Here is a 72089-nt window from a genome sequence, read left to right on the forward strand (position 1 = left end):
AGAAGAAATCCTTGCTGAAAGAACGGTTAGTGTGAAGAGAAAGAAGAGAAAAGAGTACCTTGTCAAATGGAAGTGCCTCACTGATGACGAGATCAACTGGGAGAAGGCAGAGGACTTACAACAGTTTTTATAGAAGACTGAAGATCATGTAGTAGGTTCAATAAGGACGCCAAACAATTAAGTGGGGGAGAATGTGTAGCGATATTTTGCACACGCAAGTGTACGTATCGTTTCAAGTAGTAGACTCACTAGAAGTGAGGTCGATCCCACAGGGAGTGGAGTTAAGTACGTTAAAATTAAACTTTACTTCTATTTGATTAAATAAAAGATAGGAAAAACAATGAAGTATAAGAAAAATAGTTGGAAGCAACGATTCGAGAAAATTGATAGTTAATAAACTAGGGTGTTGATTTCAATTGTTTATATTGAATATGGTTTAATATGATTATTTTCCTAATATTAATTCCTATGCAATAGCAGGTTTACTAAGGTAATTTATAGTCTTCTCAGATATATAAACCTCAATTACATGTAAACTTTCTACTCTCGTGATAAATTTAACATGCAACAGGCATTAAACACAGAAACCCTATAAGCTATCTAAACCATATAGGTACTCTCGTCCTATATCGAAATTCAGTTCTATTCTACTATAGCATATTTGACACTCACTTCTCAGATCTTGCATCAAAATCATAAACAGTTAATTGGTGATCAGGCAATTAAAAGTAATTAAGCACAAATAAAATAGAATACATAGAAATTAAGGGGAAAATAAATCATATTAAAACCATAAAACAATGTTAAACAATATCCATCTAACCCTAATTAAAGTGTTTAGTTACTCATGTTCATTGAAGCACAAATACACATATTAACTAATAGAAAAGAGATGAAAAATAGAGAAGAGAAGAAAAGAAGAATGCTGAAAACCCTGAGCAGTATGTCTCCAGTATTGCAGTTGATCTCTCTACTCTGTATCTGAACTCTCACTTTTTTTCTCTCTGAAATTGCTTGATGAAATCAACTCCATTCTTCCCTTTATATAGGGATTGAAGGCCTAAAAATATGGAAAAAAACGCAATATTTAAATTCCCATTCGGATTTAAATTTTTGGGAAACCTCAAACGAGATATTTTTTTTCTGCTGCGTTGACTGGTAGTATTTTGGCCATAACTCTCTCAATATTTCTCGGAATTGGATGATTCAAGATGTTCCGGAAAGATAAAAGAGAGATCTAGAACTTTCATGTTTTGACTTTTTCCAAAATCTAATCAGAACACCGTCGAATTCAGGCTTGAAGTTTTAGCATTATTTTCTTGCACAGTTCTCTCTATTTTAAATATCATGATATTTTTATCTTTTTTCCCATCTTTTTCTCTGATATTTTTCTAATCTTCTTCTATTTTAAATCTGCAAAAATAAAAGATAACAAGCGTAAAAATGCTCCAAACACGATTAAAACTCAATTAAAAATATACTAAAATTAATCTAAAATTAATACTAAAAATAACCTAACAAATTCCCCCAAACTAAGCTTTTACTCGTCCTCGAGTAAGACACTAAATAAACATTAAACAAGTCAATCTCCAAAACATGAGAAATTTTCAATTAGCTTCAATAACATGATTATGAAAAAAAATTCACTTTATGCATATAATCCAGAATTTTAGTTCAATTACACCCTTGACAGATTTCAATTTATTTTCATTTAGCTCATAAAACCATATAATGCAATTAACTAACAATTAAACCACTTTATGCATGCCAATTACAATCATCAATCCACTAACCCAGAATTCCATATGCTTGCAATACTTAATATTCTCCACTAATATAAATTAATGCACAACTAAGAATCAGAAGGTCTTTCTAGGATTGTAATGTTAGGCTTAGGGTAAATGTAGATGAAATGGTCATTTAGGCTTGTCTATACCATGAGCTTCTCTAATCATGTCACCCAAAATATTTTTCACACAATCCCAATAACCCTTTTTCTAATTACTTGAGAGATATTGAATTTTTTTTTCAACAAAATTGTAACAACTTTATATTTATCTTTTCTTTTTTTTTCTAGATTTGACACTGATTGTCAGATTTTTCTTTTCTTTTCTTTTTTCAAGTTGTTTCCAATCAAATTTTTTTCACATTCTCTCAATTTTCACACTTTTTTCACACACATACAGCAAATTTCTCATCCAAATTCCCCCAAACTAAAGATCTACTTATGGTATAATTAGGTTAAATATTTTGGATATTCATGGGTTTATCTTTTTAGGCTCAATATGTATAGAACAAAGAATAGGTTAAGGCTCAAAAAGGGTAAATAGGATAAAATTTAAGGGATGGCTTGAAAGGCACAATCGATCCAAAAATTGCCTAAATCACTTTCCTAGTCATGCATAATTTATTATTTCGCCTCAAATAGCAAGCAAGCAAGTTCTAGAATTTTCCAAACAACTTTCCACATTCCACAATCAACATGCATAAAATAATTCAATTACTAGCAAATTACCTAATATGATTCCATGCTCAAAATTGAAATTAGTCAAGAATGTAATATCACCAAGCACACGGATTTTTCGAAAATAAGTGAACTGTTCAAATCATGCTATCTACCTACTTTTAAATTGACTCATATTAAGCAAATTGACTCAAAACAATAAAAAACTAAAAATTAAAAATTAAAAGACATAAAACTTAAAAACTCAAAATAAAAATTAAGTCACTCCTCCCCCCAAACTAAAGTGACACATTGTCCCCAATGTGACATTAAAGGAAAAGGAAAGGAAACTTACCTGGGTGCCACATCAATAAGCGGTTGACGCCCGTAATAAGAGTCATGCAAGACAACTTGAAAATTGTTATTGTACTTGCCTTCAAGCTTGGCAAGCGATGAGTTTGAACCAAAGTCAGCACCAACAACATAAGTCTTTGGATGATGAGCTTGGGGAGAAATCTTTTGTGGCTTGTAGAGGATATAATATGGTGCAGATGAAATATATGGATTCATTAGTGGTTTATTTGTCAATATCATTGATGAAGTCGAATCAATGATGTCATGTGCCTCCTCATCCTCCAATATCACAATATCTACACTTTCATTTAACAACCTTTCTTCTTGTTGCTCACTCTCCACTTGGCTATCCATAACCTTGCTTGTGATTTCATGTTCAATGAGTTCCTCTTCACAAGGATCTTGATCTTCAATTGTAGGCTCATTATCTTCCTTGTATTCAACTAATGACCCTTCTTTATTGTAGCAATAACTCTCATAATTTTCATCATTGGAATTATTACATTCTGAATCATGAGCCACTAAATTATCACATAAGGATCTCACCATGTCTGTTAAGCGATTAATCTCTCCTGGAAGTGATTGCATAAGTGCTAGTAGTTGTTCCTCTTTTTCAGATTGTTGAGATGAATTTGGGCAATAAGGTGGGTATTGGTGACTCCAACCCTGAAGTGATGGATCCCAATGCCAGTCGTAATCAAAATCTGCCATGTTATTTAACAGATTTATTACATCATAGCCTCTCATTAATAGAGGTGCTCCAGTTGCCTCTGCTCCATAATCAACCCAGCTTCTTGTTTCATTATTAAGTCCATTATAAAAGAGCCACGTAAAACACCCACTTGAGAAAGTGGGATAACATCTCTCTCCATACTCTTTAAATCTCCTCCAAGCAGAATAGAATGGTTCATTGTGTTGTTGGGCAAAATCCTCAAGATATAGCATCTGAATTTATCTTACAGGTCAAGCTCATCAATAAAACATTAGTAAAATAAAATAAAACTAAATTAGTACTAAGAAGATAAAAATTTGAAACAAAAAAAAAAAATTAATACTAAAACTAAAAAGAAAAACCAAATTAGAACAAAATTTAATTTTTAATAATATTAACTATCACTCCCCGGCAACGGCGCCAAAAACTTGTAGCGATATTTTGTACACGCAAGTGTACGTATCGTTTCAAGTAGTAGACTCACTAGAAGTGAGGTCGATCCCACAGGGAGTGGAGTTAAGTACGTTAAAATTAAACTTTTACTTCTATTTGATTAAATAAAAGATAGGAAAAACAATGAAGTATAAGAAAAATAGTTGGAAGCAACGATTCGAGAAAATTGATAGTTAATAAACTAGGGTGTTGATTTCAATTGTTTATATTGAATATGGTTTAATATGATTATTTTCCTAATATTAATTCCTATGCAATAGCAGGTTTACTAAGGTAATTTATAGTCTTCTCAGATATATAAACCTCAATTACATGTAAACTTTCTACTCTCGTGATAAATTTAACATGCAACAGGCATTAAACACAGAAACCCTATAAGCTATCTAAACCATATAGGTACTCTCGTCCTATATCGAAATTCAGTTCTATTCTACTATAGCATATTTGACACTCACTTCTCAGATCTTGCATCAAAATCATAAACAGTTAATTGGTGATCAGGCAATTAAAAGTAATTAAGCACAAATAAAATAGAATACATAGAAATTAGGGGGAAAATAAATCATATTAAAACCATAAAACAATGTTAAACAATATCCATCTAACCCTAATTAAAGTGTTTAGTTACTCATGTTCATTGAAGCACAAATACACATATTAACTAATAGAAAAGAGATGAAAAATAGAGAAGAGAAGAAAAGAAGAATGCTGAAAACCCTGAGCAGTATGTCTCCAGTATTGCAGTTGATCTCTCTACTCTGTATCTGAACTCTCACTTTTTTTCTCTCTGAAATTGCTTGATGAAATCAACTCCATTCTTCCCTTTATATAGGGATTGAAGGCCTAAAAATATGGAAAAAAACGCAATATTTAAATTCCCATTCGGATTTAAATTTTTGGGAAACCTCAAACGAGATATTTTTTTTCTGCTGCGTTGACTGGTAGTATTTTGGCCATAACTCTCTCAATATTTCTCTGAATTGGATGATTCAAGATGTTCCGGAAAGATAAAAGAGAGATCTAGAACTTTCATGTTTTGACTTTTTCCAAAATCTAATCAGAACACCGTCGAATTCAGGCTTGAAGTTTTAGCATTATTTTCTTGCACAGTTCTCTCTATTTTAAATATCATGATATTTTTATCTTTTTTCCCATCTTTTTCTCTGATATTTTTCTAATCTTCTTCTATTTTAAATCTGCAAAAATAAAAGATAACAAGCGTAAAAATGCTCCAAACACGATTAAAACTCAATTAAAAATATACTAAAATTAATCTAAAATTAATATTAAAAATAACCTAACAAATGTGGCATGCTGCCCCATGGCACACCCACAATGGGGCCATTTTGTAATGATAACTCTATGGTATAGAGTTATTTTTTTATGCTTTTAAACTAAAAGTATTGTGGAAGAGTAGTGAAAATGTGTTTATTTGCTTAATTTTAGTTAGTTTTAGTTTCATTTTCTATTTAATAAGCTAACTTTTAAGTCTTGTAAAAATTGGTATTGTTAGGTGTGTTTTTCCAATTAATTGTGCTTGTTTGTTGTTGAAAAAGGAAGAATTAAATTGATAGGAAAAAGAAGAGGAAGTAAGGAAGAAGTGGAACACAAGCTGAAATTGGGGCAGATTGCTGAAGCAATGCTGAAGCGAATTCAGCATTCTGGCAGTGACGTGGAAACACGAGTTTCACTTATCCACATCAGCAAATCCATCCCAATCACTCAAAATACACCAGCTGGCTGCTGTGGAAGGAAGGGGACTAAACCTAGTGGGCCAAAGTGCAAAAAGAATTGGGCTTCTCATTTTGAGGAGTGTTTGGTACCCTAGGAACAAAACAACTAAAAGAGGAGAAAAATGAAGTACACCTCCATCATCTTCCATTATGTAATGAAGGAGGGCAGCTGCCATTTTTGAGAGAATTAATTGCAGAAGTACAGAGGAGGAAGAAGAAAAAAGGGGGACCAAAGTGCAAGGGAGAAGGACACAAGTTTTTGTGTTTGAATTTCTCTTACCTTCTCTTTATCTTTTTCTTTCTTCTTTTCCTTTGCTTATTTCTTGTCTTTAGATATCTCAAACTTGTTGAACTGTAAAAAACGGGCAGCAGCCATGGATGAATATTTCTTACTTTGGATTTTATTTTCTAACTTGAATATGAGTTAGACTTTTGAGGCTTGAATGGCTATGAACTTCTAAGTTGGGTATGATTAATTTTTAAGCTTACTTTAGTCTGTGGGTGTAAGGGCCCAAGAGCCATTAGTCCGTGGGTGTAAGGGCCCAATGGAGGCTTGAAGCGGGGACGTTACAAATGGTATCAGAGCCTTGACCCAGCCGGAAGTGTGGTCGACGAGGACGTCGAACCCTTAATGCGGGGTGATTGTGACAGTCAGTAGTCCCATGATCCGTAAGGGAAAATACCAGGTAAGTGTGCAATCCCACACCGCCTGGGGAAGGTCAAGTGGGATGATTCTGAAGCTGTGTGGGTATGGGACTATACAGTTGAAGAGAGCTTAAATGGATTGATTGGTACTACCTATATCAACAAGGTGCATCTTGTTTTTCGGTAGCCCATCAAGAAAGAACTCCACAGTTAAGCGAGCTTGACTTGGGAGTAATTTCAGGATGGGTGACCTCTTGGGAAGTTTTCCCAGGAAGCGTGCGAGTGAGGACAAAGCATGCTGGAAACACTCGTGTTGGTCTGTAGGGTCAGTCATCAGTCCATGAAGCAGCCAGAGTGACGTACCGGTGTATATGAGCCATTAGTCCGTGGGTGTAAGGGCCTAATGGAGGCTTGAAGCGGGGACGTTACATTGCTTGACCTAGGGTTTTCACGGCCTAGTGTGTCACCCTGGGGAGCTCCTGTCCTATTTTTTAAGAAGGAAGACAGATCCTTACGCATGTGTATTGACTACTAGGAACTAAACAAACTGACTATTAAGAACAAGTATCATTTACCTATGATTGACGACTTGTTCAATCAGCTTTAGGGAAGATAGTCTTCTTTAAGATTGATCTCCGATCGGGCTATCATCAGTTGAGAATTCAAGAGGAGGACATTCCAAAAACTACTTTCCATATTAGGTTGGACACTGTGAATTTTCGGTCATGTCCTTTGGACTATCCAACGCTCTAGCGGCTTTTATGGATTTGATGAATACGGTATTCAGAGATTTCCTTAATATATGTGTTATAGTATTTATTAACAACATCCTTGTGTACTCTCAATTAGAAGCGAAGCATGAGCAACATCTTCAGATGGTTCTGTAACAACTACGGGAACATAAACGATATGCCAAGTTCAAAAAGTGCGAGTTTTGGCTATCTCAGGTGTCTTTTCTCGGACATATTATCAGTAAAGATGGAATCAAGGTGGATATAGGGAATTGAATCCGTCAGGGATTGGTCGAGACTAAAGATAGTTACAAAATTTAGAAGTTTCTTGGGTCTGGCTGGTTATTACCGTCGGTTTGTTGAGGGATTTTCTAAGATCTCAACACCCTTAACGGAACTCACTAAGAAGAATCAATAGTTTTTATGGATAGATTAGTGTGAAGCAAGCTTCCAAGAGTTGAAACAAAGATTGATTACAACTCCGGTATTAGCCCTTCCATCTGACAAAGAAAAGTTTGTAGTTGCTACGATGCATCTAGACAGGGTCTGAGGTGTGTACTGATGCAAGCCGATCGGGTCATCGCTTATGCCTCCCATCAGTTAAAGGAATATGAACAGTTATACCCAACTCATGATTTAAAATTTGCCATAGTATTTTTTGCTTTGAAGATTTGGCGGCATTATCTTTACAGAGAAAAGTGTGAGATTTATACCGACCACAAGAGCCTTAAATATTTCTTTACTAAAAAAGATTTGAATATGAGGCAGAGACGTTGGTTAAAGTAGGTTAAGGATTACGACTGTGAAATCCTTTACCATCCCGGAAAGGTTAATACGGTGGCTGATGCCCTGGGCAGAAAGAGTCCCAGGCAAGTAACTAGTATGATCAATATTTCACCTCAACTAGCAGATGACATGGTCAGATCAGGTATTGAATTTGTTATAGGCAAACTTTATAATTTGACATTGCAATAAAGCCCCTCGATTAACTGAACCAGAAATGGTGAAAATTCGAGAAGAGGTTTTAGTTGGTTAAGCTAAAGATTTTACGGTGTCAAGTAATGGGATGCTGTTGTATAAGACTAGAGTTTGTGTTTCAGGTAGTGCGAAACTTAAAAATGAGATTCTCGAGAAAGCTCATTGTTGGGTTTTGTGTCCTAAATAAAACCCATTTCAATATAATCAGATTTACTTATTAATAAAGATCAGAAATAACATTTTATGTTGTATGGTTCACATGATTTATTTCATGATTATATATATAATGTATGAATTCCATTTAAGTCCAGGACATATGAATTTGTTAATGATTATAGTGTCGTCAGCACAGTGGAATATAATCTTAATTATATGTTCGAAAGTTTATTCCCTGATTTGTCAGAACACTGGATTTAGAGTGACATGGTATAATCAGCGATAGGTATTCTTACACCTTGGAAAAGTGTTATGTCCTTTCCAGGACATTGGCAAAGTTTACCAGTATCGTATGTATGGAGTATACATCGGAAGGGACCGATATTGAACTTTGATTGGATATATCAAATTTACCGTAATATCTATTCAATTCAATATCACCTGTTGATCCTAGATCAAATGATCTTAATCCTGATATATTAGGTTCAATCTCAAGAGTGTTATTCGTGTTCTTTGATTTGTTAGTTAAGCCTACTTTTGGGTCAGGGTGATACGTACATTTCGGGAACACGGTAGTGCAATTGAGTGGGAGCACTAACATAAATATGGAATTTATAGCTTCTATCTGGCGAATAGAAAGTAAAGGATGATTTCCTTCGAGCTTAACCAAACGATAATAAATGGTGGAGTACTCATTTTACTTAGCTGAAATATCATTTATACAGGGTTAAGTGTTTTAAGGATAAAATACATTGTAGGGTGTTACGGTAATCTAATCCCTTTACAGTGTAGATCATCTATATAGAGGATCATTGATCAAATTAGGATTATAACAATGGATAACTAATGACGTGTCTATATCGTGGAACATATAGAGCGTTCTATATGACTGAGAGTGCAATTCCAAGTTCTAAGAGTGGATTCAATAAGGAATTAATAAGTTAGGGAATTTACTTGGTAAATTCGGTTCGACTTATTGGAAGCTCGGTTATATAGACCCATGGTCCCCATACTAGTTGAGACCATACTGCTTGTAAGACTCAGTTAATTGATTTTAATTAATCAATTATAATTCTAAAAGTTAGACTATGTCTACTCTATGAATTTTCACTAAGCAATGACGAAATTGTAAAGAAAAGAGATTCTAAGTTTATTTATTAATTAAGATATTTTATATGTCTAAATTAATAAATATATTAAATGGAAATATTATTTAATAATTATTTTCAAGTTATTAAATAATTATAATTGGCATTTAAATGGTTAAATTGGAAAATTGGCATTTTTGAGAAAATGGGAATGAGAAATAACAAAATGGGAAAGTTGCAAAGTGAGGCCCAATTCCCTTATATGGGCCGCCCATTATGCATAGGCTTTTACCATTTTATTTTTCCATTATTTTAATGCCACACAATTCTAACCTAAACCTAGAGGGCATTATATAAATAGAAAGTAATGGCTTCAGGAAACAACACACAATTGCATCTCATTCTTTTCAGAGAGAATTCCTGAGCGCCACTTTCCTCTCTCTTTTCTTCTTTAAATTTCGAAATCCCTTGAGTGAATGAGTAGTGCCCACACACATCAAGTGGTACCTCAATCATAGTATGTAAGACTGTGGAAAATCAGCATCAAAGAAGGAGAGAAAGAGATCCAGATTCAGATCTTGATAATGCTCTGCTACAGAAAGGAATCAAGGGCTAGAGATCTGAATGGAATGAGTCATTATATTTCGCTGCACCCAATGTAAGGTTTTCTTAAACTCTTATGTGTTTATTTCATTGTTTTAGAATTCATATTAGGATGTTAATAAAACATACTTGGTAGTAAATCTAGATCCTGGTAAAATATTTCCAACACTCATACCACTTCATATTCACTGCATCTCGACACTAACAAGATGTATCAAGATTTAAGACCTTTCTACAGCTTCTATAAGTGTTTAGAAGTGAAACAATGATTTTCTTAGAGCTTGGCTTAATAGAGATAAATGATTAAGATCTCATTTCAGTAATTATATTAGTTTACTGAAATATCATTTATAGGTAGCTAAGTGTTTTAAGGATAAAATACATTGAAGGATAGAAGAGTAAATTTATCCCTATTCGATGTAGATCATCTATAGAGGATCTTTGACTATTTGGATTGTAACAATGGATAATTCATAGCGTATTTATATCTTGGTACATATAGAGCGTTCTATATAATTAAGAGTGCAATTTCAAATCTATGGTGGCGCAAGGAGGAATTAATAAGTTAGAGAATTTACTTGGTAATTCTAGATCTGCTTATTGGAAGCATGATTATATAGGCCCATGGTCCTCACACTAGTTGAGATAATACTGCTTGCAGACTCAGTTAATTGGTTTTAATTAATCAATTATAATTCTAAAATTAAATTATGTCTTATTTATGAAGAAAGGAGGTTTTGGGGTTTATTTGTTAATTAAGAGACTTTGTAAAGTCTAATTAATAAATAAGATAAATTGTCACTTTATTTGATAATTAATTATAATTATTAAATAAATAGTTTTGACATTTATAGGATTGAAATTGGAAAATATGACATTATTGAAAGAATGATAAATGGTTGAAATAAAGTGGCAAAATTGTAACTAGTGAGACCCACATTAATTACCAACACTTAGTGTGATTTTTGCCCATTATTTTATCTTTTTTAATCCATATAATCAAATCCTAAACCCTAGTTGAAATACTATAAAAGGAACATGATGTTCTCATTCTCATCTAACAACAACCCTTCAACCACTCTACACCTAGTTTTCATTCTTTGTCAACTAGCAGATGAAAGACTCCTTTCTATAGTAATTTTGCACCTCTTGATGTTCTTCACCAATTCTAGCCTTAGTGATAGAGTACCATGCCCATACATAGCAAGTTAAGTACTCAATCATAGTGTGGAAGACAGTGGTTAACCAAACTGAAGGAGATCTAGGCTTAAATCTTGTTATTACTCTGCGATAGAAAGGAACACGGGTTAGAGATCTGAGCGGAAGGAGTCATATTATTCCGCTGCATCAATGTAAGATTTTCTAAACTCTTATGTGTTTAATTTTATTATTTTAGAGAATTCATATTTAGGGTGTTAATCAAATATACATGTTAGTAAATCTAGATCCTGGTAAAATAATTCCCAACAGAAAGAACTCCACAATTAAGTGAGCTTGACTTGGGGTAATTTCAAGATGGGTGACCTCTTGGGAAGTCTTCCCAAGAAGTGTGCAAGTGAAGACAAAGCACGCTAGAAACAGTCGTGTTGGTTTGTAGGGTCAGTCGTCATTCCAAGAAGCAACTAACGTGACATACTCATGTATAAGAGCCATCATTCTGTGGGTGTAAGGGCTCAATGGAGGCTTGAAGCGGGGACGTTACAGTGGTTGTATAACAGTTTGCACTCAGACTTCATGCTCACTTCCGACTCCCATGAGTACTTCTCCAGGAGCCAACTCCCTTGGATTACTAAGAGATTGCAATGAAAACCAAACACAATCAGTGGCTTCAGAATATATTATTCAAGATGAACAATCATCTTTCACTAAACAAGATTCTAAAACTAGTAAATCAAATTTACCTTTCTTTTTGTCTTTCAATTCGGCCAAATACTTAGGATAATTTCTTTTCCAATGACCATCCACTCCATAATGAAAGCAAGTTCCTTTTAATGCCTTCTTTTTGAAGTTCTTTGCAGCTTTGTTCTTCTTAGAGAGCTTGTTGGCATTCTTCTTCGTCCCTTTTCTTGCTCTTTCCACGACGATACTTCTTCTTCCAATTGCCATTCAAAGAAAAAGCTTTAGCTCTAGCAACATTTGCTTCCTCAACTTTGGCAAAACTTTTGTTCAAAGATTTAAAAGTTCACAATTAAACAACACGAATAGATGAGCATGACTCCAAGTCACGGGGAGTAAAAACTATATGGTTATTTACTGTATATCTATCAAAAGTTTTTGTTTGTTTGGAAAGGAGAGTAATTTTGTTTTTAACGGCAAAACTATTGAAAGTCACTATGGAATTATACTTATATCTCTTTTAAGTTTGAACCATTAGTTTTTATGATGTGACACAATTAGGAGGTGACACCCAACTTATCCTACTTACTACCTTTACTACCTTAAATGCTAACATTTTGTTTTGAAAGGAAAATGTTCATTATATAGAAAATTTAGACCTCTCAGTCATTACATAATCTGTTTTTAAAAATGGCGGAGGTAGAAAGTTGACCAAACCGGTTGTAGGTAAACACCCACTTAATTATGTTATGGGTCATAAAATTATAAATTCTAGAAATACTACGAAATAAACAACTAACAAAAGAGGACATGACTCTATTACAACTAGGGTCCACCTAGTGATAGAATTGACCATTAGCTTAAAGTCACTCTCCATACTAATAAATGCTAACATAATCATGTATTTTTTAGTAATTTTAGTAGTTGCTGCTAAAAATGATCAAGTTTCTACATGTTAGAATTTGTTATGCTGCAAATATTTGTAAATTATAACAGGCCTTAACGACGAAAACAGGTAAGAAACGACAATATAACATCTCCTAATTCCCAAATTCCCAATCAGTCAATCACCCTTGTTAATGCTCTATAGGCATTCAATACTTTGTGACGCAGCGCATCGGAGCGTTTACTTAAGAAAAGGAAACGAGTCAAAAAGAAGAGAGAGAGAGACAGAAAAGCACATGTGCCATGAGTACCGTACCGTTGGTGTCAATGTTGGTGGGTATCATATCATCACTGCAATATGATTACTAGACAGTAGACAAAAACATTACCCAGCGTAATTCTGACGCACCATCATCCACATCCTTCACCACCCTACCTCCCTCCACTTCTAGGGTTTACCATAACTACTGCGACGCCATTGGAGTAGAGATCTGAAATATACATATATTTATTTTTTCTTTTTTATTTATCATCGACACAGCCTCTCTCTCTCCTAGACAGAGCCGAGCGAGAGATTGGGGGTTTAGGGTTTTGAGGAAGCCACATGGCATCCTCGGCTCAATCCCTCCGTTATGGTGCCTCCGCCTCCGCTGGAGGACCTACTGGAACCAGCTCTGATGCGCTTAGTCGAATTCTTGCTGACCTCTGCACCCGCGGCAACCCCAAGGTAATTGCGCTGTTGATGAATTAATAGTTCTTTCTGCTTTGTGGTTATGTTTAATGAAATGCTGACTTCTGGAGGAATAATTAGTCATGTTTTGGTCAATTCATGCTTAATTTCTTTTGTTCGGAATTATTCTGCTTAATGAAATGTTGATTTCTGGAGGAAAAAAGTCACATTGTAGTCAATTCAAGCTTAGTTTTTCTTCAGTTTTCACCTGTTCGGCTTAATTATGAGAAAAAGGTACTGTCAGTATTTATTTAGGCGTGCCAATGTAGTGCAGAAACTAATGAAGTTTTGAGTATTGAAAGGCATGTGAAAAATGAGCTTATACACGCAGATAAGGATTTGAGATCACCCTAATGGGGAAGAAGAGTGTTATTATTGAGAACTATGCTTTCTCACTTCTACATAAATTATGTGCAGTAAATCAATTGTAAATTATCTGTAAGATTTAAATTAAAATATTATTTCTAGAATTGTTATAAGATATTTTGCCATTAAAAAAAGAACAAATTTTAATCAAATATTATTTCTTATTTTGAATTTGAATTCAGTTGTTGGATTTGAGAACAGCATCCTGGTCATGTATTTGTTGTTATGTAACTGTTTGTGAATAGGTTTGGCTTATAATTGCTGCAGCCATTTTCGTATGTTCTACCATGTGGATGTGTAGTTTTTGACACATTTTATCTTTATGAAATTGAAAAGCTGGTTTTTGACATATTTTATCTTTATGTTCTACCATGTGGATGTGTAGTTTTTGACACATTTTATCTTTATGAAATTGAAAAGCTGGTTTTTGGATGAATTTTAAATGTGTTTTCTTTTCCTAATCTTCATCTTTTTCAAGGCAGTAAGTCTTTGCACGCTTTTTAAAAAGTTCTTATTAAATGAATATTGTTATTTTGAATTTTAATGAAATTTTATAAAATTACTTTTTATGATTTTAAAAATTCAATTAAACTAAATATGCCAACAGTGATTACAAAACTTAAAAATTAAAACAAAAACTATACCAAATGAGCCTTCTTGGTATCTGCTTCCACAAGTAATCTGGCATATGAATGATTTGACATCTTTGGATATACATTCATTGGTGTGGTCCTAATATCTGCTTAGTGTGCTATTTGCTTGTTCATTATTTTGTAACTTTTAATATTTGTGTCATTTTCTTAAATTAAAACTCTGTTTTCAGGATGGAGCTTCTTTAGCTTTTAAGAAACATTTGGAGGAAGAAGCTCGTGATCTTAGTGGAGAAGCCTTTTCACGTTTCATGGATCAGTTGTATGATAGGATTTCTGTTCTTTTGGAAAGTAATGACGTGGCAGAAAATTTGGGAGCTTTAAGAGCTATAGATGAACTGATAGATGTTGCTCTTGGAGAGAATGCTTCCAAGGTCTCTAAATTTTCTAATTACATGCGAACTGTGTTTGAAGTAAAGCGTGATCCTGATAATCTGGAACTAGCCAGCCGGGTTTTGGGTCATCTAGCAAGGGCTGGTGGAGCAATGACTGCAGATGAGGTGGAATATCAGGTTTGTTTTTTCATTTCACAGTTCTCCTTTGATCTAGCTGTGTGCTTTTAAAGAAGTGAGCATCTGACGAGCCTTGTGTTTTTAGGTAAAAACCGCACTTGAGTGGCTACGTGGAGATAGGGTAGAGTATCGTCGTTTTGCTGCTGTCTTAATATTAAAAGTAAGCCTCACTTTTTTTTTTTTTACTTTTTTATTTGTTTAATGTTGATTACATGGATTTTTGTTTCAATAAAGAGTAATTTTTGTTGTAATCTAAGATGATCCCATATCATAATTCCATTTCCTACTTCTTCTTCTTCTTCTTCTCTTTCTCAAAGATGATATCTAATCGTCTTTTGTTAACCTTTTGTATTTCTTGGCCCATCTAATACAATTCTTATTTCTTATGGAGAAAAGCTACTGAAATTTTATTTATGAGACCTTTAGCCTGCATTAAAGGTGATTTAATTTTGTAAGTTCTTTTTTTGTTTAAAATGAAATACATTTTCTCAATTAAGGTTAAGTAGCGGGTTGCAAAATGGGTTTATAAAGTTAAAGGCTTTGCAGGTTTATCTTTTCTTGATCTCAACAGAGATTGGGGTAGCTTTTGGCACTTAATGTTTTAACTATTAAATTTATGCTGTTTTATTTGTACATATCTGGTTTTGGCTATTCTGAGATCTTTTGATCTCCTTTCTTTTTAATCTTTTTTATATGAAAACACAACGGAGTTTCTTTTTCGAAAAAAGAAATCACTTTCTCAATTTACGTGTTTTTTTTTATGAACTATTTCTCAATTTACGTGTTAGAATACTATAGTGTACAACTTATTTGTTTTATTGCATATTAATTTTATGTGGTATAGGCTTAGTTTAATTTGGTCTGAACCTCTCCTCTTAAAGAGAAGGTCAAGGGTATTGCCCTGCCTCCACCCCTTTGTAATAAGAAGAAAGATGAAATTGTTAATTGTATCATTTAGGTAATTCTCATCAACGTTATCTTTTATTCAGGAAATGGCAGAAAATGCGTCAACTGTCTTCAATGTTCATGTTCCTGAATTTGTCGATGTGATATGGGTTGCCTTAAGAGATCCAAGATTGGATGTTCGGGAGCGAGCTGTTGAGGCACTGCGTGCTTGTCTTCGTGTCATTGAGAAGCGTGAGACACGATGGCGTGTACAATGGTTTGTCCATACTCATATCTTCTACTGCATGAATGCATATGGGGCTGATTTGGCCCACACAAATGAATGTTAATATAAAGCTTATGTTCTTATTGTTTATTTTGGGGTTTTGTTTTAAGTAATTTTATTGTTTATGGGCCCAAATTGGTTATACCTGTTTGTTGACACCAAATTTTATTCACAGGTATTATCGTATGTTTGAGGCTACACAGGATGGATTGGGTAGAAATGCTCCTGTTCACAGCATACATGGTTCTTTGCTTGCAGTTGGAGAGCTTTTAAGGTTGGTAGATTACATTGAATGTCTGGTGTTTACCAAACAATGTTTGGAAATAGTATTCTTGTTTAGTGTTAGAACAATTGTCCTGTCTGAGTATGTTAGTTTTGCAATTAAAAAAAGGCAATGCGGGTAGTGGATTATAAACACTTCTGAAAATGGTTTTATTATTATTTTCACTTGATGTATATTAAAGTTTGGGTGGATAACAGCATTAGGCATTGAAAATATCAGTAAGATTTTCAAGTAGCATGAAGTTATAATACTAAAGTGAGGTATATACAAGTTGAGGTTTTGTTTCCAAAAAAAAAAAAATAGAAAAACTTAAGTTTACCAATGGTGTGTGAGTAGGTGGGAGTCGAGTATCTACATTGCGGCGGTACTTTTATGTTGGTTCATGTATTTTCTTAAAACAATTTGAGATGGCTTTTCAAATGATGCTTGTGCTCATTAGGTTTCTCTTCTTATTAACTTTTTAGTGAATAGAACAGGAGCTACTCATATATAATGATCCTGATTTTTTTTCTTTATTACAAGAATAAACATTAATCACTTCAGTAAAAAGGGAGCAATATTCAGCAATCTTGGATTATTTTTGGCATCATTGAATGGGAGCAATACTATAATTTTTTAAAGATTATTTGTGGTTAAACTATGTTTTGGATTGTTTAGTTAAATAAAGTAATTGAGTTCAGAAATTTCGTTTTGTTCCTATAATTAATAAATTTTATCATGTGTTTGGATGTAGTTCATAGAATTTACACTTTTTATATTATATATATTGACAGGAATACAGGGGAGTTCATGATGTCAAGGTATAGAGAAATTGTTCTTAGATACCTAAAACATCGAGATCATCTTGTTCGGCAGAGCATAACTTCATTGTTACCTCGAATTGCTCATTTTCTACGGGATAGATTTGTTGCAAACTACTTAACGGTACTTCTGTGGTGTTTTTTGTTTTTCCAAATAATCTGACATTGTCATGTAATTTTGGGAGTGAAAGTCCATGGTATGTTTATTTTTTTCTACTTCTTGCAGATATGCATGAATCATATTCTGGCAGTTCTTCGAATACCTGCTGAACGTGCTAGTGGGTTTATTGCCCTTGGAGAGATGGCTGAAGCTTTGGATGGGGAACTTGTGAACTATTTGCCTTTGATTATGGCTCCACTACGCGAAGCAGTATGCCACATTGTCTTGTCAAGCATTGTTCTCCATCACTAATTTAGTTGCACTTTCTAGCTACCTTGTGGATTCTATTCAAATGACTATCAATTTTGGAATCAACAAATTTATTCTTAATGCTTCCTTTTATTGATGTAGATTGCACCACGAAGGGGTAAACCTTTACTTGAGGCTTTAGCTTGTGTTGGAAACATTGCAAAAGCAATGGGCCCTGCAATGGAACCTCATGTTCGCGGACTTTTGGATATTATGTTCTCTGCTGGTCTCTCTTCAACCCTTGTCGAGGCCCTTGATCAAATAGCTATTAGGTAACCATTGTTGTCTAGACTTTCTTTTATCTCATTTGACCGTTATGTTCTTGGCAACCTTTCTCTAACATTATTTGTTATGCCGGTATTCCATCGCCGTTGCCTACCATTCAGATCGGTTACTTGATTGCATTTCTATGGTTCTTTCAAAGTCTCATTATTCTCAAGGGAGGTCAGTTGTAGGCACAGGTCGAGGAAATTTGATGAATATTCCCCAGCAAGTTTTTGACCCTAGCAGTTCAGGCCTTGTGCAACTTGCTCTGCAGACTTTGGCTTGTTTCAATTTTAAGGTTTCTCTATGTGTAATATTTAACTTATGTTATCCTATATTGACATTTTCATTTTAAATCTTATTCAGAAACTAATATTTGGTTCAGGGTCATGACCTTCTCGAGTTTGCAAGAGAATCAGTTGTTGTATATTTAGATGATGAGGATGGTGCAATAAGAAAGGATGCTGCATTGTGCTGTTGTAGATTAGTTGCAAATTCCTTCTCTGGCATAGCCTGTACACAATTTGGTACTAGCAGATCAAATCGAACTGGGGGAAAGCGTCGACGTGTGGTTGAAGAGGTTGGTTTGCATTAACATGTTTCATTTGTTTGCATTTATATTTGTGTTTTAAAGACATATTCTCGTCTTTGTAATGATATTAGCCTTTTTTCTTATCAAAACATAAAAAAAAAAAAAAAAGAAGCAAAAGAAAATTTGTGGATTGTCAACTCATCTTCGCCGCCCACCCCACCTACCTACCCACCCCACCCACCCCACCCTACCCCATGTTATATACTGCTTATTTTTCTTATAATGTAAGACGATTCACCTTTTTATGTACGTTTGCTTATCATTTTGATCTTTTTTTTTTTATCCAGGCAGGTTTATTGAAGTGTTAGACTTCTTCTAGGTTTTGTTATTCAATGTTTCTTTGTTCTTAATCCTCATTATACTTAATTGATATTTATATTTCTACAGATCGTGGAGAAGCTTCTGATTGCAGCTGTTGCAGATGCTGATGTTACTGTTCGTCATTCAATCTTTTCTGCTTTGCATGGGAATAGAAGTTTTGATGATTTTTTGGCACAAGCTGACAGCCTAAGTGCAGTTTTTGCTGCTTTGAATGACGAGGTTTGTTTCAAATTAGTTTTGATTTGTGTTCACTTTGAAATATACATTGTGGAAAAGGAGACTAGAATATTTGATCTCTACTGATTTATTGACTGCAGTATACATGCTTATTTATAGGCAAATTTACAACTCAGTTCAGTAGAGAGAAAATAGTAACTAACTCTAGAAATAAGAACCTATCTAACCGTTTTAGAATAAGGAAATTCAAATTTAAATAGTAAGTAATAGGATATTTATGAGTATTTATATATTAATGAAATACTTGTATTCTAACACCTCCACTCAAACTGGTGCATTAAAGTTCTACATGCCTAGCTTGCAAATCATTTGTTCTAAATAGTTATTGGACAAGCCTTTAGGTTATATTTGGTAGGAAGAGTGGAGACTTGGATGGATGGAGATGATGATGTCTTTTCCTTATGTTGTTGGTATTGAGAGAAGAGTGGGAAGGATGGATGAAATTTATAAATATAAAAGTACTAAACCATCTATTATAAACTATATATTTAAATTATTTAAAGGGCATTTATGTGATTTTCCCTTATATTTTTGCTCTCCCATATTTGGAGGGATTTATATTTGAGGATTAGGAGGGAGACCTCATCATCCCTATAGTGCTCCTTCCTTATAAGCTTCCCTCTGTAACCTAACAATTGATTTTTGCTCTCCCCTCACCCTTCTTCCTCCTATTCCTTTTATCCTTCCGAAAATCCTTCATGTAGTGAGAAGATTTGCAATTTTCTGGTTGCTTGGTGCATGACAAAAGAACTTCTCTAATTCATATTTTTTCCTTATGAAATGATGATCTACTTCTGCGTGCGTTTTATCATGATGAACCGGTTTTTGAGCTATGATAATAATTGATAATTATTGTAGTATATCACTTGATCCAAATAAGCTCACACATGCCCCTTAAGCTAGAGCTCTAAGCTTTGCCTTTCCATTTCTTCTTTCTAGCTACCGCAACCTATTTCTTCTCCAAGTTACTAGATTACCCCAAACCTTTGTACAGTAGCCAGTAGTTGATCTTCTATCTTCGATTGAGCCAACCCAGTTTGCATCAGTGAATGCTTATATACGTAGATCTTCATTCTTCTTAAAGGAGAGTTTATTCCCAAATATTTTCTTTTAAACACTAATTCCTTATGTTGCCTCCAATGGTTGGTGCATATATTGACTCACCAAACTTCCAATGTCATACTCATGTATGTGAGAAAGATAAGCTTGTATTCGAACTAGATGCTCTACTTTTATTTATTGGCCCATTTTTGCTAGCTTGAACACTGACAGAGAAGAACTTATTCTTAAGCCAAGTATAGAGTTAAGCATTTTCCTAGTCAACCTTTTATCATTTGCACTCGCATCATGTAGTTTTGTAGCTATCTATTTCTCTACATTTGTCCTTTTTGAGTCGTTAGGTCTTGTTACAGAGAGTTGATATTGTTCATACTTTCTTAGTTTTGAGTAATTTGCTTTGATTAATTTACAAAGAGGATAAATGAATGCAATGCTCTGAGTGTTTTTTTCTTCTTAAAAAGAAATCTCCTCTGGAATACTCTCTCATCTCGTCTCTTTTTGATAGATCCAAACTATGCATGCTAGGGGCTTCCATGGCCCTCCCAGTCATGGAAGGTCTCATTGACACCGTGACTGCACTGGTTTTGGACAAGGATTTTTTTTTGTTTTTGATTCCTCTTAAGGCCATGCTTCCTTAACAGAAGACAATGACTCGATCAAAGTTTGTGAAAGAACAAGATTGACTAGTTATGAGATTGTCGTAACTATTGATGCAATTGTCCGATTACTTGAAGCAATGGGAGACTTACATAAGATAAGGGTGCAACACAAGCAAAGTTTTAGGAAATCATTCTTGAGTAATTCTATCAACTTTGTTTTTGAAAAGCTTCCACAATATAAAGGGAGTTTTTTCTCAAAGTTTCACTTCTGAAAAACATCATTACGAAGAACGAAAAAAGATGGGATAGGTTCAAGGAAAAAAGCTGGCTCAAGAAGAATAGCTGGCTAGAAAGGGAGGTAGTAGTCACTAATTGTGGGCTAATGTGTTGCTGACTGAGTTTATTTTCTTTGATTATTCTTTTCTGTTTTACCATGGTATCTTCGCCATAAGTGAGGTTTTTATTATATATCGGGGGAGGCCAGTCTAAGTCAAGTGGTCTTTTTCTCCTTTTTTTTTTTTTTAGAAAAAAAAAAGATGGTAAAGCCAGAAGAAGAAAAGTTGGATGGACACAAGGTAACAAACCAGATAAGAAGAAACAGAGGGTAGAAAATAACACTTGCCAACAAGGCTTTAAGAACCACTTTAAGATAGGAAGATGTGAGTTTTTACCACTCAAGATTCAAAGCCAAGAACCAACATCTGGAAGGCAGAATGAAGCAATCTAAATTTTTGAAATACACTCTAAAGTTTGGAGAATGGCACTAATAGTGATGGAGGATAACATTAATATTCCGTGGAGTGCAATCTTTAAAACTTGTCGAGAAAATTGAGAAGAAGATTGGAGATTAGCTGATTGTTTGATGATAGGATAGTAATGTGGTGTAACGAGGAAGAAAAGGAAAGCTTGATCAAAGTAGACAAGATGGATATCCCAGGTGTGAACAGAATAGTATCTTATGTCCAATGGAACTAGGGCAACCATAAGAAAGACATAAAGATAGATTGTAGAGGCTCCTGTCTCCTAGATTGGTGTAGAAGGACTTCTTCTGAATATTTGGAATATGACAACTTCTAGGAAAATCGGAGCATCCAAGAACTTGACTTGTGGGGTTTATACAGTTCACATCAATAGGGTATTTAAAAGAATTTATGACAATATATTTTTAAATACCCTCAGACGTTTTATTTTGTGGAGCCTAGGGTTTACATGTGGAGACCCATGGAATATTCAAAGGATTCCACATGGCAGCAATCTACATCGACAAAAATGAAAATTAGTTTTTATTTGACCCATTTTGAATGGGCCTTGAAAGCGACAAGGAATTATTCAAGGCATTTATTAATGGTGATTTTTTAAAAAAATATCCCTAAAGGAGAGAGCAGATTTCACGAAAGCAATAATACTTTCTTGGCTAGATTTAATCGGGTGAAAAGAAAAAAGTGTTCATTCCTTATCAAGGAAGTCGCAAGCTCTATTCAGGAAGAAAAGGAGCAAGAGAAGCTGCTTCTATGTAGAAGGAAGAAGAAAGCTTCGGAAGGGGTCAATATGAGACTAGACAGTATGATGGATTGTCCCTTGGAGGAGATAGAATGCATCACTGAACTTTAGGAAAATGGCTTTCGCGATGATATCTCAGATGAGTGCACTAATGTGAGGAGTTTGTGGAATAAAAATGGAGATGTGAGAATGGCAGGGGGGACATAATTTATTCAAAGGATAGATCATTGTGTTGAACTATAATTTATTCAAAGGACAAATCATTGTGTTGAACTAGAAAGGAAGGTTCAATTAAGGAAATTAGGTCTCACTAGGAAGGGAAGTCTTCTCAGCATCAAGTAAAAGATTGGAGTTCAATCTTTGAGCAATATGGGGATGTTGGTGGTACTACAAAAACCAAGGAGTAAAGAATTGAGAAATTTTACCTTCAATGTGAACTATGAAAACAAATGAAAGAAGTAATTCTAAGCGAAGATAATGACTTAGAATGTGACGAGTAGTGGGGTAGTAGAAAAAGGAGAGCTATGAAGGCAACTATTTGCAAGATTAACCCTCATTTTACTGTGTCCAAGAGGTTAGAAGGTGGAGCGTGGATGCATGGATTGGGGTGTGCTATTATAATAATCCTGGGTTTTTGTGACTGCTGTCACAATTTTTTCTACAGTTTTTTTCGTATTTATTTTTGCTTCTTGTTTGTTTACCATGGTTTTCCTCCGCCTTAACTGAGGCTTGCAATATATATCGGGGGGAGGCCAGTCTAAGACAAGTGGTCTCTTTCTCTTTTTTCAAAAAAAAAAAAAAAAAAAAAAAAGAAGGTGAAGCGTGGATAAGAGGTTTGTAGGAAGCATTTGGAGGTTTAGGTACAAGGCTTGGACTCTACTACCTACTACTGTAGGGCGATCAAGTGGAACTCTAATAGTGTGGGGTACGAGGAACATAAAAGTGTTGGATTCTTTAGTGGCGGAGTTTCCAATATTTGTTTTGATTGAAGCTGGAGGTAAGAATCCTTGGTGGTTTTTAGGGGTTTACAGACCGAGTAAATGTGGTGAGAGGTCTTCGTTTTGGGATAAGATAGCAGGATTAAGTGTCATTTGCAGAGATAAATGGTGTTTGGGGGAGATTTTAATGTGATTCAAAGGGTGCAGGGGAAAATGAGTAGTAGCTTTGTTACGTAAAGTATTTAAAATTTTGATGAACGGACAAGGGAGCTGATACTTATTTATTTCGATGTGAATAACAGGCGGTACATGTGGTCAAATTTCAGATAACAAACCATATGATGCAGATTGGATAGATTTCTTTTTCACTAACAAATGTATAAGCTATATTCATTTGTTAGGTAGGATGTTCATGTAAGGATTGTATTAGATCGTTCTTGATACAAATTCACCCTTGTGGGAACCTAGTTTTTTTTGCTTCGATAATGTATGATTAGAACATAGTTCCTTTAAGAAGGAATTTGAAAATCGGTGGAAGAATGCCCAAGTAGGATGGCCAGGTTACAATGAATGGAAGAAAGAAGTAGGTTACAATGAATGGAAGGAAGAAGTAGCATAATAAAAGAGTGGCAACATATTTCCTTTGATGAGGAAATAGGGATTTGGTTATAATCGAAAACGGGGTCTTTGTCTAAAGAATGCCCTTCAATGTGATTGTGCTTTTTCAACTCTCTCAAAATGGAATATATTCAAAACATGTATGCTATGGTTTCTCACTTTGTTAGAATTCAAATATCTAAATTTGATGCTTTTGTTTGTTTTTCTAGACGTATTGCGATTCTAAGTAACACCCTGAATTTTGTATCCATATGGATCAAATATATTATGACGAATTCTTCAAAAGAAAAAAATTCATTCTTCTACTATGGAATATGATGAGTGAGATTTCAATTAAGTGTTTGCATAATCTTTCTTTTGTCCAAATGAACAATTCATCAAAATAATGAGATTATTGATATCCACACATATGAGATTGCCAAATGTTTCAGTTCGAGAGTTCCTCTCAATCCTTTTCCTCCTTGTTGCTGGATATCACGTTTGTACACATCTTTTTGTTTCTCGAGCCTATAGTGAATTATAGACCATTTGAAAGGGTCAAATCTATAAGAAGCTTTGAACTGGTTTGTTTTGGCTATTTGTTTTTTGGGTCAGTTTTGGAGAGTAACATAGGGCTTAGGCCTTATTGTTTTGTTTGAAATTGTAACTATGGTTTTCCTCTGCCACAAGTGAGGCTTTTCAATTCATATTGTGGAGGGTCCTGTCTAAGACAAGAGGATCCTTTTTCTTTTTTCAAAAAAAAAAAAAAAATTTCATCATAAATGATTGAGTTTTGAAATTTTTTGGATAGATATCTTACATTTGAACTGAATTCTTATTGGTTAAAGAATCTATTTCTAATTGCTCGAGAACAATTAGGAGATTCCCTTGAAGAAATACAAGGTTCTCCTTTCGGCAGTAACATGTTATGGGGTGGCGGTCCCACTTATGGAGTCAAATCAATATGTTCTAAGAAGAAGTATTTGAATATCAATATCATCGATATTATCGATTTCATAAGTATCATACTAAATCCCTTTAATCGAATCTCTTTTTCGATGGATTTAAAAAAGAGAAAAACCTTTCCCTTATTTGGAGTACAAGTGTTCTCCTTGAGTAAAGGCGGATTAAGCCAAAGAAGGGGATGCAAACTAAAAGCTCTTTCATCGCATGCTAAGGGCTAGGAAAGCTAAGAATTTCATATCTAGAATCGAGAGAGATGATGGGTCAATGCTAGATAGAGTGGAAGGTATAGTGAGCGAGATCACATCCTTCTATTCTAAGGTATGTAAATTTGCTGGAAGAGCAGTGGTTGATATTGAAGGCATTGAATGGGAGAAAATACCATATTACTTAGTAGCACACCTCGAGTGACCTTTTGAGGAGGAAATTAAACAGACAGTGTTTGTATGTGATGAGGACCAAGTGCTAGGTTCAGATGACTTATCAATAGTAAAATTCCATTTGATTTCTACCACATGCTGATTTTTGTTTTAACAAAGACACAAAGTCACTGTCAAAAAATATTTTTAGAGGTGCAACATGAGGACTTCCTATTCTGTCTTCCATCCTAGTAGTACTCTCACCCAACTCACGTAACTGTGGATTTATGTCGGGATTTAGTGTATTAGTGCTGGTATGATGGCACCTTCCTACTGCATGTTGATTTGTTTTGGCTGTAGACAACTTTCTAGGCTTGGTTTTTATCTAATGCACTCATCTAATCATCAACCACCTTTTTCTATTCGGGTTTCAATAAGGCTTGAATGCTCCTTGGAATAGTAACCTATTTAAGGCGTGATGTAAAGGTTTTTAATTTGGGTTTCAACCAGTTGAAACACGGGTATTTTGAGGTTGGATAAAGAGTGCAGCTCCTTTTTAGGCTATAAAGAGGCAGTTTGTACATAAACTTCAGCTGACTGTCTAACACATATGACCTCTCTCTCTCTCTCTCTCTCTCTCTCTCTCTCTTGTTTTTTTAAATAATAGTAATCAGTTTGATATGAATGGGGGTTGAAGTTTTAATTAGGCAATGCCTTAGTTTGCACATCAAGGTGGGAGTTTGTAGTCTTTGAAAACAAGAAAATTATTGAAAACATTGCGAGTTTTGAATATGTAAATTCATATACTGACAAGTGCTATGGTTTAGAAACTTTGATACACAGGTTGTTTTTCCCTCTATATCATGATATTCGCAATTTGTTAATTGCTTAAAGATAAAATACTTATGCTCAAGTTGATATGATGTTGCTGATGCATAGGATTTTGATGTACGGGAGTTTGCGATTTCTTTGGCTGGGAGGTTATCAGAAAAGAATCCTGCATATGCTCTTCCAGCACTTCGACGTCATCTTATTCAGTTGTTGACACACTTGGAGAAGAGGTAATGCAGAAGAGTCACAAATATTGCTGTTCTTTTTTTCTTTTTTCTTACATACAGTTGTAAAATTCATTATTTGTGCATTTCAAGGAAAAAATCATTATTGTGCAGTAGGATTACTTTAGTCCCATATCTAGGCTGAAAAGCTTCAAAATGCTGACTTTTTTGTTTGCTGCCTCAGCAGTGCAGATAGCAAATGTAGAGAAGAAAGTGCAAAGTTACTGGGTTGCTTGATACGCAATTGTGAACGACTAATACGTCCTTATATAGCTCCTATACACAAGGTTTTACTACTCATTGGTTGTCATACTTACCTAGTCTGTAGTTTAAATTTCATTTCTTCATATCCATGTATCTTTTGGGCTAAATATCTGTGCAGGCACTCGTGGCAAGACTTGTTGAGGGTAATGGTGTCAATACCAACAATGCCATTATTAGTGGAGTTCTTGTGACTGTTGGCGATCTTGCAAGAGTGGTGAGTGTAGTGTTAATTTATTTGAATTTGCAAAATTCCCACTATGTTTTCTAATGGTTTATTTGATTTTTTTTGAGTTTCTTAGGTGTAGTGTTAGTTTTATGCATTGTAGTACAAAATATGTTGTTCATATTTTCTTTTAATGAATTAAGCACACATTTTAGTCGGATTTATGGAAAAATTTCACTTTGTTCTCTAATGGTTCATTTTAGTTCTGTGGGACCTCCTGTGCATATTTTGACATTTTACACGTTTTAGTACAAAATATGAAGCTTGCAATTTCTTTTAATTAATAAACATGACTTTTTCATTCTGGTTTATGCAAAATTTCCATTATGATCCCTAATGTTTTATTTGAATTTGTTGCTGTTTCTGATTAGGGCGGTTTCGAGATGAGACAATACATGTCTGAACTTATGCCTTTAATTGTTGAAGCTTTACTGGATGGAGCAGCTGTCACAAAACGTGAAGTGGCTGTTACTACTCTTGGTCAAGTTGTACAGAGCACTGGGTACGTGATAGTCTTATGTTCTGTATTGATTGCTTTGCCTATTATTGACTTTCTAGAATGAGTATAAGACCTGTCCATGGTAAACTCTTTTAATGTGTACAGGTATGTTATAACTCCTTATAATGAGTATCCACAGTTACTAGGCTTACTTTTGAAGTTGCTGAATGGTGAGTTAGCCTGGTCCACTAGACGAGAAGTCTTAAAGGTAACCACTTATGAGCTAGATTTCTAATTATTTGTTCAGATATTTTTTATTTTAAAAAGGAGAGAAGCAGGGGATAAAAAAATAGTTAGTTAATGATCTATACTTACTATGAGAACATTACTTTTGGGATTCTTAAGGTTCTTGGAATCATGGGAGCTCTAGATCCTCATCTTCATAAAAAAAATCAACTTAGCCTGCCAGGGTTGCATGGAGAAGTGGCCCGTGCTGCCAGTGATTCAGGCCAACATCTTCAGGCAATAGATGACCTGCCTGTGGACCTGTGGCCATCCTTTGCTACATCTGAAGATTACTATTCTACGGTAGTACATCAGTCTGGTAGATGATTTTTTTTCATCTTTTGCATGCTATGGCTTCCTCTGAATATGTCACTGTAAGACATGTGTTTGATTTTTGAATTTGCTGTATCTGTTTGTTAAATTGTATATTTTGATTCCAGGTTGCGATTAATTCTCTAATGCGAATACTTAGGGATCCTTCTCTTTCTAGCTACCACCTAAAGGTGGTTGGATCTCTAATGTTCATATTTAAGGTACATTATAATATGGCTTGTGTTTGTGTGCTGTACTTATTACTACTTACTACTATCATTATTATTATTTTCGTTTTCTTAATGTATTCGTTTCTTCTTTGCGAGATTAGTCAATGGGGCTCGGTTGCGTGCCATACTTACAAAAGGTCTGTCATAGATTGTATGACGGTTTGAATCTTTTTCTTTTTTGAATTACATTTGCTGGTTTGAATCTTATTTTCTTTGCTGCATAATTTCATTTCCATTTTTAGTGCAGATTGGAATGCTATTTTAGGTTGAATTTTTTCGTTTGGTTGATTGAAAAGTGACATAAAATTTGATTGATTAACCTGAAAAATACAAGATTAATGGTCCAAAAAAAAAATACAGGACTAATGGGGTTTGCACACCAAAACCAAAGTGTGGCATAGCACCCCGAAGGAAAAACAAAGCAGAGACAGTAAACTACAACAAAATTTTCAGTCTCTTGCTAAATCAGAACTCAAAATGCCCGTAATTTCTTTGATATCATGTATCCTGTTTATGATTATGTCCTTGGAAAAGTCATTGAATATCCTGACTAAATATTCTTTCACCACCTCTCATTCTAATTGAGTTACTGTTGTCATAATGAATCCATCCAGGGGTTTATATTCATCAACACTGCATTTTCTATTTCATCTTCAGAAGGTCTCTCAAGCCATTTTGCTAGAATTTTAGGAATGCCTTGACAAATTCAATCCTTACTGATTAGGTGATGTAAAACATATCCTACTACTTCATCTACTAAAATCACCGATGCCTTTTTTATTCTAGATTTCTGATTCATTGCTTTCCTAGCATTTATTATGCTATGGAAGAGCCTAGTATTTGCTTCCACCTTTTTTGGTCCATTTAAACGTAGACTTCAATGTGTAAGTTCCCTTTCCTCTTCAAGAGAGAGTTGATGCCATTCACATTTCGAGCTTTCACTTTTTTCGTTAAGTTTGCATATTCCATCTTCCAGTAGACTCAATTGAATGTCATTGCAATGACAAAGCACACTTCCATATTGTTTAGATTGTATTTCTTTTTATTCATGTTGCTTTGTTTCTTTTAGTATATATTAATAGAAGTGCAAGCTTAATTATCTTTTTAATTAATAAGTTCATTACGACATTGGAGTAAGTTTTTGGTGATTTCTTTTCCCTCTTAAACTAGATTCATTGCCTGACCCTTACAATATTTGAGGACCAATAAATTATAGCAATTGCTATATAGGTGCCCTGGATGTACTTGGACCTCAAACCTTGTTGGATCAAGCCATTGTTTTTCAGTCTAATGCAAATATTATCCTTTGGAGAACTTCGTATCAATTGATGCAATCAATTTTCTTATGAGCCTTTTTCCTTCATGTAGGTTTTGCCTGATCTCTTTCATACTGTACGTACATGCGATGATGCCTTAAAGGATTTGATTACATGGAAGCTTGGAACTCTGGTGTCTATTGTTCGGCAGGTACATTTTGATGTTTATTTTCCACAGGTAGTGATAGTTGAGTTTTTTTGGAGATCACGAATGAGACTTGGTTCTTTTGCAGCACATACGAAAATATCTGCCGGAGTTGCTCTCTCTGATTTCAGAATTATGGTCGTCATTCAGTTTTCCTGCTGCTAACCGTCCTTCCCTTGGCTATCCAGTAAGTTTTCAGTTCTTTCAGTCCCATCCACAGATCATGTTTTATTTAAGCCTTTTCATCTGTTGGAACTTCTGCTCATGTATGCATATATTTTTTTATTTTCATAGGTTCTGCATTTAGTGGAGCAGCTTTGCTTGGCTCTTAATGATGAGTTCCGAACATATCTTCCTATTATCCTTCCATGTTGTATCCAAGTTTTAAGTGATGCAGAACGTTATAATGATTACACCTATGTTCTTGACATCCTCCACACTCTTGAAGTCTTTGGTGGTTAGTACTCTCATTTTGTATATTTTATGCACAACTTTTTTTTTTTTTTGATAACCTTATTTTATGCTCAACTTTAATTGTGAAGCAAGTAATGCTGTTTTTATGAATTACGTGTAATGACTTCGAGTAAGGACCCTGTAAAAAAATTTAATTTGAGAGGAATGACTTCAAAATGGAGTCAGATAATATATATTTATTTTTTTTTAAAAACAGATATTAAACATTATTAATATTTGAAAAATTAGACAGGTATGATATTATATCAAACTTGTAATTTACAACATGAAATTCCAATTTTTAGCTAAATCAACAAGAAATAAATATCAAAATATTGTTGGAAATATTGATACTATAATTTTATGGAAATATCGAAGATTTTTTCGATACTGATGGAAATTAATTTTCTCTTTTATGAATATCACACATATTTCTATATATCTAGAAATATGAAATTTAATACAAAATCAATAAAATCGGATAATTATAACCACAATTGTAATGAATATTTTAATCATAAAGCTTTTATATTTATTTATTATTTTGAGTCTTATTTATGTTTTTATGACTGGATGATAAAACATAGGATTTCCTCTGCCATAAGTGAGACTCCCAAATAAAGTTTGGGAGGAGGTTAATCTAAGACAAGTGACCTTAAAAGAACAAAAAAAGGAAAGAAAAGAATAATTATAACAACACATACAATATAATAAGGAGGAGGTTTCAATTGTTACATCAAATATTGATTTTGACTATGTATCGTCAACAAAGTTAGTTCATCTATTGGTTATTGATCTCAAATATGTGTTATTGATAAAATATTCTTCATATATGAAGTTGTTGGTTATTTTCAAGTTGTCTCTAAAACATGTAACTTGAAGATATGCAGATGAAATTGGATTTTAGATATGATGTATAAACCATGAATACCCATATTTTAGTATTTTACACTATTCTCGGACTAAGTGATTAATTATTCAAAAATTTATTTTTGAAGGGGTGAAAGTTTAATTTTTATAAAATAATAGAGTTTTATTGTAAATATTATAATTAAACGGTTTAACTGTTAAAAAAATTATAATAAAGACTTAAATATAAAAATTAAATTATTAATATTAATTGCTAAAAGGGTCATATTAGATATTTAAATTAAAAAGTGATTATTTTAAGAAAATAGTTAATTATAATTAATTTAATTCTAGAAAAAGAATTTTTAGTTGTTGGTAACTTGCTATTACAGGTCAACAAGAATATAACCATCATAACCATCATGATTACAATAAAAATGTAATCATTGAGTAGTCACCCAATATAATAATAAGTAATAATCTTAGTTGTTTATTATAATATATTCTTGATTACATTATAATTTAAATATTTATTCAATTTCTTCGAAAGGAAATAAAAAATGAATTTTTAGTCATTATTACTTTTATAATAATCACTCTTTAATATAATTATTTCAATAAAGTTTCAAGTGTTAGTAATTTGTTCATAACAAATAAAAATTAAATAAATATCTTAATATTCTTGATGTTTGATGAGGAATCAAACAAATGTGTGAAATATGTAACATCCTTTTCTTCTTCTATTCTGTTTCAGTCTCTCTTCACATATTTCTTCATATAGAAATATTTTCTAACAGCAAAATATTTCACACATTTGCTTGATCCCTCATCACATCTAGAATATTAATGTATTTAATTTTTATTTGTTATGAGTAATTAATAAAACTTAACTTTATTGAATTAATTATATTAAAGTATTATAAATTATAAAAGTAATGATGGCTAAGAATTCACTTATTATTTTCTCTAAAAGAAAGAGAATAAATATTTATATGATAATGTAATCAAAATGATATTATAATGTATAAATAAGAGTTTTATTTGTTTTTACATTGTATGTATCATTGTAATCATTCAAATTCATTGGTTTTCTAATAGTTTTATAATTCATTTTCATATTTCTAGACAAATATATGTAACATCCATAAATGTTTTTGAATTTCCATCGATATCGAAAATATCTCCAATATTTCCATAAAATTACAGTGTCAGTGCACATAATATTTTTTTCCTTGGTCATGACTACGTAATATGTTTATTTGTTTGAAATCTGCAATTTGATTTGAAGAAAATTGGCAATGGGCATCTCTTATGAAAACTGACCATTTGTTTGGTAGGATGAGTTTGAGGATTTCCTACCAAACAAAGGGTGCCTTTTTTCTGGTAGTATATACAATATTTTCTGGAAGTTTTCTTTGTTAGTTACTGAAAAAACCTCTTAATTGTGCAGGAACACTGGATGAACATATGCATTTACTTCTCCCTGCACTTATTCGATTATTTAAAATGGAGGCTTCAGTAAAAATAAGACGAGCTGCTATAAACACTTTGACAAGATTGATTCCCCGCGTGCAGGTCAGCAGGCTAGCAGCTAATTAATTACTATTTGATAGTTTGATGAGTTGAATAGCTTTATAGCTTTATTACTTTGAATTCCTGTCCTTTGGATGTGTCAGTGGTAATGTTTGTTTGTTATTTCTCTCCCCCTTTCACTAGGTTACTGGTCATATATCTTCACTTGTGCATCATCTGAAGCTAGTCTTGGATGGGTATGTCTCTCCTTACTTTAATTTGAACTTTACTTCTGTTTTACTTCTTGTTACATGCGGTTTCTTATGAAAATGAATAGTTTTGCTATTGGGTCAATATTATGTGTCATTAGCTCTTACTTATGCTTCATTCTATGTGGTTTGGTTGGAAAATTTTGTGTTGTTATTGGGCTGAAATTAAGGTTTCGTTAGCTCCTCATCCCTTTGATAGAAATAAAAAGGCTGAAGGGCTAGTGGGTTGAAGTCTGACTTTTTGTATTTGGACTCTATCAGTACTGGTACTTTCAGTATCTCTATCTATTCATTTTGCTTGAACTGGTTCACTGTGACAATTTTTTATCAACAGGAAGAATGATGAGCTTCGGAAAGATGCCGTTGATGCACTTTGTTATTGGGTCAATATTATGTGTCATTAGCTCTTACTTATGCTTCATTCTATGTGGTTTGGTTGGAAAATTTTGTGTTGTTATTGGGCTGAAATTAAGGTTTCGTTAGCTCCTCATCCCTTTGATAGAAATAAAAAGGCTGAAGGGCTAGTGGGTTGAAGTCTGACTTTTTGTATTTGGACTCTATCAGTACTGGTACTTTCAGTATCTCTATCTATTCATTTTGCTTGAACTGGTTCACTGTGACAATTTTTTATCAACAGGAAGAATGATGAGCTTCGGAAAGATGCCGTTGATGCACTTTGTTGTCTAGCTCAATCTCTTGGCGAGGACTTCACCATTTTTATCCCATCAATACACAAGCTTATGTTGAAGCATCGATTGCAGGTATTATTCTTACTCCTGCCCATTTTGATACTTCAGTTGACATTTTTCTGGTTCTCAAATATGTTTGATAGATTTGGATTATTTTATTAAGTGTAAGCGTTGGCCTTATTGCAGCATAAGGATTTCGAAGAAATTGAAGGACGGCTGAAAAGACGCGAACCGTTGATCTTGGGAAGCACAGCTGCCCAAAGATTAAGTCGCAAGCTTCCAGTTGAGGTTATTAGTGACCCTTTGCATGATGTGGAGAATGATCCCCATGATGATGGGTCTGATTTGCAGAGACAACTTCGAGCACATCAGGTACTTTTCTTTTTTTTCTTAAAAAAAATTATTATTATGCTGTTCAGTTGTGCGGTGTGTTTCCATGGGATGAAGGGCTAGTAATTCATTTCATTTTCCAAAGGATTTTCTGAAATGCATAGCGAATAGCCAAGCCTAGTCACTAATTGGAGAGTGCAGTTTATAAGTCAAAATGAGAATAGCATGAGAAGTATTGTAAATATTGATAGTGTGGTAAATATGCTAACGAATATTCATTTTTCCCTTTCTACTTTTTTTTTCTTTGTAAGATTTTCCCTTTCTACTTTTAATACATTTTTTTTAATAAGGATTCCTCTTGTCCTTCCTTTCAATTTACCAAACAACTTTTAAGTAGGCATCCTTTCTATCATCCCTTTTCATTTATCCATACCTCATATACGAAGGCCTATTGTTTTTATTTGCTGATCTTGTTAGACTGTATTTCTTATACGTAGTTTCTTTCTATTTTTTTTTTCGTGCAGAACTTCTTTTATGTATATCATAATTTCTACAAGAGTAACTTCATCTTATTATGTTTAACTTATATCTACACATTTTATGAATTCATGCAACTTCCAACCCAAGAAACCTTAAACTCTTCTATCATCTTTGACCCACTTTGATATTCTAGTTTTGCTTTCTACAACTTTTTGTTTTTTATATAATCAAATATTCTGTTGGAAGACAGAGGTACCTATTAAAGGTTGAGATGTCTCCTTTAGGTGTAAGAAAACTTTTTTTTTTCTTCCCACATTCATAGTATAAAATGTCATTTCCTTTTTTGTTATTGGATCTTCTTTCCTCCTGATAGGTATTTGAATGTTTTACTATTTCACGATCTGCATTTTTATCTTAGTGACTTTAAACTTTACAGGTTAATGATGGCCGATTACGCTCTGCTGGGGAGGCTTCTCAACGCAGTACTAAAGAAGATTGGGCAGAATGGATGAGACACTTTAGTATTCAACTTCTCAAGGAATCCCCTTCTCCTGCCTTGCGAACCTGTGCAAGGCTTGCACAATTGCAGGTATTTCTCTAATATCCTTTCGTACCTTTATTAATTTAAAGTGTAGACCTTAATTTTTCAGTTTTGCAGCCATTTGTTGGGCGGGAGTTGTTTGCAGCTGGTTTTGTCAGTTGTTGGGCACAACTACAGGAGCATAGTCAGAAACAGTTAATTCGGAGCATGGAGATGGCATTTTCATCTCCTAATATTCCTCCAGAGATTTTGGCTACCCTTCTTAACCTGGTATGCTGTTTTAGGATGTATATTATTGTTTCTATATATGCAAGTATAAAAAATATAAGATAATTATCAAGCTATAGTTAGATACTGATTGTTTTCTCTCTAGAATTTTACTATGAGATTAGTTTTTAGATGAGGGATAGTAGTAAAACTTGACACTTTAGTAGAGAATTTAGGCTATGTTTGGCTGAGGGAAAGGAATTTATTTTCATTCCTTTATATTGATTGATTACAATTTAAGATATTTGAATGACATTTTAAGATTGGCTTTTATTATTCCAGGAGAAATGGAATAAAAGACTTTTTAATGCACAATACCTTCTTTTTTTGTCAATATATATATATGTATATATATATTATTCCTATTCTCATTCCATTTGCATTCATTTTTTCATTAATCCCAACCAATTAACACTTTAGTTTATAAAAAAAGATGAAGTGTTTTTGTTCACCATTGGTAGTAATGTCAAGAAGGTAGAGATGTTGAAGCAGAGAACGCTAGAGTCTTAGACAAGGGCCTCTTTCTCTTTTTCAAAAAAAAAAAAAAATTATCATATCATATCTCTTGTCCTTTGTCTGTGTGTGAAATTTAAAACTTTGTGTATCTATATGGAACTTCAGAGTTTCAAGTTCTATGTGATTTTAATCAAAAAAAAAAAGTTCTATGTGATTTACATTGCTCTCTACGTTTGATTATTATAAAGTTATGAATATTGCTAAGGGGACCACCATCATCTTACGTGGCATGCTGTCATTGGTGCAATTTAGTATGACATTTCGGTAGTTTGGCACCAAGGGTGCCCTACAGCAATGCTCTAAAGCTGTATATATTCATGTGATTATTGGATAATTTATACTTTTGGACTAATAAATTTGATATCCATGATTTTTCTTTTTCTTTTTTTGATATTTCCATAAATCATAGTATCAATAAGATAGTGTGATTGCGGAATTCACAATGTTGTTAAAGCCAAGGAAGGTGGAGGAAATTGTATCTTGTATTGTATAAACCTTTTACTTCTTCTCAGTGTTACTTGGCACATGGTCACATGGCAGATATACTTCCTATGTGATACCAATTTGGATATGTGTTATGTAGTGGTACTATGATATGTAGGAATTTTAAATGAAATTTTGTAGCGATTAGGTTCAACCTTTTATTGTACTCGTCCAGGAGGTTGTTTTCTTGTTCTTTTTATTTTTCCTGGATTTTTTTCCAGTCATAAGAATAATAGTGTTATTGTTGTTGTTATCATTATTTCTTAATTTAGCAAGCTGACTTTTCAGGCAGAATTTATGGAACATGATGAGAAAGCGCTCCCTATAGATATCCGACTCCTTGGTGCTCTTGCAGAAAAGGTATGTTTCTTTTTCTTTTTTCTTTGAAATTGTAATTAAACTATGTTTTCCTTTTATTTTCAGTGCTCTTGCAGGTATGTTTCTTTTTCCCTTTTCTTTGAAATTTTAATTAAACTATGTTTTCCTTTTATTTTCGGTGTTCTTGCATAAAAGGTATGTTTCTTTTTCATTTTTCTTTGAAATTGTAATTAAACAATGTTTTCCTTTTATTTTTGGTAAACATTAGAAAGTTTGTTTCGAATAATGAAAAAACAAATTAATAATTTTGTATTGGTTAGTGATTCAGTTTGTTAATGGAGTTGGAATGTTTTACAAAATTCACGTGTTCTTTACTGTTTTTTTTTTCTCTTTCCCAGAGTTGTTCAGGGAATAAGAATGTTTTATGATTTTTTTTTTTAATAAACGAATGTTTTATGTAGTTTAAGTTTGTTTTTGTTTTGTAATTTTGGTTTAATGTGCTTCTGTTTCTGATAATGACTCAGTTTGTAAGATGTGTTTGTCTTAAATTGTAAGATATATTATTATTGAAATAGTAATCGTTTCTTATAAAAAAGAAAATGGGCATTACTAAGTTTATGTGCCATTGGTTATTGATTGTGTATTTCAGTGCCGTGCTTTTGCAAAAGCCCTGCATTACAAAGAAATGGAATTTGAAGGAGCTCGCTCCAAGAAGATGGATGCAAACCCTGTGGCTGTAGTTGAAGCACTTATTCATATAAACAATCAGTTACACCAGCATGAGGTCTTTTTCAAGAAGAAATATGCCTGTTTTTCTTTGATGACTTATTATCAATTTCATGTTGGGATCCATGTTTCTTGAATTCTCCTGGTTGAACTGTATTGATGACAGTCTCTTTTATCAGGCTGCTGTTGGTATATTGACCTATGCACAGCAAGAGCTGGATGTGCAACTGAAAGAATCATGGTAATCTCGAGTATAATTCCTTTGCTTTGATTGGAGTGCATGCCAAAAATAGTGATTTTTGGAATGTTTATAAGAATATAAAAATCTTAATGAGGTGCACTTGTTTAGGTATGAGAAGCTGCAGCGATGGGAGGATGCTCTCAAGGCCTACACTGCAAAAGCTGCCCAAGCAACGAGTCCCCATCTTGTTTTGGATGCAACTTTAGGTCTGTGTCCATTTCTATATCTTTATTTCTATTTGCATTAAATGTGTACTTAAACATAGACCACTCACATATACTCACCCACGAAGTAGTTTTCAATGTTTAAAATTGCGAATTTAAGCCTCATGGCGTTTTTTTTTTCTGAGGCGAGGCGTAAGCCTCAAGGCACATTGAGGTGTTAATTGAGGCGTAAGTCTCAATTATTGAATTAAAAATATATTTTTAGAGTAACTAAAAATAAGGAGGAAAGCAGGAGCAACATTTTCTCTTTTTTTCCTTTTTCTTTTCTTCTTTGATTGTGCAATTGAGAAGATGAAGTAGGGGGTGTCTCACGGCTACTAATCCTAAGAAATATAGTTTTGTTCTGTTAATATAAATTGTGTAGGCTTAGTTTTTAGTTGGGCTTTTTTTTAGTTATTTGTTTGAGTTTTATTGAGTTTTTATTGTTTTATTGGGCCCTTTTCTTAAGTTAAATGTTATTAGGCTTTCTTTCAAGTTGTTGAATGAAAATGGGCTAAAAAAACCCTAAAATCTTATTTTTTTTAGGCGTGCGCCTCACTCATATTAACGCCTTAGACCATTTTCCACCGCCTCAGACTTCTGAGGCGTACGCCTCTCTTCCAAATATTGAGGTGCACGCAATAGTGCATTTTTTTCCCGCCTCAAAATGAGGTGCTCCTTGAGGCGTGCAATAGAAACGCAATTTAAACATTGGTAGTTTTTGTTACCCTCTCGCTATCTCTCAATGAAGCTATATTAAATAGTAGAGATTGTCTCTTATTTTTCTGCTTGGCTGCCATGTTTTCAAAGAGTTCTTTTATCTTTAGATCTAGCCCATTTCTCCTTTTGCATAACACTTGGAAAAGCGCATTAGGTTCTCTTTCTTTTTTTGGATAACCGAAGGTAACATAAAATCACTTTATTGCTTCTTTTCTATTTTTTGTTTTATTTATTTATCTGATGCTGCTTATTATTTCAACCTGTTAGACCCCATATTAGCAGGACGTGCTAGAGCTTAAGAAATAAAGGGGTATGACTCATTGTATTGAGAGTAGTCATGAGTGAGATTTGGGAAAGTATATATAGGGGTGAGTAAGGAGTTAGTGGATATGTAGTGTATTAAGTAAAACTCTATTTGCATCAAAGGGGCCTAAGGAATCCTATAGTTTTTAATTGGATTTTTTTTATACATTCAATATCAATATTCTATAATTCTCTATTGTTTTATTGGTTTTATTGAGTTTGGAGATTCAGTTCTTATTAAAAGGTATTAGAGCACTGATTCTTGTTCTCCACCATAGTGCTGATGTTGTCGTTATTTGACGGAGAGGCTCTGTTTGGTTGGGTCCATTGCATAGAAGACTATTTCCGTGTTAATCGGATTCTTGAGAAAGAAAAGATACTGGTTGCTCAAGAATGTTTAGTGGGTGTTGCTAGGCTATGGTTTCATATGGTAGAGGAGCAAGATCTGATCAAGCTTTGGTTGGAGTTTCGAATCACACTTTTCAATTGCTGAAGTTAATCGAGGACAAGCCATTTGGCTGGTTTATGGCTCTTAGATATACAAGCTTGGTGGAGTTTAAGAATCGGTTCAATCACATTGCAACACAACTAGTGGGTATTCCAGACACATTCTTCGGGATATTTTCTTTGGAAATCTTCCGAGGGAGATGGTGAAGAAGGTGGTTGAATATAAGCCTAGGACACTTACCAATGTGGTTTCCAAAGCTCTGTTAGTTGAAGAACAACTGAAGCTTCAACATCAGACTTGCAAAGAGACGGAAGATGAGGGGGAAGTTTAGTGGTTCTTGGGGCCTTAGATAAAAGGTGATCCACTTTCTTCTCTGTTTACTTTGGTTGCGGATGTGCTTGGGAGGATGCTGGATAAGGCAGTCAATTCAAGCAATTTCTTTTGCATTTGTGGTAGGAAAAAAGAAAGTTCAAGTTAGCCATCTTCATTTTGTAGATGATACCTTATTCTTTGTTAATGATGAGAACCTCATTGCAGAAGTTGGTGCGGTTAGTGGAAGCCTTTTGTGCTATCTCTGGACTTAATGTTAATATGAGTAAAAGTCAATTGCTGGGAATATGTATGGATGGGAGGAAAGTGTCAAGGCTTGTGTTTAGGATTGGGTGTGAAGTAGGAAGATGGCCAATGCAATATTTAGGTATGCTCTTTGGGGGTTCGCCTAGAAAATGGAGTTTTTGGAACCAATGCTGAATAAATGTGCTAAAAGACTCGATGGATTGAAATGTATCTTTTTATCTAAAGGGGGTAGGTTGATTCTTATTCAGTCAGTCTTATCTTCTATCCCCATTTATTTTCTATCCTTATTTAAAGCGCCAAATGCAGTAACTAAAGCATTAAAGAAGATGATGGGAGATTTCGTTTGAGAAGGTAGCAAGTTAGCAAGTGGTGAACATTTAGTGGCTTGGGATGAGGTTTTCAGGCCACAAGATAGGGAAGATTGGGTATTGGGAGATTGGAGATGAGAAATAAAGGTATGCTTATGAAATGGCTGTGGAGATTTCCTTTTAGAGCCAAATTCACTATGGCACAAGGTGGTGGTAAGTCGATATGGTAAGGTTGATAAGTTTTTGGGACACTAAATACGAATGTCGTCTATCTCCTAAAGGCCCGTGGAGGGATATTTCATATCTGTATGATGAATATCTTGGACTAGTACACTTCATAATTGGAAGAGGAGATAGTATTCGTTTTCGGGAAGATGTTTGGCTTGGTCATTCTCTATTGATTGGTCGTCCCTTTCTTACCAGTGGTTAAGACAAGGAATGCAACTATAAAAAAGCTAATTGTTGACGAGGGGCTGGCAGGTGGGTGGGTAGAGAGTTAGAACTTCAAGTTTAGAAGAAACTTACTAGATCGGGAGGTCTCAAGCCTTATTTCGTTACTGCAAAAGGTGGAACATGTGAAGGTACTAAATATTTTGGAAGATAGTTGAATTTGGAAGCTGGATCCGTTAGGGGTTTGTTTTCTTGTAAATCAACCTTTTGTTGGTTTACATCAAACCCGACTGTTAGAGGTCTGTTTTGGACGAGGATTTTATGGAAAAGCTTTGTACCATCAAAAGTGTAAGTGTTTGGTTGGCTTGTGTCTTTAAACAAAGTGAACGCCCATGATAGGATGCAAAAGCGGAAGCCTTTCCTCTGCATTTCCCCTGGTTGGTGCATCTGCTGGAAAGGCAACGGGGAAGATCTGGAACATCTGTTCTTGTAGTGTAAATTTATTCGATGATTATGGCTCAATTCGATAGAGGAAATCGATGGGTTATGCCAAGTTATGTACCACAAATGATTGTTACTAAATTAATTGGCAGCAAACATACAACAAAATTGTGGAGAACGACAATCTTAGCAACAATTTGGGCTGTGTGGTTGGAAAGAAATGCCAGAATTTTTGAAGGGGCTGAAAGTTCAGAAGAGGATTTTGAGGACTTGTCCTTTTTAGATTCATGTAGAGATTGGAAATCATTGTTGTAGTGGTGTTATTAGTTTTTTTTGGCTAGCTTATTTTGGTCAAGTACTGTAGAGTGCTAACTGTTATAAGGCCTTGTTGTCTCTGTTTTTGTAGACATGGTTTTCCTCCGCCACAAGTGAGGATTTCAATACATAATGGGGAGAGACCTGTCTAAAGATAAGAGGTTCTTTTCTCTTCTTCTTAAAAAAAATAAAAAAAGAAGGAAGATGAGATACAAAAATGGAAATGGTGGACATTAAAACGTCCAATTAGGTTTTCAATCGAATATGTTCTCTGAGGAAGGAGCGAAGGTTATATTAGGAAGTTAGCTTACCAAGTCCATCATAAAAGCCTACGTCGGTGGAGAAAAACCAGCAGTTGGAGACGTCGCCGGAGTAGGAGAAGTAGCAGCAGCTAGTAGGAGAAGTCCATCATTGTTTGTCTTCGACATGATGGAGGTGACTACCCAAGTGACGTATTTGTACTTTGTTCACTATCAACAGACAACAACTAGGAAAAGTGGAGCAAAGTCGAACTCGTTGAACTCAAATGTCCACTGTTTTATTGATTGGGTTTCTGTATCACATTTTTGTAGATTCCTCGCCTTGCTGCCATACTTCAACAGTCACGTGTTCGTCATACTGACTGCGGAAATATGACTATATTTGACTGGTTTTTCGAGTGCGGTCACCTAACTACGTGGTGGTGTTTCTCTCCCTCCCCTATATTTCTCGATCAGCCTAGCCTTGTTCTTCCTTGGTAAACTGCTCCTGTGGCTCTTCTCAATAGCTGGAATGGAGAGAAGGTCACTTTTCTGACCTGGTTTTTTGACAGAGGTCGGGTCAAGCCTGCGATGGTCGAGTTTGGCTCTCATTCACCTTGAGACAAGTTGAGATTCGGGCAGCCGGTATTGTTAGACCCCATATTACTAGATGTGCTAGAGCATAGGAAACAAAGGTGTATGACTCAGTGTGTTGAGAGTAGTTACGGGTGAGATGTGGGATAGTATATATAAGGGTGTTAAGGAGTTAGTGGGTGTGCAATGTATTGAGTAAAACTCTATTTGTATCAAAATGGCCTAAGGGCTCCTATAGTTTATAATTGACTTTTCTCATACATTCAATATTTTCTATAATTCTCTACTGTTTTTCTGGTTTTATTGACTTTGGAGTATTCGGTTCTTACCATATAGAATCGAATTTTTGATTATTCTTTGAAGCTTAAGCTTTTGGTAGAATTGGTTGTCTACCTCTGTTAAGTTACTAAGGCTTTGTTTGGTAGGAAGGAAAGAGAGTAGGATGGATGGAGAGTAGGAAGGATGGAGAGGATTGTTGATTTCCTTTGTGTTGTTTGGTATTAGGTGTGATGTGGGAAGGACAGTGAAAAAAATTATTAGTAAAATTACAAAATTGTTATTTTGAACATAAATATTGATTATTTTTTTCAAGGGTATTGTATTTTGGAATTTTATTTTTTCTTTTTCTATACTCCCAAATTTGGAGGGATTGATTTTTTAAGGATTGGAGGGAAAATGTATCCCTCCTTTCTCTCTTGCCAAACAAGGGATTTAATCTCTCCTTCTATCACTCTAGAGTACACAAAATAAATTTAGAGTTGATGTCTTTTTTTCTTTTTTTTGGGGGGGGGGGGGGGGAATCTTTGTTCCCTTTGTTATGTATAGTAATATGATAAAACGTTACTGTTTCTTATATGTCACATTGGAAATGTAAGTGCTTGCATTTACCTTGGTAATTTCACCCTCCTATAATTATCATGATGTATTGGATTGTGTTTAGGGGTTATTGTAATTTGTTAGTCTAATTAGCTTAAAAAAAATACTGTATATTGACAACTTTGAGGCTGTTTGGCAAACACTTGTGTTTCTCTTTTCTCTTTCCTTGAATTAAAAATATCTGAACCTTTTTTCAAAAACATTCATGGTAGAAGGTTTTTTGTTATGTCTTTTGATTTTGTTGTTTTAATTTGTAATCATTTTTGTTTTTAAGTTTGAAATGTAATGTCAAATGAGTTTGATTTGTCATCTCCTTGTTTCATTCTCTTTTTCCCTACTTCTGCTTTCCATACTTCTCCTTCCTTCCTTTCACTCTATCTTCCACTTTCTCTCTACTACCTCTCTTATCCCTCGTTCTTACCATTTCCTTTCTTCGTTTCTTTCTTGATATAATACTATGTTTTAATATGTCAATATGTAGTTGGGTTTTCCAATGTTACTTTCTTATAATAACAATTTTAAGAAGTAGTAGTTGCCAAGTCTATTCTGTTTTGTATAAAAAAGAAAATAAGAAAAGAAATATAGTTAACAAGCACTCTTTTTATTTATTTATTTATAATTTAATCATAAATGAATAAGAAAATACCTCTAATTTTCTGTTTTAAAAATTACAAAATAAATGTAGTATTTTTAGTTTAATATTAGGATAATTTTACTGTACTTTTGTTCCTTGTTTTAATTAAAGGTGGTGCCCATCATACCTTATATTTTTGTACATTATAGCTAAAAGAAAAGGACCAAGCTTTTTAATTTCTGTTTTTTTTCCTTAATAAAATTCTGAAAGTCAAGGTTTGCAATTTCAATGTGCAAATAGATAGCTTGTCAAGTATTGTTAACCTGTATGCTCTTCTGATTGCTTGGCCTCCCAAGAGAGAAAAAAAGTTTGGATTAGAGCTTTCATTTTGCCGAAGCTACTGTTATTGCCGTCTTATTTTTTTTTATCTGCCATCTCATATTTTATTTTCAGTGAAGCATCACAACTATTACTTGATTTGATTTGCAATTTTTTTGTATTTGAAACTTTATAGCTATGCATTGTCATAAGGCTTCGTTTGGTATCTTATGTAGGTCGTATGAGATGCCTTGCTGCTTTGGCTAGGTGGGAAGAACTTAACAACCTTTGCAAGGAATATTGGACTCCTGCTGAACCTGCTGCTCGGCTAGAAATGGCACCAATGGTCAGTTTGTGGTTTTTGCTGTCTTAACTTCTTGACTATATTGATAACAATCCTTGATTGTATTCATAATGGATTTGGTTGTGTCAGGCTGCAAATGCTGCTTGGAATATGGGGGAGTGGGATCAAATGGCTGAATATGTGTCTCGGTTAGATGATGGTGATGAAACTAAACTCAGGGGATTGGCGAATACTGCTGCCAGTGGTGATGGAAGCAGCAATGGTACATTCTTCAGAGCTGTTTTGTTAGTTCGAAGAGGGAAGGTATCATTTACTCTAGACTTTTATCCTTACTTTTGGGAACATTGATCTTATTGTTGGAGGGGGAACTTTAGTGTTTTCTATCTGTGTTAATGATGCAAATCTAATTTCTTTTATCTGTTGTTGTTGTTGTGGGGACTTATGGACCCCACACCTACTCAACCACTAAGCAATGAACAATGTAAATAATGCAATATTTTATGTAGAAAAGTGCTACTTTTAGTAGTTCCCTTATTAAAGACATAACTATTTGTCAGTTAATTATACAATTTGTTATCTCTTTTAAATTTAACTTTCTCCCCAGTATGATGAAGCACGCGAATACGTCGAGAGAGCTAGGAAATGCCTGGCGACGGAACTTGCTGCTTTAGTAAGTGTTCATTTTATATATATATATACATATATATATTTATACTGTGCTCCTCATAAACTGTTATTTCAGCATTCAACCAAAATTTGATATGTTGATTTGTATGGTCAAATTTGGATTGAAAAATATACTTTGTATGTTGATGCCAAGGGGAAGATTTCACCAATGGGTAGATATTAGGATGTAAACTTGAATATTTTTAATATTACTCTAATATAGTTACAATGAAATAAATGTCAGACTGTTACGTTGTTGTCTTTACATTTTTGCCATGGCAAGGCAACATTTTAGGTGTTTTCGTATCATTACGATTCTTATAACTCCTAAGGACATCTTTAAGTTCCTCGAGTAAAATGAGCTGTATTTCTGTCAACTATTAGTATTACAGTAGTTCCTTTCAATTTTCATGTGGTTTAGCCCTATCACTTGATTTGCAATCCATATGGAAGTGGACTACACTGCTCACATGTTATGTGTGAAACTTTTTTGCTTTTCATAGTATAGTGACACATATTTATGTTATAGGTTTTGGAAAGCTATGAACGGGCTTATACCAATATGGTCCGTGTTCAGCAGCTGTCAGAACTCGAGGAGGTTTGTTTTTTATGTTTATATATATTTATGTTTTCATTCTTTTTCAGTTTTATTTATTGTAAGTATAACATATAAAGTTATAGGTCATTGATTACTGCACGCTTCCTTTGGGAAATTCTGTTGCTGAAGGTCGTCGAGCCCTTATTCGCAACATGTGGACTGAGCGAATACAAGGAGCAAAACGCAATGTTGAGGTAAATTCAGCTATCTTTATTATATTCCACTCCCCACAAATTAACAAATAAGTCAAGAGTACTACAGATAATATATGTAGCTATACCTGAAATTGGGTATGTAAGCAGCCCTTTATTCTTGGCAATTTTCTTCTTGTTAGCAGAAGCTATTAAGTGATTGGAGAGTTCTTTGTTTCATTGTTTAGTAGGTGGCTTCTTTTTGTTAAACTGAAACAAGAATATATTTATTCAAATATGTATTTTCATGGTGGGCTTAGTGAATTTGATCTGAAATCTCTTTTATGCATTAAATTCTTGATCTCCTCTTTCTAGTACTTATTCTTTTTCATTATTTACTTTAGGTTTGGCAAGTACTTTTAGCTGTTAGAGCACTTGTGCTTCCACCTACTGAAGATACGGATAACTGGCTTAAGTTCGCTTCACTATGTCGGCAAAGTGGACGGATTAGTCAAGCTAGGTCCACTCTAGTGAAACTCTTACAGGTCAGTGGTGTATAATGGCTTTATTGAGGTTGCTATTAGGTCATTTCTTTGTTTTTGTTTTTGTGTGCACGTGTTTGTGTTTTGTACCCTGTATTCAGCATTTTTCTGAACCCTCTTCAGTATGACCCCGACACATCTCATGAAAGTGTCCGGTACCATGGGCCTCCCCAAGTAATGTTTGCATACTTGAAATACCAATGGTCCCTTGGTGAGGATCTCAAGCGGAAGGAAGCATTTGCTAGGCTGCAGGTATAGCATATCTGCATTTATCTTTGTCTTGAAATGAGATGATGAATTTTAGCTTCACCTAGCATTGTTTAAATCTCAGTTTTCTCATCGCTTGTTTTCTTGTCTGTTAAATTTCTGTTACAGAATTTGGCTTTAGAGCTTTCAACTTCAACAAGCATTCAAGTTGCACAAGCAAGCTTGATGCCTGGAAATAGCTCAAGTATTCCTCTCATTGCTCGTGTCTACCTTAAACTTGGAGAATGGCAGTGGGCTTTGTTTCCTGTATTGGATGATGAGACCATACAGGGTATTATGTTTATGACAACAGTTTTTTTTTGCCTTTTTATTCTTTAATTATTTCCACTTTTATAAATACTAGTCCTACTGCTGAAATTCTGAGAAATTTTTGTGACCATTTTTAGTTTCTTACTATTACTTTCCTTAGAAAACATTTTAATATTGTTTTAAAATCTAAGGTATTATGCTTATAACAACTTCCTTTTTTGTGTAATATAATTAAATAATTTAATTGTGACCTTTTTTTAATACCCGTTCGCGCTGAAACTTTTGAGAAATAGTTATAACCATTTTTAGTTTCTTACTTTGTTAATTTTTTTAGATAGTGTTTTAATATTGTTTTGATAACTTTGAATTATGCAGAAATCCTCCCTGCTTTTCGTAACGCCACTCATTGTGCTAATAATAAATGGGCAAAAGCCTGGCATAAATGGGCATTATTCAACACAGCAGTAATGTCTCATTATACTTTGAGAGGTTATCCCAATGTGGCAGCGCAATATGTTGTTGCAGCAGTCACTGGATATTTTCATTCAATAGCATGTGCAGCAAATGCAAAAGGTGTTGATGATAGTTTGCAGGTATATGATATTCCCTCAATCAAGGCATTGACATGTTCTTGTTTATCTTTCTATTAATATTGGTTGCACTTTCTGAGCTGGTATTTTCTCTTCTTTTATTTATTTTGAAACTAATTTTTATAATTTTTAAATTTATGTCAAATATTAATTGTGTAGATTTACTATTCGAAGTTCATATCCTCAATCAGTTTTTACTTGCTTTGAGACATGCCCCCTATTGATTCTAGGAAATAATTCTCACTTAATACAAATAGGAAACTACTAAAATACAATTTACCTTAATTTTCTAACACTCATCTTCAAGCTAGAGCAAGCTTGTTACAAAGATAATCAACCCGCACTCCATTCAAAGCCTTTGTAAAAATATCTCTTAATTGTTCTTCGGTCTTCACATATGCTGTGGAGATTAGGTCTTGTTGAATTTTCTCACGAACAAATGAAAATCAATCTCAATGTGCTTATTTTGCTCGTGGAACATGGGATTCGAGGCAATATGAAGAGCAACTTGATTATCACACTACAATTTTGCTGGAATAGAAGTCTTAAATTCAAATTCAGTCAAAAGCTGATAAATTCATATTACCTCACACACAGACTGTGCCATAGCTCTATATTCTGATGTAGCATTGGATCTAGACACAACATTTTGTTTCATACTCTTCCAAGAGATTAGATTGCCCCCAACAAATACACAATATCCTGAAGTGGATCGTCTATCTACCTTGGAGCCTGCCCAATCTGCATTAGAGAAACACTCAATCTGGGTGTGTTCGTGATCCTTGTAAACTATACCTCGCCCTGATGGTCCTTTCAAGTAATATAAAATTTGCTTTAATGTTGTCCAATGATGAATTGTTGGAGAAGACATAAACTGACTGATGACACTAATTGAGAATGCAATGTCTGGACGAGTCACAGTTAGATAATTCAACTTTCCAACCATCCTGCAATATTTCTCAGGATCTTCGAATGGTTCCCCATCACGTGTAAGATGCACAACTGGATTCATTGGAGCATTACAAGGTTTTGCTGCCAATTTTTCTATCTCAGTTAACAAATTAAGTACATACTTCCTTTGAGATAGAAAAATACCTTGTTTACTCCGAGTAACTTCATTACCCAAAAAATACTTGAGCACCCTTAAATTCTTCGTGTGAAACGAAGTATGAATGAAAGACTTAAGGGATGTGATGCCTTCAGTATTATTTTTCAGTAATAACGATGTCATCAACATACACCATTAACAAAATGATATCAACAGTTGATCTTTTATAGAACACATAATAATTTGACTTACTTTTCAACAAACTAAATTTCTCAACGGCTTGATTAAAGTTATCAAACTAAGCACGAGAACATTGTTTCAATCTATATAAAGATTTGCGAAGACGACAAACTCGCCCTAACTCCCCCTGAGCAACAAACCCAGGAGGTTGCTCCATGTACACTTCTTCCTTAAATTCTCCATGAAGAAAAACATTTTTAATATCAAGCTAATGCAAATGCCAAATATAAGTAGATGCCATGGAAATGAATAGTCGAGCAGATGTGAGTTTAGCAATAGGAGAACAAGTATTACAATAGTCCATTCCATAGGTTTGAGCATAACCCTTGGCAACAAGACGAACATTTAAGCTAACAATTGTTCCATCTTGATTGAATTTAACCGTAAACACCCATTTGCACCCTATGACCTGTTTTCCTTAAAGTAAATGAACTAAGTCCCCATTACCATTTGCAACTAAAGCATTCATCTCTTCTATCATTGCAGCAAGCCAACTAGGATGAGATATTGCTTCACGAACAATGTTAGGATTAGTGATAGAATCAAGAGAAACAATAAAAGAGCAAGAAGAAGAGGAGAGATGATTATAAGAAATAAAAGAAGAAATAGGAAAAGTACATTGACATTTACCTTTACGTAGTGCAATGGGACGTGTCTTAGGCACGTAACCCTCGTCAAAACCTGTGTGCCATAATCATATATCTTACTTTCATCAATTATAATTAAATAATTGTTGAAAAAACATTATGTTAAACAAGGACATAGTGTGGTATAACAATATGGAAAATTACTAACCAATTATTAAGTGCATATATATGTAGTGTTGGGCATCTTAAGGTGCAAAATAATAATATTCTATTAATGTAATAAGAATAATTCACCAGAAAAAAAATTGTACAAAAAAAATTATAAATAAAAAAATCCAGAGAAATTGTAAAAAAAAATTGTAAACAAGCACCACAAAAAGTAACATATAGTTATTGGTGCATTTTAGTTCCCACAAATTTTAATATAATATGATTTAGAAAATTACTAACCAATTATTTTGTATGTGAGTTGGTGTGGTATTGAACATTTTAAGGTGCCATATAACAATTATAGTACAAAAAATCATTTAAAAAAAATAGTATAAAGATCATTCATAAAAAATAAAATACAAAAAGCAAAAAAAAAATTACTAATTAATTATTGAGTACCACATCAGTACGACATTGAACACGTACAAGTACCAAAATAGTATATATGTATATAAAAAAACCCACAAACGATAAAGACAAGTCATTGTTTTATTTAAACATTTATTTATATATAGATGTTATAAATATATATAAATTGTAGTTGTCTTGCCTCTGTTTAATGTTTTTCTGTCTTATGATTTATGAGGCTGTCATGCACTTTTAGTGTCATATGTTTATTACTACCTTATGACTTCGACTAATTATCTTTTGCACCTTTTTCAGGATATTCTTCGCCTTCTTACATTGTGGTTCAACCATGGAGCTACTGCAGAAGTCCAAATGGCACTACAAAGAGGTTTCTCACTTGTTAACATCAACACATGGCTGGTTGTTTTACCTCAAATAATTGCACGGATACATTCTAATAACCATGCTGTGAGGGAACTCATACAGTCACTACTGGTTCGAATTGGACAAAGTCATCCCCAGGTTTGTTTTTGATATCCTTTGTAATGATATTTTTCATTTTTCTTTTGTGAGTTAGCAGCAGAGAGAGACTTGATAAATGAAAAATATGGCATGGTTGTGTTGCAGGCTCTTATGTACCCTCTCCTTGTAGCATGCAAATCAATCAGTAATTTACGCAAACGGGCAGCTCATGAAGTAGTTGACAGAGTTCGACAACACAGTGGTGTGCTTGTGGATCAGGTAAGGCAACATTTTCAATCTAGTTTTGGTTCTGCATGGTTCTGAACTGCTCTTCCTCTGGACAGGCACAACTTGTATCTCAGGAGCTGATCAGGGTTGCCATACTTTGGCATGAGATGTGGCATGAAGCACTAGAGGAAGCTAGTCGACTGTATTTTGGTGAACATAACATTGAAGGAATGTTAAAGGTGTTGGAGCCGTTACATGAAATGCTTGAGGAAGGGGCTATGAGGCCCAATACTACCATAAAAGAGAGAGCATTTATTGAGGTTGTAAAGTTAATTTAACTTCTTTTCTTCTCTGGTTTTATCAATAATTAGTATGCATGGCTTGTTAATGATATTTTGATGACTTAATTTCTGAGACACAGATAGATTAAACTTTTTCTTAATTCTGGAAAGTCTTGTCATGTTCTGACTTTTAATTCCTCATTAAAGTTCATTGCACCAGTTTCTCCATGTTAATTCTTTTGCGTTCATGATATCTCAGGCATATCGGCGTGAATTACTTGAGGCCTATGAATGTTGCATGAAATACAAGAGAACTGGGAAGGATGCTGAGCTTACTCAGGTATAGAAGCTTGCGATGTGTCATATTTTGCATCTTTGTTGTCTGTGTCAATGGAAGTATGATCATCATAACTATAACATAAGCTGTGCTACCTCTTTCTTGTAAATCAATTGTGTTCCTGTTGTTTATGTATTCTGAAAATGCATTGAGAATCCCCTTTTCCTGGTATAATTAAAAGTATGGTATTGACATTTTCTAGTTCACGTTTTGATGCTTTGACTAATACATCCTCTCTCTCTCTCTCTCTCTCTATTTATTTTTATTTTTTGTAATACAATATTTTATCCATTTCATGAGCCCTAAATTGCATTCGAGGTCTAGAATGCAAGCACCGCCACTTTTAATAAACTTAAAATACATGCTGCTTCAGTATTTTTTTTTGTTCCTCATAACTGCTGGTTCTAATGATTCATTCTATGGCTCAAATTAGGCATGGGATCTTTATTATCATGTATTTAGACGGATAGATAAGCAGCTTCAAAGTCTTACAACCCTCGACTTGCAAGTAAGAAGAGTATATTACTTTGTATATTCTCACTTCTACTTGTAGCTGCACTAACTTCTTTACATTTGCATAATAGTCTGTCTCACCAGAGTTGTTAGATTGTCGCAATTTGGAGCTTGCTGTTCCAGGAACATACCGGGCTGGTAAAACTTAATTATATAGTTATCAAGACCATATTTTGTACTGCACATAAGTTTACTAAACAATTAAATTTTGTATTTCAGACTCACCGGTTGTTACAATTGCATCATTTGCACCTCAACTTAATGTCATAACGTCTAAACAGCGGCCAAGGAAATTGACAATTCATGGGAGTGATGGTGACGATTATGCCTTTCTTTTAAAGGGTCACGAAGATCTACGCCAAGATGAACGAGTCATGCAGGTAGTCTCGTCTATCCGTTTGGTTTTTATCGTGAATTCTCATGCACTTCCACGATATGCTTTCTTTTCAATTTACTGACATATTGCCCTCCAGCTTTTTGGTTTGGTAAATACATTACTGGAGAATTCAAGAAAAACTTCAGAGAAGGATCTTTCAATTCAGCGATACTCTGTGATTCCGTTGTCTCCAAATAGTGGATTGATTGGCTGGGTCCCAAATTGTGACACCCTTCACCATCTTATTAGGGAATACAGAGAAGCTAGAAAGGTTTGTTGATAAGTTTTTCATTGTTCTTGTTGCTTGAAAAATTTAATTTGCATTCTTGAGCAGTGTGCATGGTTTCATGTGTTAGATTCTGTGTGATCAAACTGCAATTAGCTTGTTGTGATGAATGCTTGTTTGATTGCAGATCACACTGAATCAAGAGCATAAATTTATGTTAAGTTTTGCACCAGATTATGACCATTTGCCACTCATAGCAAAAGTAGAAGTGTTTGAATATGCTCTTCAAAATACAGAAGGAAATGACCTTGCAAGGGTATAAACATTGAACCATTCGTATTCTTTTTTATTTACTGTCCTTTCTTGAATGTTGTCTTAAGGTTACTGGAGCTGCTTTTTGATAGGTTCTTTGGTTGAAAAGTCGTACTTCTGAAGTATGGCTTGAGAGAAGAACAAACTATACGAGAAGTTTAGCTGTCATGAGCATGGTAAATATTTCTTGGTCTTCTTCAATCCTATCTTTATTTATTTACTATCTAATTCTTGCATATGTAGAGCTATATTAAAATTTCTAGCATGTTCTGATGTTCTTTTCTTCCCTTAAAATTTGTATTTTAGCTTTTGGTACATATCCTTGAAAAAGTAATGCAGACAATTGGAGTGATGGAAAGAATAATGGGGTGGAATACAAAATTGGAGTGATGGAAATGAAAATGCTCTTACTTTAGTCTTTGGGTTTTTTGATACCTAAGGAAAGAAAATGTATATTTAGTGAAATAATAATTTTCTAAAATCTATTTTTTATTTTATTGAATGAAAAAAAAAAAATCAATAGTGTGAAAACAATTCTGCAATTTACAAAAATTAAAATTGGCATTTTTTTTCTCCTACCAAACCTGCACTTTTTAAGGAAAAAAAATCCTTTCACTCTCCGTCCCTCCACGAAACATAGCTTTAGTGTTTCGTTTTAACTTTTCTATTCTGAGTCAAGACAATTTATAACTTGTCTACTGTAATATTTCATGTTTGTTTTCATTTCAGGTTGGTTACCTTCTTGGCTTAGGTGATCGCCACCCAAGTAATCTTATGCTGCACCGCTATAGGTACATTTCAATTGGTAAAGAATGACATGGGTATACTACCTTCAGGCTTTGGGAGGTGTCTAAATTTTCTTTATTTTACAGTGGGAAGATCTTGCATATTGATTTTGGGGACTGCTTTGAAGCATCTATGAATCGTGAAAAATTCCCTGAGAAGGTCATCATTGTGAAAAAAGCCTTCTATTTTGCGGTTGTTTTGGGTCTTCACATTGTTTGCTCACTTTGCTATTGGTAGTGCAGGTTCCCTTCCGCTTAACGAGAATGCTTGTGAAAGCAATGGAGGTCAGTGGGCTTGAGGGCAACTTTCGTTCTACTTGTGAAAATGTGATGCAAGTTCTACGAACACATAAAGATAGTGTTATGGCCATGATGGAGGTATTCTTGTAAAAAATAGCATTCTATTCTTTTGGCTATAATTTCCTAATTAAGAGATTGTGGTTTGTGAATATTCCAGTTTTCTGTAGGACTGGTAAATGTGGTATAAATTGATAGTTTTATTAACTCACCATATATGGAAATACATGCTCTAGTGGTATCATGTGCTTTTACAAACTATTGTTGCAGGAAGAGGAATGTTGTGATGATGAAACTGCACCCTTGAGAAAGTAGTGATTTCACTTTCATTGATTTAAAATCGTAAAATTTCATCTGTTTTCAGGCTTTTGTACATGATCCTCTCATCAATTGGCGTCTTTTCAACTTCAATGAAGTTCCACAAATGTCAATGCTTGCAAGTACTCATGTCCCTGCCGTTGTGAATAGCGAAGAATCTCCTGCAAATGGAGATATGCCTCAACGGGGCGTTCGGGAAAGAGAACTTCTTCAGGTACATTAGAATCTGAGTGTGTCAAGTAGTTTTATATCTTTTATTATGCTGCTTATTTATTATGTTCCATATGCATGCTTTTAGGCTGTCAACCAACTTGGTGATGCAAATGAGGTCTTAAACGAACGTGCTGTGGTTGTTATGGCTCGGATGAGTAATAAACTTACCGGACGTGACTTTTCCACTTGCTCATCAGTATCATCAACCAATGCTGTTCAGCTTTCAGTAGATCACAATACCTTGATCTCTGGAGATACTCGTGAAGTAGAACACGGTTTATCTGTTAAGCTGCAAGTTCAAAAGTTGATTATCCAAGCAACATCCCATGAAAACTTATGTCAAAATTATGTTGGGTATGTGCCAATTGAACCCGCATTCTTTTCACCAATTGTTAATTTTGGTCATTTATTGATTCTATCTTCCCATAGGACTAAAAATGTAGGTGATATTTACATAAAAATGGTATTGCGGGACTAATGAAATTGCTTTGGTTCTTTCAGGTGGTGTCCATTTTGGTAAATTCCATCACAACAACTGTATATATTGTACATATGTTGTACATAACTTTAAAGCCTAAAAAACAACCGTAAGAAACTTGGCATTTGATGATGTGTATATAGCCCATGTATGTACAGCTTCTCATGTAATTTATGCTCTCTTTTAGAGTTCTTACCTTTTATTATTATTATTATTTTAATTTTTCACCCACGTGTTTGTATGATGCCATTGCATATTTAATTTAATTTATGCATATATTATGAATGGCCAGTAATATTCATTTTTATTTACAGTTGTCTTGCATTCAATTATTTTAAAAATTAAAAAGTAAAACGATAGCTGTTATTAAAAACGACTGGATTATTTATTTATTTACTTTTATGAAAAGGAAACTGGAAAATGACAAGTGTTTTTCCTGTTTTCGTTTTACAAGTAGATAAAAGAAGGGAAATACTCCATGTTATTGGTATAATTAAGTATCAGATTTTATATAATTAAGGGTTCGTTTGTTATGTATTATAAGAGTCATATTGTATTAAAGAATAAATACATTATGTTTGGATTAAGCAATGTATTGATTTAATTATTACGACTAAATTTTTTAATACAATGTATGTTGTATTATTTAATACATAATAAATGGTCCATATTAGTTTGTATTATAATATCTACAAAGAATTTGAGGTCAACACTAATTTTCGACCCGGATCCAGACCCCAGACGCAGTACTTGGATTCGTAGTTGGTGTTGGGATTGAGTGTATTAAAAATATATTATAATTTTACACAATTAATTAATACAAGTTAATACCAAACATTGTATTGTATTAAATAATACTAATACAATTTAACACAATTTAATACATTACAATACTGTGTACTAAATGAGCCCTTAATGTATTATTTTTATAAAATATTATTAATCAATTATAAGGCGTCACTTTTAGGTGATAGGTACTATTAGTGTCTTGTATCAAAAATGACAATTCATTTGTCTTGCATTCTTAATTTTTTAAGTGAAAAATTGGTGATACCAAAATAACATATATTAGTATTATATTTGTCTAAAAGTAGTTTTAATTCAATAGTTACTATAAAATTAATGAAAATATATTTATATTTTAAGCGTTTAGTTTTTTTTTTTTTTAGATGAAGTGTTTAGTTTTAAAAATAACTAAAAAAGATAAAATTCAACCAAAAATTTATATATACTAGGTAATATATAATACATTTAATTTATTATTTTAACGTATTAATTAGCTTAATTAATTATATGTTCCCAAAAAAAATAATTGATTAGCTGGTAATATTTTCCAAATGATATCTAAAAAATGTAAAACCTACTTTTAGTAATTTGATTTTATACTTCTAATTAATAAGCACATAAAATAATAAAATAAGGGGTAATTTGGAATTTTTCAAAATTTAAACACAACCAGGGTACCAAATATGTAATTTTTGCAAATATGAGATACCAATTCATCATTCTCTAAAACAAAGTGTATCAAGTATGTATTTTGATAAAACACAAGGTATTAAATAGGTATTTTATATCCTCCATTTATAAAGACATATATACCTGCAACTATAACTAATTACATGAATTATATAATATTTAATTATACATAATAAAATTTATGCATAATGAGAAGGTGAGAACATTACCTTTTCAAATCATATTAATTGTAAGAAAAACGAAGGAGAATTTAATTGTAAAAAAAAACGAAGGAGGAGAGATATCAAAAATTTATATGATTAATTATGCATGAAAAAATAAAAATAAAATATCACGTGCATGCTAAACAAAAGTTTTTATATATATGGGTGCACTCTTAATGGATAAAACTTATAAACGGGTAATATTAGAAAATTTTGAGTTTTTATGATTAATTTTTTTATTTAATTAGAAAATTTTTTCATTTTTACATTACATGGGTTGGAATTGGTCCCTTAGTTGAAAAAAATAATAAAAAAAAGTTTTTTGGTAAAAAAGTGATAAAAAAAGTTGAATTTGTTTTAAATATTTTTTCATATAAACATCTTTTTTGATATAGTGTAAAAAAAATATATATTTTTTTTGATATTTTCTTTAATTAAGTAGCTAAATTAAGCATAGAAATATTTTAAATTCTCTTTTATTATCGCTATCGGACAAAAATCTAATAGTTTAATATTTATAGTTAAATTTATTTATTACCCATTAATGGGTAATACCCATTAAGAAGTATTCCTTATATATATTTATATATATATGGATGCACTCTTAATTAAGGACGGACCCACAAGTAACAATATGGGGGCTATAGCCCCCACTAACAAAAATATCGCTTTTTAAAAAATTAATGTAATTTTTTTAATTTGATAATTATAGACTAAAATAATAGAAAAGCCCTCATAAAATTAAATAAATCTAGTAAGAGTGATTATAATGTATGTATAAATATTTTTTAATGATAAATAAGCCCCCACAAAATATAAATTCTGAGCTCGTCACTGTAGGTATTACCCATTCATGGGTAATATTATAAAAATTTGAGTTTTTATGCTTAGTTTTTTTATCTAATTATTAAAAAAAAAAATCTCTCATTTTTACATTATATGAGTTGGGATTGTTCCATCGACTTGAAAAAAAAATTAAGAAAAAAAGTTAACTTTGACTTAAGTAGTTTGTATATAAACATATTTTTGATATAATGTAAAAATTGATAATTAAATAGCTAAATTAAACATAAAAATTCAATTTTTTCTTTTATTATTTGTTATTGGATCAAAATCTAATAGTTTAATATTTTTAAAGTTAATATTTATAGTTAAATTATTTAATAACCATCAGTAATACTTATTGAGAAGTGTTCCATATATATATATTTGAATGCAAATTGGAATTTTATTAATTTGCTAGATTAACCAAATGACAAGACTGTAATTCAGTAGGAACATCCCTCCCACTGAAAACTCGATCTGGAAAAGAATATGACGCTCTAGCAAAGCTGTGGGCAGTCATATTAACAGATCGTTTAATGAAAAACAAAGAAATATTGTTTAAAATAGATAAAAGCTTTCGACATTCCATCACCACTCCCCCAAGAGGCGAAACCATGGTGATGTTACTTCGAATAGCTTGGACAATTGAGAGAGAATCAGACTCGAGTTCAATATTATGCCATTCATGATCCTTAATCCAACTTAACGCCTCTTTATTGGCTAAAGTTTCAGCCATGTCTGTTGCCATTGTACCCCTGCCATTAGGGATTAGATAGATTTAGTTAGTGATTTTTTTTTTTAAAAAAAATGATAAAATAATTAACTAAATATCAAGACATAAAATTCAATATGTTTTATACGGTTTTGTTAAAAATAATAATTTTTTATATAATTTTTTTAGTAAAAATATTAGAAAAAGGGAAAAAAATTAAGAAACTAATAAAAAAAAAATAAGAGCGTTAAGGAAAGAATAAATAATACTACTTAGAAAGATTTTAGAACCGTCTCGTATCTCTCTTTTATAGTTAAACTAGGAAACAAACCCCGCTTCGCGTGCGGTTGTATTTTGTTCAATGATAATTAAATCATAAAATTATATAAAACTTCAAATTTTAATATTTTATATAAATATATAATAATAAAATAAGTAACTATTTTACTAAATTTTTACTTTTTATTACTCTTAAAAGTATAAGAAATTAAAATAAATTAATATTGTACAAATTATTTTGAACATAAGATAATTCTTATTTAATTAGTTTATTATAGATTAATATTATTATAAGGTTAGTTTTCTAAATATCATATCGTTTGAATAAACTGAATTGGAATTTAAAAAAAATGTAACAATTGATAAATCTAGAAAATTTATCATATATGATTTCAAAACTGTTGTCCTAATATCATTTTAAAGTACAACCGATAAATCTATATATATATAAAAAAAAAAACCCTCATATTATATCATTTTAAAATTGTTGCCATCCCGTATCTCACTTATAGATGACACTATATTTAAAGTCGTTATGTTATAACTATATTTTACTTATAGTTGTCATTATATTCTCAATAAATTTGCCCTATATACATAGAGTATAATTATAATAATGAAATAGAGATGAAGATAAAGTATGAACGAATAAATATAATTTGACGGTCCCAAATTGAAATTTTGAAATCAAAAGGAAAAATTTGACACATATGAAAGAAAAAAAAAAAGAATGAGATGGAGAAAAAAAATATGTACATAACAAACATATGTATAGTTATGATAGTTAGATGGAGATGCATGGAGAGAGTGTGTGAGTAAATGGAGAAATTTTTTTTGTAAAAAACTTATTATAAATATCATAGAATAATAAAAATAAGAGATTAACTTATGATTTTCTAAAAAAATATAATAATATACATAACTTAATAATTTGTTGCTGTAAAGTCCTTTTTTGGCAAGTTAGGTGACAAAATAATTTTTCCTTTTTATGGTAAGATTGCTTTGCATTCACTTTCGAAATCTTACCTCTTTTATTCGGTTATAAGTTGCCATTTTCCTTGTTTGGAAAGTTGCACTTTCAGCTGAACTTTCCTTTGTAGAAAACTTCTCAAAAGAGAAGAAATTCTCTTTTGGAAAGTTGTCCTTTTAAGGGAAACTTTGATTATTGCCTTTTCCTTTTTAATTTCGATTGTATCTTGATACAATCAGAATGTATAATCTGTTTTTGGCAGGAATCAAGCTTTGAAAGAAGATCGGACCCGATTTTAGTAAGTTTCCGTTTCTCGCGTATCTGCTTCGTCAGCAACCGAATCTGTTGTAGCAGATCGTGTTTGTTTTTGGAAAGTTTTTGTACAGCTGCTAATTCGAACTTGTGGTTGCCTCTTTGGTTTCTATGATCTATAAATAGAGCCTAGAGAGCAACCATTCGGATTACCTCTTCCATTATTCATTTTCTACATTTATCTTTTGAGAGAAGAGAGTCTTTCTTTGTTTTGTGAGAGCCTAGTTGTTCACCTAGGTTCTAGTTGTTCTATTTCTGTTCTTACTCTATCCTAGAGGTTGTGAAGAACTACTTGACTGAACAAGAGATTGGTCTTCGGGAGAAGACTTGATAAAGCCTTACTTCGGGAGGAAGTAAGCACTTGGTCTTCGGGAGAAGACTCGTTGAAGCCTTACTTCGGGAGGAAGTAAGCACTTGGTCTTCGGGAGAAGACTTGTTAAAGCCTTACTTCGGGAGGAAGTAAGCACTCACACTTCAAAGACGAAGGGAGTTCGGGCTTGAAGGTGTTTCAAGAAGTCAGATTCATAAAGTGGATTACAAAGGATTGCGACAATACTTTAGAGGGAGTCTAAACTTGTTTAAGTCAATTGTCTTTGTAATTTTGATACTTTATTAATTGATTTCATTCTCTGGGCGTGGCCCCGTGGACTAGGAGTGTTCGTGAGAACACTGATACCACGTATAAATCTCTTGTGTCAAGTTATTTATTTTTCTGCAAAATATTTTATATTACACTGTTCGGTTTCTTTGTAGCGTAATTACTTTCTCTTCTTGCAAACGCTTACAGTTTTTATATTTTCTTATATACAACTGACATTTGCAAAAACTCCGTTTTTCAATTGGTATCAGAGCGGGACACTAAACTCTTAGTGTGGTCCTATAACGTTTTTGTTAGAATGTCATTTTTTGCAGAAGGAAGTTCTATTTCTAGACCACCATTGCTTAATGACTCTAACTATCCTTACTGGAAAGTTAGAATGAGAGCCTTCATCAAATCTCAAGATGAGAAGGCGTGGAGAATGGTTCTATCAGGTTGGTCTCCTCCAGTTGAGACAGATTCTTCAGGTAATACTATTATAAAATCTGAACTGGAATGGTCTATTGAAGATGATAAACTATACGCCTACAATAGCAAAGCCTTGCATGCTATCTTTACTGGTGTAGGTGAGGGTTACATTAAACTTATATCATCTTGTGTTTCTGCTAAGGAAGCTTGGGAGATTCTTCAAACTCAGTTTGAAGGAACTTCTGATGTGAAAAGATCTAGATTTATCATGCTTCAAACTAAATTTGATGAGCTTAGAATGTCTGATAATGAAACTTTAACTGAATTCTATGAAAAATTATCTGACATTGCTAATGAATATTTTGCTCTTGGAGAAAAGCTTGATGACTCTGTTCTTGTGAGAAAAATTGTTAGAGTTCTTCCAGAGAGGTTTGATACGAAACTTTTGGCAATGGAGGAAGCTAAAAATTTTAGCACTATGAAAGTGGAAGAATTGATGGGTTCCTTACGTACTTTTGAATTAAATCAACAGATTAAACAAAAGGACAAACCCAAATCCATTGCTGATAAAGGTAAAAGTATTGCTTTGAAAGTTGCTAATAATGAAAATTCTGATAGTGAATGTGATGATGAGATTGCTTTATTAACTAAGAATTTTCAGAAATATATGAAAAAGATGGGAAATAAAAAGAATATTTCGAAAGGTTCAAAAGGTAATGCTTTCATTAAACCATCTGTCTCTAACAAAAAGGGAATTCAGTGCAGGGAATGTGAAGGTTTTGGGCATATTCAATCTGAGTGTGCAAACACTTTGAAAAAGAATAAGAAAAGTTTCAATGTCACTTGGAGTGATGATGAAACCGAAAGTGATGAAGATATTACTGAAAATGTTGCCCTAACCTCTGTTATGACTAATGTGTTGTGTGATTCACAGGTGAAAGATAGATTGGTATGTCTGAATAATACCACCAAACAAGAGGAATCAGATTCAGATGAGTCTGAAATCTGTGAAGAATCTCTTGCTGAATCATACAAAGTCATGTATGAAAAATGGATTCAGGTTGCTTCTGAAAATAGAGAGTTGAATAAATTGAATAAAAAATTGTCTCATCAGATTGAAATGTGTGAGTTGAAAATAAAAGAATATGAAACAAGTGTTTGTGATAAAGATGAAAAAATCTCTCTATTGAAGAAGGAACTTGAAAACTTTAAGAAAAATGTTCAAATGCTTAATCCTGGATCTTCTATTTTTGAAAAAGCTCAGAATGCAGGTCAGAGAGGTTTTGCAGGCCTTGGTTCTAATGGAATGGAAAGTTCTGGAGTCACGAAGTTTGTAAAATCTAGTGTTCCAACGAATCACCATGAGGCTACAAACTCTGCCGCAACAGTTTCACAGCCTGTGGCAGCAAAAACAGCTTCTGATGCTGCAAAATCTCCAGGATTTTCAAAAAGGGTAAGATCTCAGGTAAAAAGATTTGTTCCCATTTGTCATTTTTGTGGTAGAAAAGGACATATCAGACCTAAATGTTTCACATTGAACAACCTGTTTAAAACAAATTATTTTGATAATTTGAAAAAATCTCAAAAGAAACATAAAGGTTTGAAACAAATATGGGTGAAAAAGAAGTGTCTAGCTGGTTTTTCTGATAAAACTGCTGCATCTCAAATGTGGTATTTTGACAGTGGTTGCTCTAGACATATGACAGGTGACAAGGATTTCTTGACTAACATACGGCCTATGCAATGTGGAGAAGTCACTTTTGGTAATGGCTTATCAGGAAAAGTTGTTGGTATGGGAACTCTAAACTTTGAAGGGTTACCTAGACTGAAAAATGTGATGTTAGTTGAAGGACTGAGGGCTAATTTACTTAGCATCAGTCAAATCTGTGATCAAGGGTTTACTGTTTCTTTTGATAGTGATCATTGTTATGTTATGAATGATGACAATGAATGTATCTTGCAAGGATTTCGATCCAATGATAACTGTTACACTCTAACCCCTGTGTTTACTTGTCACTCAGCTATCAACAACACCACAGATCTGTGGCATGCCAAGCTTGGGCATATTAATTTTAAAAACCTGAAAAAATTGTCAAATGCAGGTATTGTTCGAGGTCTTCCCAAGCTTGGTAAGGAAAGTGAAGGTAAGTGTGAACCATGTCAACTTGGGAAGCAATTAAAAATCACTCACAAGCTCAGAAAACCGATATCAATACCTCAAAGGTATTGGAATTGCTTCACATGGATCTTATGGGTCCAATCCAAGTTGAAAGTTTGAATGGTAAACGATATATCTTTGTGTGTGTTGATGATTTCTCTCGTTTTACTTGGGTAGATTTCTTAAGAGAAAAATCTGACACTTTTGATGCCTTTAAAACTCTTTGTCTGAGATTAAGAGTTGAGAAAGGTTGTAATATTGGGAAAATTGTTCGAATTCGAAGTGATCATGGTAAGGAGTTTGAAAATTCTGTGTATGATGATTTTTGCAAGTCTACAGGTATAACTCATGAATTTTCAGCTCCCAAAACTCCTCAACAAAATGGAGTTGTTGAGAGGAAGAATCGAACTTTGCAGGAAATGGCAAGAGTGATGTTAAATAGCAAGAAATTGACAAAGCGCTTATGGGCTGAAGCTATTAACACTGCTTGCTACATAATAAACAGAGTGTTTATTCGTCGAGGTACCTCAAAAACATCTTATGAAATCTGGAAAGGTAAGCGCCCCAATGTAAGTCATTTTCATGTTTTTGGATGTGTGTGTTATGTCTATAGAGATCGTGAGCATATTGGTAAATTTGATGCTAAAAGTGATGTTGGTGTGTTTATTGGATATTCCTTAAACAGTAGAGCGTATCGTGTTTATAACATGAGAACTCAAACTGTTTTGGAATCAGCTAATGTGGTTGTTGATGATTTTAGAGATTTTTCAGAGTTTTCCACAGAAGCCAAGATAGATAGTCTCATGGATACTCCTCCAAAAGTTGTAACAACAGATCCTGATGCAGCAGAACCCATTGCTGATGCTGCAAATGACGAATCTGCTGCTGCAACTGAAACTGGAGAACCAGAACCGTCTATCTTGACTCATCCAAACATCATCACTGACTCTATTCAGAAAGAACCAAGCACCAGAGTCAAACTGAATCATCCAAAAGATCTCATCCTTGGAAATCCTGAAGAAAGCATGGTAACTCGCAGAAGGTATATTAATTTAATCAGCTTTCTTTGCTTTGTTTCTCAATATGAACCGAAAAATGTGAAGGAAGCCATGACCTTTGAGGAATGGCTCAATGCAATGCAAGAGGAACTCAACCAATTTGTTCGCAACAAGGTATGGATTTTGGTCCGAAGACCAAAAGGTATAAATGTTATTGGAACAAAGTGGTTATTTAAAAATAAAAGTGATGAGTTCGGTACAATTGTGAGAAACAAGGCTCGTTTGGTGGCACAAGGGTACACACAGGTAGAAGGTATTGATTTTGATGAAACTTTTGCTCCTGTTGCAAGATTAGAATCAATACGTTTACTTTTATGTATTGCTTGTATTCTCAATATTAAATTGTTTCAAATGGATGTGAAATCTGCCTTCCTAAATGGTATTTTGAATGAGGAAGTTTATGTTGAGCAACCAAAAGGATTCGAAGATCCTCAATTTCCGTACCATGTATACAAACTTGAAAAAGCTTTGTATGGTACGAAACAAGCTCCTCGAGCTTGGTATGAAAGGTTGACTCAATTTTTACTTTCTCATGGCTATCACAGAGGTAGTGTGGATAAAACTCTTTTCATCAAACATATAAAATCTGATTTTATCATTGCTCAAATTTATGTTGATGATATAGTTTTTGGTTCTACATCTAACCATGAAGTGCAGGTATTTGTTGATCAAATGAAAAGTGAATTTGAAATGAGCATGGTTGGTGAGCTCAATTTCTTTCTGGGTCTTCAAGTGAGACAAATGGAAGGAGGTACATTTGTATCTCAAAGCAAGTATGCTAAGAACCTTGTCAAGAAATTTGGCCTTGAATCGGCTAAGCAGGTAAGTACTCCTATGAGCACCACTCTGAAATTAACAAAAGATGAGAATGGAGTAAAGGTAGACACTACACTCTATCGTAGCATGATTGGAAGTCTCTTGTATTTAACTCGCTAGTCGACACGATATATGTTACGGTGTGGGAGTGTGTGCTAGATATCAAAGTAATCCTATGGAATCTCATGTATCGACTTGTAAAAAGGATTATTAGATATGTTAATAGCACTCGATTATGGAATTTGGTACTCGAAAGATACCAATTCAAATCTTGCTTGTTTTAGTGATGCAGATTGGGCAGGAAATGCTGATGATCGAAAGAGCACAAGTGGAGGGTGCTTCTTTCTTGGGAATAACCTAGTATCTTGGCATAGCAAGAAACAGAATTCCATCTCCTTATCCACTGCCGAAGCTGAGTACATAGCCGTGGGCGGTTGTTGCACTCAACTATTGTGGTTGAAACAAATGTTGATTGATTATGGGTTTGATTTGGGTGTTTTGACTATTTTTTGTGACAATACTAGTGCCATAAATATTTCCAAAAATCCTGTTCAACACTCTAGAACAAAGCACATTGATATAAGACACCACTTTATTAGGGAACTTGTTGAAAATAAATCATTGCAATTAGAATATGTTGATACTGAAAAACAATTAGCTGATATTTTCACAAAGGCCCTAGATGCAAGTCGCTTTGACTCCCTCAGAAAGTCTTTGGGAGTTTGCATAGTTTAATTTTATCTGTTCATCATTCGTGTACAATAGTGTTGTGTGATTCTTCTCTAGCTCTAAATCTTCTATGATTGTTTTTGACAAATCATGTTTATGCTTTTGAAATATAATTAGTTAGGATCTCTGTCTGATCATACTTTGTGATGTTGTGTTAAAAGATTCATGTTACTCTTTATTTGTGTCTTGGATTAAAAAAAAATGTTCTTATACAGAGTTGAGCAATTTTTGTTTCATGCTTGTCAGGCCCCTTGCTGGAATAGAGCTACCCATACTGAAGTGTGAAAGCCATCTGATGAGTAAGCTGGAACATTGTAATTAGCAACTATGATGAGGATGCACTACCATAGAAAAGGGCTACCTTCAGTATGGTGTGAAAGCATCCAGTTGCGGGATCAATTTGAAAAAGGCGAAAATGAAAAATCATGCCAAGGACAATGATCCGATTTTCACTGCACACACTTATGTCTGACAAGTGTGCTCAACTCTGTAAGTCTCCTCTATTAAAATTAAATTAATAATCCTGGTTCACAATTCTCAGTAACATGCATATCTTTTTCCTCAACATCAATTAAGTATGATCATCTCATGAGATTCTAATTAGTTATTTTCCTTGAAAGCATAACATGTAATCTACTTTGTCAATTGTCAATGATATTTGAGTTCTCTGCTTGATTCGAATCACATATACTCACTGTACACATTATTTTTTTTTTGTTTCGGTTTTATTTTAAAATAAAAAAAAAAAAAAAAAAAAAAAAAAAGGGAGGCGTGTGACTTGCTTCATGGGTCAAGGAAAATCTTGTGCATAAATGGTAAGTATCAACATTCATTCTTTCCTTGATTTATTATGATATTTTTCCAAGTAAAGATTAATCTTTATATGGTAATGTGTCTTTATTCTTGAAAGATTGCTTTATTTTTGGAAAAATTTGTTGGCATTTCTAGTTACCTTTTATTTTTTTTTTAAAAAAAAAAAGGAAAGGAGTTGAGAAGTGGGCGGTTTCCTCTTTTGGTTCATGGGCTGGCGGTTTCCTTTTGAATTTTCAAAATTGGTTTCCTTTTTCTTGTTTTGATTCCAAGGTTATATAAACCAATTTTTGTCACTTATTTCACCACCTACCCGAACCCCCTTTCTTGTTTCTCTGCCAAACACTATTCATCTTCCCTTTCAGTTTCAAAATGGTGAGAACCAAGAATCTAGGGCACTCAAAAAAATTAGAAGAAACCGTTCCAACTCCTTCTAGTGCACCCCCTGCTGCCTCAGTTCCGCCTCCTGCTGTTGCAAAGCCTGGAGATTCATCGCTTCCCCAGCGTGAATCTCAAGCCGTGAAGACAAAACGTCCACCCAAGCAAGTTGCTCGCAAATCTGTAAGGCCTTATCGCACCTGGACTTCGTCGTCTGAATCTTCGAAGGAATCTCCTCCTCCATTGGTTGTCCCTCCTCCTGCTGCATCAATGGCTGGCACCACTCCAACAGGCCCTTCCACTCGAACTCGAGCCCAGCAAGCCTCGGCTGAGAAAGAACTTCAAGCCTCTCAATCTCGAGAGAAGTCTGCTCCTCCAGCCAAGAAGAAACTCAAGACCAATCCTCCCTCGGCTTCCTCGAGTTCCAGTTCAGAAGAAGAGGACCCAATGGAAGTCTCTTCAGACAAATCAGTTTCTCTGCATACTGAGAAGGACAGTGAGGACACAGAACTCGAGCCAGAGCCTCCTCGTTCGAAACTGCTTCGCTGAAAGGCCTCTCGCCGTCGCCAAAGGCAAGCAGCCCATGGAAGATCCTCCATCTGGTAATATCCCTTCCTCTATCTCTGGCTGTCCAACTTTTTACTATCGAGACAATGAGCGTGACTGGAATCTTTATGCAACTCGTAAGTTTGAAAGTGAGAGGAATTATGATTTGCATGCCCATCGTGTATATGGTATTGTAAAGTTCATTCAATTTCATCAATGGGAACACACTCTTACTGGTTTTATTGGATTCATTGCTAACATTGTTAAAGAGTTTTATGCTAATCTTACTGATGATTTCCTTGATGAGAACTCTAGACTGTATAGAAGAGTGTATGTTAGGGGTCACTGGTTCTCATTTTCTGAAAAGGACATTGCTCAGGCTCTGCAATTGCCTGAGAATGTATCCAATGCTGTGATGTCCATGGATCGTGACTTGATGCACTCTGAACTCACTGGTGCTCGTTCAGAATTGAAACCAGGGGAGAGTCTTCGAATTACTCACCTCACTTTTGCCCATGCTTCCCTTATGCGGTTTGCACTAAGCAATTGGGTTCCAAATTCGAACAAGACCGTGGTGTCTCAAGAAGTGGCTACACTCCTATACCGCATCACCTCTGGAACCTCCATTGATCTAGCCTCTCATATTCTCAACCAGATTGTCTCCTTTCGAAGAGGTAAAAAGCCAACCTTCAAACTTGTATTTCCAAATCTCATCTACAAGGTTTTATCCTCTCAGAAGAATGTGGCCCAAGAACATGAAACTCTTGAGCCTCCCATCACTGGCCCTACATTCCAACCTTCTGAATATTTTGCTGGTGTGTTCCAAAAACGGCCAAAGGCTGGTGCTGCTGCTGCTTCTGCTGGTGCAAGTTCAGGCTCTGCTGCTGCAGAGCTCCTGGAAGTCAAGTCTGAACTTCAGAATGTGTACACTCGTCTTGAAGCAATGGCTGATGTCCAGCTTGACATGTCCAGGCAACTGACCACCTTGATTAAACTCTCCAAAAATTAAAGTGTTATTGTTTGTTTCTTTTTTCTTAAACTTTGGTCTATTGTTGTTCTTTGTTTACTTTGGCACTCCGATAAACAAAAAGGGGGAGAGATATTTATTTTTTGATTTGTTGCCCAACTCTGGACCCTCTTTTTCAGGGGGAGTTGTGGTTTGTTAGTACTTGTGAACTTAATGTTTAAAGTTAGCATGTTCTTTGTGTTTATTGTGATATTCGATTGTGTTACTCAGGGGGAGTAGTATTGTTTGCTCTTGCTAACTTTGCATTGCAGGTACTTTATGGTAAAAATTATTTTGTTCATCTAAAGTGCCAAAGGGGGAGATTGTAAAGTCCTTTTTTGGCAAGTTAGGTGACAAAATAATTTTTCCTTTTTATGGTAAGATTGCTTTGCATTCATTTTCGAAATCTTACCTCTTTTATTCGGTTATAAGTTGCCATTTTCCTTGTTTGGAAAGTTGCACTTTCAGCTGAACTTTCCTTTGTAGAAAACTTCTCAAAAGAGAAGAAATTCTCTTTTGGAAAGTTGTCCTTTTAAGGGAAACTTTGATTATTGCCTTTTCCTTTTTAATTTCGATTGTATCTTGATACAATCAGAATGTATAATCTGTTTTTGGCAGGAATCAAGCTTTGAAAGAAGATCGGACCCGATTTTAGTAAGTTTCCCGTTTCTGGGCAGATCTGCTTCGTCAGCAACCGAATCTGATGTAGCAGATCGTGTTTGTTTTTGGAAAGTTTTTGTACAGCTGCTAATTCGAACTTGTGGTTGCCTCTTTGGTTTCTATGATCTATAAATAGAGCCTAGAGAGCAACCATTCGGATTACCTCTTCCATTATTCATTTTCTACATTTATCTTTTGAGAGAAGAGAGTCTTTCTTTGTTTTGTGAGAGCCTAGTTGTTCACCTAGGTTCTAGTTGTTCTATTTCTGTTCTTACTCTATCCTAGAGGTTGTGAAGAACTACTTGACTGAACAAGAGATTGGTCTTCGGGAGAAGACTTGATAAAGCCTTACTTCGGGAGGAAGTAAGCACTTGGTCTTCGGGAGAAGACTCGTTGAAGCCTTACTTCGGGAGGAAGTAAGCACTTGGTCTTCGGGAGAAGACTTGTTAAAGCCTTACTTCGGGAGGAAGTAAGCACTCACACTTCAAAGACGAAGGGAGTTCGGGCTTGAAGGTGTTTCAAGAAGTCAGATTCATAAAGTGGATTACAAAGGATTGCGACAATACTTTAGAGGGAGTCTAAACTTGTTTAAGTCAATTGTCTTTGTAATTTTGATACTTTATTAATTGATTTCATTCTCTGGGCGTGGCCCCGTGGACTAGGAGTGTTCGTGAGAACACTGATACCACGTATAAATCTCTTGTGTCAAGTTATTTATTTTTCTGCAAAATATTTTATATTCTGCCTGTTCAGTTTTGCTGTAGCAGAATTACTTTCTGCTGCTGCAAACGCTTACAGTTTTTATATTTTCTTATATACAACTGACATTTGCAAAAACTCCGTTTTTCAGTTGCAAAAATAATAAAACAAAAGAATTATACCATGTACAAAAATTAAGAACAGTGTGAAAGCATGCATATTGACATATTCTATATTTTACATATTATGGTTTGTATAGTAGTAAGATAATGATATATAGGTAACATATTTATAAAAGGTATATAATTAGTGAACTTTTAATTATATAGAGAAAGAATGCACTAATATCAATGTACATACAAATGAAATTATCAAGAAATATGTTAAAGAGTGTATATAAGAATCTTAATAGAATAAGAGATAAAGAGAGTTGTACCATACATTTTTTTATGTATCTCTGTAATTATATCATTGTACATAATAAAATCATCACCAATAAATAAGTTAATGAGTATAAGAAAAATTGAAAATTTGAAGGGAAAAAAAAATAGAAAAATAGATAATGATGATACGAGATATTTGTACATAATAAAATCATCACCAATCACTTTTAGATTATTATTGTTTTATTTATCTTAGAAGAATAATAATGATATGAGATATTCTAGTTTTGATTCATAATTAATTAATTAAATTAATTAAAAGTTAGAATAAATTTTAATTAAAAATTAGAAAAAATGAGAAAAAAGAATAAGTGTTTTAAGGTGATTTTAGTTTGCTACGTCACCGCCTCATACTTCTTCTTTATATAGAGATTTATTTAATAACCATTTATGGGTAATATCCATTAAAAAATGTTCCCATATCTATTCTATATAAAGTGTGCCTATATAACAGAATTCTTGGTTTATGAGAAATTCATGAGTGACTTTTTATTGATATTAAAAATAAAATGGTTTATTATTGAAAATAAAATGGTTTATGAGAAATTCATGGGTCATTTTTTATTTATATATAATAAAATAAATCCCATTAAATCCAAAAAAATAATAATAATAGGGTTCTAGATTTTTTTTAATTACCGTATTTGTAACCCTATTTGATTATTTATGCCTCTTTTATAAACCTTATTTGATTAAAGTTAAGATTATAAGATTAATTCAAATTATTGTTCATATATTGATTAATCCCATTAATAAAAAATATTCAATATACGAACCCTATTTGATTAAATCACTTTAATCAAATAGGGTTCGTATATTGAATTATTTTTTATTAATGGGATTAATCAATATATGAACAATAATTTGAATAAATCTTATAATCTTAACTTTTTAATTCAATTAATAATTATTTGTCACGTAATTATTAAGTCTTTTCCCTTTAATTTTTCTTTTGTTGATGATGCTAATTTATTCATATTTTGATTTCTACAATTTTTGTGTTCAGACCATTAAGGTAGTGTTCTACTAGGGGATCTAACGAGTTTCGCCCCTTTGCTAATGGCCTTTAAGAGTTCAAATTCTAGTAGTGTATATAAATCTTCAATTTGTTCAATTTCTTATATTAATTGAAATTTTGCTATTTTTTTTTTTAATTTACAACTTTATTGTTTATATCTTATTAGGGACATTCATGGAAATTTGGGTTTCTTTGAAATATACAATTAATGATCATTAGTTTTTGATCATAGTGTGTTTTTCATGGCTGAAAACCTCAATAATCTCTATCATTTGATATCAAATAAAATAAAATTATCATGATGTATACATTATGGTTATTTAATGAGTAATTAGTGTGTTGAAATTGTCGAGTTGATATTTAGAATTGTTTATGATTGAATTGTTTCTTTGTCAAAATTAATATTAAGTATATTTATATGTTTATAGGTTTATCTATTTTCTCTTAGATCAATCATGCTCATATAACAAAAAAATCACTCATATAGATATGTTATTTTCATTTTGTAATTTAGATTTTCTTAGTCATTATTTAGTTCACTTAAACCTTTTCCGATTATGGTAACTGAAGTTTTGTTTCTTTTAGGTACTCTATTACAAAGATGTGTATTACATGTATTATTTATTTTTGACTATGAGGAGGTGGATTTCTTTATTGGGAAACATATAGCGTGCCAAATTATTGTTCATATATTGAATAATTATTTTTGATTAATGGAATTCATATATGTTATAGGGAGATTTTTCTCACCTAGAAACTCGAGACCAGACTCCTGTTTGGAGGACACGTGTACTCAATTTCCTCAAGGAAAGCTGAGATGTCAATGAGAGACTCCTCGAGTTCAAACCTCGCCTGATTAGACTCAGCGAGATAATGCGGATATGACCAAGTCTAATCGCATTCGTACGACTCGCATTATGTGGGACCAAGGAACGGGTTTAACCCGCATGTATCATGATATATGCGAGTATCCCCACAATCCTCATGCGAAAATACGGAGATCAATTCTCTATGTTGCGAGTTGGTCCCAATGACCCAACAACCTTGATAAACCGATATAGACTCGCATGTCTTGGTTCTATCAGCTCATCATATGATGTCCACAAAAGCGACTCTGCAAGAACGCAGATATCTTAGACTCAACTAAGTCTCGAATACATTCTAAGCCCATGAGCTTATGCAAGAATGTGAACAACCAACTCGCACTATAGAAGTCGCGCACGTTGCTGTATTTAGTGAATAGAAATTGTTCTTCATTTATTAATGTTTACGTTTTTTACTTAATTATTGTAAATCAATGTATAAACGGATTGACAATGAATGCAATCCTTGTGTAAATGATAGGACACTTGCTTTGTATATAAAGGAGTGATCCACCGTGAAATGCGACAGATACAGAATCTTTGCAACAGTGGACTAAGCAGACCGTGATCTGACTGAACCACTATACTTCCCTTGTGTTTCATATTTTGTCCAGCCTTTTTCTTAAATATTTGTGTTCCCAGTTCGAGTACTCGTCGTTCTAGGTTGAATACTTGCACTTATTCATCATTTATTATTATTATTATAATTTATTCTGGTGTTGTAAAATTCCTTCAACAACAATATATATAACTGTGTATATTGAATTTTTTATTCAAATAATTATTTTTGATTTTTACGTAATTATTTATTGTTCATATATCTAGAACCATATTTGATTAAAGTTAAGATTATAAGATTAATTAATTTGTGATTTCTTCCTATACACATAATAATAATCTCACCTAATAACTAATAATATTTTTTCTTTAATTTTTAATTGTATCACTTTCAAATAACATAGAAAAAAATTAGCACAAAATTTAATATATGTACCTCGCACGTAGCTTTTTGCTAGTATATATATAGATAGATTTTGCTACCAAAAAAATGAATGAATACAAAATTAAGAGTATTCTTATTTGACATTTTAAGGTGTTTAATATTACATCGATAAAGCGTTATACATCTCTTTTATAGTGTTTAATACTTTAAGATACTCTTTAGCACTTCTCTAAACTATTAAAATATAGAGTACTCATTAAAATGTATTTTGATAAAATATAAGAAACTAAACTATATATAAGAGAAATAAATCGAGACTCTTGATTTTTTGTTTTTTCAAAAAATAAATAAAAACACA

The 72089-nt window shown here is 33.6% G+C and overlaps 1 pseudogene; it reads left to right on the forward strand.

Annotated features, from left to right (window-relative positions):
• The first annotated feature begins 12885 nt into the window (after positions 1-12885).
• Positions 12886-54050, forward strand: LOC133032674 (serine/threonine-protein kinase TOR-like; annotated as a pseudogene).
• The last annotated feature ends 18039 nt before the right edge of the window (positions 54051-72089 follow it).

The sequence above is a fragment of the Cannabis sativa genome, chromosome X (genome assembly GCF_029168945.1).
Source record: "Cannabis sativa cultivar Pink pepper isolate KNU-18-1 chromosome X, ASM2916894v1, whole genome shotgun sequence".
Taxonomy (NCBI): domain Eukaryota; kingdom Viridiplantae; phylum Streptophyta; class Magnoliopsida; order Rosales; family Cannabaceae; genus Cannabis; species Cannabis sativa.